This window comes from Lemur catta, chromosome 10, assembly GCF_020740605.2.
Source record: "Lemur catta isolate mLemCat1 chromosome 10, mLemCat1.pri, whole genome shotgun sequence".
Taxonomy (NCBI): domain Eukaryota; kingdom Metazoa; phylum Chordata; class Mammalia; order Primates; family Lemuridae; genus Lemur; species Lemur catta.
This window is the reverse complement of record NC_059137.1, coordinates 84282261-84354349: the sequence shown is the minus strand read 5'-3', so window position 1 is coordinate 84354349 and position 72089 is coordinate 84282261. Positions and strand designations below refer to the sequence as shown.

The following is a 72089-nucleotide window of genomic DNA, read 5'->3' as shown; positions in this document are numbered from 1 at the left end:
TCCCACTACTGGATATTTACCCAAAGGAAAAGAAGGTGTTTTATCAAAAAGACACCTGAATTTGAATGTTTAGTGAAGCACAATTCACAATTGCAAAGATATGGAATCAACCCAAGTGCCCATCAATTCATGAGTGGATTAATAAAATGTGGTGTATGTATATCATGGAATACTACTCAGCCATGGAGAAGGATAATTTAATGCCTTTTGTAACAATTTGGATGGAAGTGGAGACAATTATCCTAAGTGAAGTATTGCAATAATGGAAAAAACTGACACCACAGGGGCTCACTATTAAATTGGAACTAACTGATGAGCACATATGTGCATAGAGGAAAATAAAACTTGGTGCAAATCAACCAGGGAGGAATGGGGAGGAGGAGATGGGTAAAAACCTACCCAATGGGTATAATGAACACTATCTAGGTGACAGGCAACTTACAACCCTGACTCAAACATTATAAAAGCAACCCACATAACCAAAAACATATGTACCCCTGTAATATTTTAAAATAATAATTTTTAAAAGGGTAATCCATAATATTAAGAAATAATTTAAAATAAGTGAACAAACATATCATGGTGTATGTCCCAAAAGTTCTCTATATAATGTTGAATTAATAACTTTATCAATCTATTCATCTATTATATATGAAATAAAATTATTTTGAAATGAAACAGAATTTGATATACAAACATTGTAGGACTTATAAAGGTGTCCACATACAATTTGATAAGACTAAACGACAGAAATTGCTGGGGATGATGGCTCATGCCCATAATCCTAGTAGTTTGGGAGCCCAAGGTGGGAGGATTGCTTTAGGCCAGGAGTTTGAGACCAGCCAGAGCAACATATTGAGATCTGTTTCTATAAACAACAACAACAACAACAACAACAACAACAAACTAGCCAGGTGCAGTGGCATGCACCAGCCAGATGCAGTCCTGAGTAGTCCCAGCTACTTTGGAGGCTGAGGCAGGAGGATGGCTTGAGCCCAGGAGTTTGAGGTTGCAGTGAGCTATGATAATGCAACTGCACTCTAGCCTGGGTGACAAAGTGAGATCCTGTCTCAAAAAAAAAAAAAAAGGACCTCTTTAATCACACACATATGGTGGTCCCCCCTTATCCACAGTGGATATGTCCCTAAACCCCCAGTGGATGCCTGAAACCAAGAATAGTACTGAATCCTATATACACTATGTTTTTCCTACACATATATACTTATGGTAAACTTCAATTTATAAATTAGGCACACAAAAAGATTAACAACAATAACTAACAATAAAATAGAATAATTATAAAAATATTCAAAATGATATGTAACTTATGAATTATTTCTGGAATTTTCCATTTTAATAGTTTTAGACTATGTTTGACTGTGGATAAATGAAACCACAGAAAGAAAAACTGTGGATAAGGGGGGAATACTGTACTTAATTATAAATTTTTATGAACATGAATTTTATATTGAAATGATTAATGGGAGTTGAATGAATAGAAAACTAAATATTTTTCTTGCAGGATTTTTGCCATTAGTTAACTTTCTTGCTTGCTACATAAGACAGCATGGATATTCTTAAGTTATCTATTGAGATAGGGATAGGCCAATAAATTATAAGGCTATTAATAAACAGGTATTTTTATATTGGTCTAAATTTATTTTTTTATTATTATTTCAGCATATTGTGGGGGTACAAAAATTTAGGTTATGTATACTGCTCTTGGCTCCCCCTCCAAGGTCCTTTGAAAACTGTAAAGCATGTCACAAATATAAATGTAATTAGTGTTACCTGATAATTTTGTGTGATATATAAAATTTTTACAAAGTACATTATTGTTTATTGAATAAACTAAAAAGATAATATGCTTAAAAAAAAGAAGAAGAAAAAAGAAATAATACACAACTCCTTTCACAATAGGTAATGAAAGGCAGACCTTTCCCCCACCCCTATAAGGAGTGAGAAAGGCATCCATCATCAAATGATAAGTGGGAAAAAAAAATGAACAAAAGCATATTGTTAAATTAGTAATGTTTGTGACTAAATTATAGAAAATAGCACACACAAAACATTATACATGTTATGAACTCATATGTATCGGATAATATTTTGAAAATATGAATAAGTCTTATATTCCTCTCCCTAGTAAATCAGGTATCTTAGCAATCATTTCATCTTTAGTGCCCCAAAGAAGTAGGGCTGTACTGAGGACAATTCCAAATAGAAGAGAATAAGAGGCTTGGTAGTTCCCTGCAGACTGGAAGACATGCCTCCTCTTTCTGGTTATGGCAGATTATGAGAGAGAGAAGGGGATGAATATATAATATTCAAAAAGGCAGGAGGTGAGTTATGTATCTAGACGACTCTGTCACAGCTAAAGTCCCAAGTCAAGGTGTGTTAGATACACTGAGGAACAAGACAAAAAGAGATAAGATTTTGATTTTGCTTCCTACTTGAGTTTCTGATGGGAGACCACCTAGCAGAGTACCTATGGTACCTATGACTGATGCTTACCAAATGTGTCTGGTCCCTTCCCCTTTCAGGTATATGCTATAATTGTAATTCCTGTCCACTTGGGGTAGGATGGGACTATTTGGCTAATTCAGCTGAATAACTTGTGAGTGGAAGTGGAAGCACTTAATTACCAGTGTGAGATTATCCATAGCTCTCTTTTTCCCTCTGTCACAGAATTTTCCATGTCTTACAAGAGAACATGAAAGTTAGCTGAGGATTTGGGTACAACTTGGCGGAGGAAGTGATCAAGGGCTAATTGACCCTGTAGTCAAGGGCAGAATAGCTAATCAATGCCAGCAACCAAGTAAGACTCAACAACTAGAGTTTGGAGAATCCACAGCATCAGCAGAAATGATGTGGTATCCATCAACAAAGGGTGATGTCCTTGTTTTCTGGGAGGATGGCCTATGCCAAGTGAACAGTCAGTGGGATGTGGCAACTGCAGACTTTGGGAGTGGTGTCAAAAATCACCTGGAGTTAAATAAATTTACTATACCTTAGCAGATGTCATCTAAGGACCTAAGGACACAAGGACCTGACCAGTAGAGACCAACACATATACCAGTGTATACTGAGAAACCTTCTCCACCCACCCAGTGCCATGAATTTCCATGAGCCTTCATATGCCAAAATGCCATCTCAGAAAACATTAGAGAGAGGATATGAAAATCTGAAAGATAGCAATTACTGGAAAAGATGGAGTCATCTAAAATAGTCTATTCAACACAGTAGAGACTGGGCCATTGACTTATATCTTGGTTTTTCCAAATCTGATTATATATAGGAACTAAAAATGGATTTGTAAGCAGATAGCCATTTTCCTTACAACATCCCAAATACAAGAGGTAATTGATAATACTGAAAAGAAAAATGATTACTTTATTTTCATGACTATTTTCTAACCTCTACAGTATGGATCTTAACCCCTAGAAACTTGAAATGGTGCTGAAAGGATCAGAGCAGCCAAATGCTTCCACTTCGTACAATTAATCTATGGCAACACCTTAATGAGCCTTTCACTTACCTGATGCCTCTCTCTGCACGTGCATCCATGGTACATTTTAGGTAAGTTATGATATGATAAAGCTAACGGTGCTGGTCATAGCTAATGATAAATATCATTTGCAGATTCATACACTTAGAATTGACACATCTGACTCTTTGGCCACATTTACCATCAATGCTATTATGTTTGGCTGCAGAGAGCAGATTCATTTGACATTCAAAATGTCACTTAATGCGACTCAGAGAAAAGGGTGAAATAAAAATAAAGTGTCTTTTGGCTCTCATATTTCTAATAACTATTTGAAGAGATAGTAAACAGAATTTCATATCTCATGGCTACAAGCAGAATGTTTCCCTATACAGTCATACAATTTTATCAATGCTGTATTTGAAATGCCTTTTTATTAGATTTAAATCACTGCATTTAAAGTCTGGGAACATTGACCAGCACCATCTGGTCTTGTATCTGTAAACAAATGAGAGGAATAAACAAGCGTTATAATTTGGGGGGAGAAAAGTGACCAAAAAGTGTAACTAATATAAAGTTTGAGTCTAAAATTTTTGGATATACTAACATTAAATACAGTATGTATTGACAGACTTTTAGATTTCATAAATTACTATAAATCTTTTAATGATTTTCATTATTTATTTGAAAAAGTGAATTTTACACAATTTTCCATTTTGAGATATTGCATTCTTAAAAATAGCGGAGAGCTCATAAAAGTCACATGTTGTAAAGAAACGTTTCAGGGTTAACTTTCCCAGTGTAAGCATTTTCCCTGTATTTTATAATCTGATTTTAACCTAGGGTGATCGGTTAAAATCACTAATAATCATATTCCTCAAAGTAAGAAATAAATATTATAATACTTAAAGTCTTTTATAAAATGCTCAGAATTAATTCTTTTATATGATGCATTTATGTATTTTTCTGGATCTATCAACATAACCCATGGTCAGTGTTTTGAGAAAGCATGGCCAGGTAGGTCAGGATTTGAATGCTGGAGAAATATAAGGACACAGAATAAATGAGTCCTGTGCAGTCTATTGCTACCTCTTTTCTGTTTGCAATAAATAATATTGTGTTCTAAATGATCCTTTTGATAAACTTAAGTTCTAGCAAAAGTAACACATTTGTTCTTCAATTCACTGGACTTTCTATCTGGATATTTCACTGACACAAGGGAGTACAGTACACTACAAATTTTCAGTGTGGGGCGTATATTGCTCTACCAAGTCATTCATAAAGTAGGGTTTGGGCTGGCAATGAGAGTTAATTTGGACATTTTCTGGCAAGAGAAAAACAAGGCTATTTCAAATCTCTTTGGACCATACTGTGAGTCTCATTGCCATCCTTGTTTTCTTATTTCACCCCCTTAGAAGAGAATATGGTGGTTATAACCTTACTGGATGTGCAGCTGAAAAATTTCAATGAACATTTATGATTAGAGATAGAATAATTATAAAAACAGACTATTGTTTTGACAGATTAACTGGAGAGGAAATACCAATGTGGTTTACTCTAAGCTAGCTCTGTGTGTTTGTGTGTGTGTGTGTGTGTGTGTGTGTGTGTGTGTGCGCGTGAGAGAGAGAGAGAGAGAGAGAGAGAGCACTCATTTTCTCAGTCTTCTGTGTGAATAATCTTGGAGAAGAAAGTTTTCTTTAGGAGATACTTGAGAAGAAAAACTAATTTACTTTTATTAACACTTTCTTCTTTAGAATATAGTTCAGATTTTAGTAATCTGGCATTTAATTAATAGGGTTTAGAAACTATAATTTTAGGTTAAATATTAGTGTAATATTTTTTAAAACAAAGTAGTCAAATTTTTACGCTGACAAATTTTTTTATTGATGTTGTTATTTTGTAACATGCTTGTTAAACATTTCAAAGCCTATCTCTTTTGAAAAATTATATATGCATGCAATTTGAAATGCAGCATATTACAGCAGGGTGGGCACCTTACCAAATTTATTATCTGGAACCCAAACTCAGCCTGGAAGAACCATATGTAATAATTTAATAATAAATTCTTTTTTTTTATTTCAGCATATTATGGGGGTACAGAAGTTTAGATTACGTATATTGCCCTTGCTTGCCTCTCTCCACCCCCCTGAGTCAGAGCTTCAAGCGTGTCCATCCCCCAGACGGTATGCATTGCACTCAATTTGTATGTATACACGCATCCCCTTCCCCCCCCCACATCTGCCCGACACCTGATTAATGTTATTCCTAAATGTGCTCTTAGGTGATGATCAGTGAAACCAATTTGATGGTGAGTACATGTGGTGCTTGTTTTTCCATTCTTGGGATTCTTCACTTAGTAGAATGGGTTCCAGCTCTATCCAGGAAAATACAAGAGGTGGTAGATCAATATTGTTTTGCGTAGTTGAGTAGTATTCCATGGCATACGTATATCACATTTTATTAATACACTCATGTATGGATGGGCACTTCGGTTGTTTCCATGTCTTTGCAATTGTGAATTGTGCTGCTACAAACATTCGAGTGCAGATATCTTTTTTATAGAATGTCTTTGTTCTTTTGGGTAGATGCCCAATAAAGGGATTGCTAGAACAAATGGTAAGTCTACTTGGGTCTGTTTAAGGTATCTCCATATTGCTTTTCACAGAAGTTGCACTAGTTTGCAGTCCCACCAGCAGGGTATGAGTGTTCCTATCTCTCCACATCCATGCCAACATTTATTGTTTTGGGACTTTTTGATAAAGGCCATTCTCACTGGGGGTAAGTGGTATCTCATTGTGGTTTTGATTTGCATTTCCCTGATGATTACAGATGTTGAGCATTTTTCGTATGTGTGTTGGCCATTCTTCTGTCTTCTTTTGAAAAGTTTCTGTTAATGTCCTTTGCCCACTTTTTGATAGGTTTGTTTGATTTTTTCTTGCTGATTTTCCTGAGTTCTAAATAGATTCTAGTTATCAGCCCTTTATTGAGTGTGTAGGATGTGAAAATTTTTTCCCATTCTGTAGGTTGTTTGCTCTTGTGACTGTTTCTTTGGCTGTGCAGAAGCTTTTTAATTTGATCAGGTCTCATTTATTTATTTTTGTTGTTGCTGTGATTGCCTTAGGGGTCTTCTTCATAAATTCTTTGCCTAGGCCAATGTCTATAAGAATCTTTCCCAGATCTTCTTCTAGAATTCTAGTAGTTTCACACCTTAGGTTTAAGTCTGTTTTCCACTGTGATTTGATTTTTGTGAGAAGTGAAAGGTGTAGGTCCTGTATCAGTCTTTTACATGTGGCTATCAAGTTTTCCCAGCACCATTTATTGAATAAGGATTCTTTTCCCCAGTGTATCTTTCTGTCTGCTTTGTCAAAGATTAGATGGCTATATGAGGATGGTTTTATATCTGGATTCTCGATTCTGTTCCACTGGTCTGTGTCCCTGTTCTTGTGCCAATACCAAGCTGATTTAATAACTACAGCCTTGTAGTATAGTTTGAAGTCTGGTAAATTAATACCTCCCATTTTGTTTTTATTGCCTAAGATTGCTTTTGCTAAACGGGGTCTTCTCTGGTTCCATACAAAGCATAAAATTATTTTTTTCTATATCTGTGAAAAATGATGTTGGTAATTTAATAGGGATTGCATTGAATCTGTAGATCACTTTGGGCAGTATAGACATTTTAACAATGTTGATTCTTCTGATCCATGAGCATGGTATGGTTTTCCACCTGTTTATGTGCTCTGCAATTTCCTTTCTCAGTGTTTCATAGTTCTCCCTGTAGAGGTCTTTTATCTCCTTAGTTGAATATATTCCTAGGTATTTTATTTTCTTTGTTGCTATTGTGAAGGGCGTTGAGTCCTTAATTTGGTTCTCAGTTTGACTGTTATTGGCATATATGAATGCCTCTGATTTGTGTGTATTGATTTTGTATCCTGAGACTTTACTGAATTCATTGATCAATTCCAGGAGTCTCTTGGTTGAATCCTTGGGGTTTTCTAGATATAATATCTTATCATCAACAAAGAGTGAGAGCTTGATCTCTTCTGCCCCTATTTGGCCACCCTTAATTCTGCTCTCTTGCCTGATTGCTTTCACAAGGACTTCCAGTACTATGTTGAATGGCAGTGGAGAAAGTGGGCAACCTTGTCTGGTTCCGGTTCTAAGTAAAAATGCTTTCAATTTTTCCCCATTCAGTATGATGTTGGCTGTGGGTTTGTCATATATGGCTTATATCATTTTTAGGTAGGCCCCGTCTATGCCTATTTTGTTAAGCGTTCTTATCATAAAAGGGTGTTGAATTTTGTCAAATGCTTTTTCTGTGTCTATTGAGAGGATCATATGGTCTTTTGTTTTTGCTTCTATTTATGGAATGAATTACACTTATAGATTTGCATATGCTGAACCATCCCTGCATCTCTGGGATGAAGCCCACTTGGTCATGATGGATTATTTTCTTGATAAGCACCTGGATTCAGTTTGCTAGGATTTTATTGAGAATTTTTGCATCTATATTCATGAGGGATATTGGTCTGTAGTTTTCTATTTTGTGGCGTCCTTTCCTGGTTTTGGTATTAGAGTTATGTTGGCTTCATAAAATGTATTTGGGAGGATTACATCTTTCTCAGTGTTGTGGAATAACTTTTGCAGGATAGGCACCAGTTCTTCTTTGTAAGTGTGGTAAAATTTGGGTGTGAAACCATCTGGTCTGGGACTTTTCTTTTTAGGAAGGTTTTTTTATTGCTGTTTCAATTTCAGTTCTTGATATTGGTCTGTTCAGGAATTCTATTTCTTCCTGGTTGAGCCTAGGAAGGCTACGTGTTTCTAAAAATTTGTCCATTTACTCCATATTTTCTAGTTTGTATGCATAAAGGTTTTTGTAGAATTCATAGATGATATCTTGTATCTCTGTGGCATCAGTTGCAATTTCTCCTTTCATGTTCCTGATGGAGCTTATTAGAGATTTTTCTTTTCTGCTCTTAGTCTAGCCAAAGGCGTGTCAATTTTGTTTATCTTTTCGAAGAACCCACTTTTTGTTTTATTAATCTTCCATATAGCTTTCCTATTGTCAATTTCATTTAGTTCTGATTTGATCTTATTAATTTCATTTCTTCTGCTGGGTTTGGAGTTGGTCTGTTCTTCTTTCTCCAGCTCTTTGAGTTAATTCATTAGGTTGTCTATTTGTGAATTTTCTGTGTTTTAGATATAGGCATTTATGGAAATAAACTTTCCTCTCAGGACTGCTTTAGCTGTATCCCATAGATTTTGATAACTTGTGTCTCCTTTGTCATTTAGTTCAAAGAATCTTTTGATTTCCATCTTGATTTCCTCATTTATATAATAATTGTTCAGGAAAAGGTTGTTTAGCTTCCACAACTTTGAGTAGAAATGAGAATTTCTGTTAGGGTTGATTTCTACTTTTATTCCACTGTGATCTGAGAAGATACATGGTATAATTTCTATTTTTTTTTTAAATTTTTTAAGACACACTTTGTGTCCTAGGATATGGTCAATCTTAGAGAATGTTCCATGAGCTGATGAGAAGAACGTATATTCAATGGATTTTGGATAGAATGTCCTGTAAATGTCAGTCAGGCTCATTTGTTCTAGTTTCTGTTTAAGTCCATTATTTCTTTGTTTATAATAATAAATTCTTATAAATTGAGAGTATTTAAATCATACTTTTTGGTTGAATTTTTATGTTGATGTAAAATTCACATAACATAGAATTAGCCATTAACCATTTTAAGTGTACAATTCAGTGGCATTTAGTTCTTTCACAATGTATAACCGTCACTTCTATCTAGTTCCAATATATTTTCATCACCTCAAAAGGAAACCCCATATCCATTGATAAGTTATTCCCTATCTCCCCTCCTCCAGCTCCTGACAACCACTAATCTGCTTTCTACTTCTTCAGATTTACCTATTGTGAGTGTTTCATATAAGTGAAATCAAACTATATGTGGTCTTTGTGTATGGCTTCTTTCACTTAGCATGATGTTTTTGAGGTTCATCCATGTTATAGCATATATTAGTACTTCATTCCTCTTAATGGCTGAATAATATTCCATTATATCTCTACACCACATTTTGTTTATCCATTCTTCCATTTATGGATATTTTGGTTGCTTCTACCTCTTGGTTATTGTGAATAGTACTGCTATGAACATAAGTGTGCAAATATCTCTTTAAGACTCTATGTTTAGTTCTTTTGGATATATACTGTGTTAATCTGGATTCTCCAGTACATATGCATATATATAGTATACATATATATTTTCATAAGCAGTTGGCTCATGCAAATATGGAGGCTGAGAAATCCAAGATCTGAAAGCAGCAATCTGGAGACACAGGAGAGATGATGGGATAGCTATGGTAGCTGTGGTCTGAGTTTGAAGGCCTAGGAACCAGGAAAGCCAATGGTGTAAGTTTCAGTCTGAAGGAAGAAGACCAATGTGACAGCTCAAAGACAGGAAGAGACAAGGAATTTTTTGTTAGTCACTGTTTATTCTCTTCAGGTCTTCAATGGATTGGATGAGGCCCACACACACTGCAAAGGGCAGTCTGCTTTACTCAGTTTACCAAGTCAAATATTAGCCTCACCCAGAAACATGCTCATGGACACACCCAGAAATAATGTTTAAGCAAATATTTGAGCACTCCATGCACAGTCAAGTTGACACATAAAATTAACCATAACATATACTGAGAAGTGGCATTGCCAGATCATATGGTAGTTCTATTTTCAATTTTTTGAGGAATTGCCACACTATTTTCCATAGAGGTTATCATTTTATTTGCATTTGGTTTTTATCTGAATTCTTCTAATAATTAGTGATGTTGAGCTCTTTTTGTATGGCTGTTCGTCATTTTCATATTCATATCATATTCAGAGAAATGTTTATCTTAGCCCTTTGCCCATTTTTAAATCAGGTTATTTGATTTTGTTCTTGTTTAATTGTAGTTCTTTATATATTCTGGATATTAACCCCTTATGTATATGGTATGCAAATATTCTCTCCCATTCCCTTAGGTTACTTTTACACTTTGTTGGTAGTGCCATTGATGCACAAAAGTTTTTTAAGTTTGATGTAGTCCCGTTTGTCTATTTTTGCTTTTGTTGCCTATGATTTTGGTGGCATATGTAAGAAATCACTGCCAAATATAGTATCATGAAGATTTACCTTGAGTTTTCTTCTAGGAATTTTACAGGTTTGGGTCTTAATTTAGGTTTTTACTTTAGTTTTAGTTAAGTTTTGAATGTGGTGTAATATGAGTCCACCTTTATTCTTTTGGATGTAGATATTCAGTTTTTCCAACACCATTTTTTAAAGAGACTGTCCTTTCACCGTTGAGTCATTTTGGCATCCTTATCTGACATCATTTGATCATATATTTGATTGTTTATTTCCAAGATCTTTATTCTATTCCATTGGTCTGTATATCTGTCTTTATGCCAGAACCACATAGTTTTCGATTACTATAGTTTTATTACATGTTTTGAAGTTAGAAAATGTGAGTCCTTGAACTTTGCTCTTTTTCAAGATTGTTTTGACTATTCTGGCTATTTTCTATTTCTACCAAAAATGTCATTGAGATTTTTATAGGGATTGTGTTGAATCTGTAGATTATTTTGAGTAGTATTGACATGTTAACAATATTGTCTTCTAAGTCATACTTGTTTAGAGATGGTGTTTTTAAATCATCATTTGTTTTTGTTGTTATATGTTTGTTTCTTTTTGTCTGGTAATTCACTTAATCATTACTATCACTTTACAATTGCTGCCCATTTTTTTGAGGAATACGAAAGAAAAATTGGAGAAAATGTAGCTAGAAAACCAGACATAACAACCAAAGCTCTGTCTATGGAGCCTCCTCCCCTCCCTCAGCTCTCAGTGACCTTTTTCCCTCCAGGTCCTTGTGCCAGGTTTACCTCTGACCAGACTTGCTCAGTGTTCTTTTCATACCTCTGTCCTCTGCTTATGACCACCTCTTCTCTAAGATACAGTTTTTATTAATTTTCATCATTTTTGAGTGTCTGAAACTTAGTGGGAGGTCAAATAAATATTTTCTGATTAGTAAATCAATGAAGTGTCTCAAAATCATAAAACAACTTAAAATTTAAACTGTTATTCAGGAGGAGTTAGAAAGTGGTTGACATTTATACTTACTGAAACCCCAGACTTATTTATAGAATTTCATCATATCACTTTTCTGAAATATAAAGAAGACAGTGATGTGAATTACATTTGATATTCTTAGTCCAGGTTATGGTATTCAAAATATTTATAAGTCTTAATAAAATTTCTGTAAGTTTAATTAAGTCTGGTGTATCTTTCCCACAGTTCATACATTTGAAAGAATTCACCAGTCTATATATACAAAGTGTACTTATGTAATGCTTTTATTTAAAGGCAAATAAAACTGTATAGCAAGAGAAAGAAAATGCAGCAAACATTGGGAATCCAAGAAACATTATGACATCCTAATTCTCCAGGGCTATTTTCTTTGTGCACAGGACAAGGTTGAGTCTCTGGCTTGAACTTCTAAGTTCTGAGCCAGGAATTTTGGCTTCAGGAGGCCTTACAGAAGCCCTCAGTAAGGGCGCTTTAAGTTCCTTTAGTCGTGTAAGTAAGCAATGCTTTTCAAACTGGTTAGATCATTGCAGACCATTAGTAAACAAGCTAAGCATGGAAGTCTCTGGGTCAAAACTTAAACATAATTACATAAATACCCTAGAAGTAAAGATAGAGGTTTTCCAGTCCAGCTGTATATCAATTTTATTTATATGCATTTCTTAGAAACAAAAGAAACTAGGATGGTCTGTAGTAAATAACTTAACCTTGCCTAAAGAAAGGTCTGGTTTTATCCTTGACTTCTTGGAGATAATCTCTAGCTCTTGAAATGTCATTCCCAGTAGGAGTGTCTTTGCTTTCCTGGGGACCTTGAGCCAGTCAGATATTAACAGTGTGATTTAGGGTGGGGTTGGAGCTTTGAGTCACAGGCAATCAGCTAGACCTCCAGCAGGGCTAAAAACTCAGATCAGCCATGTGGGCAGTCAATTGTGTCTAGTGATGGAGCCCTAAGAAAGATTCACCAAGGCTCAGGTGAGCTTCCCTGGTTGGCAATACTACATAAACATGTCACACACTGAGGCCAGGAAATGCTGTCCTGATTCCACAGGGAAAGACCAAACTCTATGGAAAGTATTATGGAGGTATCTCAAAGAACTAAAAGTAGACCTACCATTTGATCCAGCAATCCCACTACTGGGTATCTGCCCAAAGGAATAAAAGACATTTTATAAAAAGATACCTGCACTCGAATGTTCATAGCAGCACAATTCACAATTGCAAAGGTGTGGAAACAACCCAAGTGCCCTTCAATACGTGAGTGTATTAATAAAATGTGGCATATGTATACCATGGAGTACTACTACTCAGCCATAAAAAAAACTAGTAAACTGATACCTTTTGTAACAACCTGAATGGAAATGGAGACCATTCTTCTAAATAAAGTATCACAAGAATGGAAAATCAAACACCACATGTACTCACCATTAAATTGGAACTAACCGATCAACACTTACCTGCACATATGGAAGTAAAACTTAATGCAAATCAAGCAGGCAGGAGCGGGGAGGAGGGGATGGGTAAATTCATACCTAATGGATATAATGCCCACTATCTGGGTGATGGACACACTCATAACTTTGACTCAAACTGTACAAAAGCAAATTATGTAACCAAAACATTTGTACCCCCCTGATATTCTAAAATTTAAAAAATAAAATAAAAAAGCCAAAGTCTTTTATTAAAAGGAAGTTAACTTTTTCTGACTATAGCTGTATCTCTGTATTCTCTGATTTACCATAATCCTATTGCTAAGTTATCTATTTTTAAAGTATCATTTTTGGAATTAAAAACAGGACTAAATACAAATATGAATTAGATGTGTCAAAGGTTTTATTTATCCCATTAATTATATAAAGTTGTTTGTATGTACTCAATGCTTGTCAATAAGAGGACACCAGGATCAAAAGCAAAGATAAAGAAAATATTAATAACAAACTTCTAGTCATTTGAATGTGACTTTAGGCTGACTTTCTACTTATAAATAGCTGAGGTCTTTAGAATTTCTTCTAAAGAAAAAACATTCTTGGTAAAACTTGGTTCAGGTGGAATTAGGAAGTAATTTCTAGACAAATGATGTGACATTCCTGAGCTGTACTGTCTGTCTCCTTTGCACTCCCATCTGCCCAACAATATTCCCAGGGTCACTGTGAAACTCAAATAACATAATGTATTGGGAATGCCTTCTAAATTATAAAGCACTGAATTATAAGGCATATATTAAGACTTGCTATTCTCCTAGCTAGCTATTTCCCCAGGTGCCTCACCCTCCTGCATTCAAACTCATTCAGAGGACCAAAAAGATAAAGCCAAACTCTCCTCTTACCTATGTGAGTAAATTTTAAGGGTCCTGCCATGACACTTGTGATCATTGTACATGTTAGGTGCCCCCTTTCACACTTATTTTAAACTCATTCTTTTTCAACCTATATTCATTTAGGGAATTCGCCTCTACATAAAGCAATAGGGTTTCTCCTATATTTCACCATTGAAGTGCTTGCATTTCAGTTTATGTTGCTGGGACTCACTTTACAATCGATGAAGATAAAGCTATTGTAGAAATGCCAAACCATTAGTAACAGTGTTATTTGATTTCATTAGAGGAAAAATGATAGCTGGCTTTATCTTACAAAATATTTGTTTTTAAAGTGTGGTGGCAAAATTTTGAATTTTATTTATGAGTACATGGTGTTTACAGGATACTTTTAACAAATTGAACAAAATATATAACTGCAGTTTGATCTCTGCAGCTGCCTCTCTCATTTACTAGTTTATCACTGTTGATAATAAGATCCCTGATAAGATTTCTCACGGAGCATGCAAATCAGCAAAGAACATTTGAACTACTTCCTGGATTTCTCCACTTCAGCATAGATTACTGTATTTAACTCTCTTTAAGCTATGTCCTCTAAGAGACATGGCTTTAGAGTCACTCCTGAGCCTATTGACATCTGCTGACACAGCTGTGATATGTGATGAGTCATGGACCATCCTGGGCATCCCACAACCCATTGCCTGTGGACACAGTAATAAGTTCTTGGCTGCATTATTAAAAGGAAGGTAATTCCTTCTTAATTTCAGTAAGTTTCATCCTCATTTTCTAGGATCTGTCTTTGTAGTTCTTTGCCTACTCTCCTTTCACCTAACTCCTTTTCATACTCTGGACTCCTTTTAGCCTGAAAGGAAAGGACCATTTCTTTGGGGAAAATAAATAAATTACATAACACGTTAAATAATTCAAGCCTGGCTCAGCTGAAGTGTTCACAGTTACAAAGTCTTGTTCTCTCTTTAAACCAGAGTATTTTAACTTATACTCATGTTAGTATTTAAGTAACTAAAATATTACTCCCTTTGTAAACATCAAATAAACACCTTACCAGTATCCCTAGATTATCATAACGCAAAGCATTTCAGGTATGTTACAGTTTTATTTGGCAACCTCGAAAGTCTCTTTTTTTCTACTTCAAAATTTGGCAGTATAAGGGGAGCCTTTTACTGTTTTATTCTTTAAGATCAAATGTATTTCACACTCTCAGATAACATTTTTAGCTAGAAATGACAAATAATACAGGTCAGGACAATATAAATCTTAGCTGTTGGTGTGACAATCTCTTTGATCCTGAGAAAGTTTGAAGGTATTTCATATATCAGGATATGAATAGATGCTCCTTGGCAAGGGGGAGTACAATTCTGGGTAAATTGTACTTTTTTCCTAGTAAAAAAAAATATATATGTAGTACCAGCCTACTGTGTCTCTTAAGAATAAATTTAGGTAGGATTTAAAGAAGACCACAGAGAATGTTTTGTCCTAATTTTATGAAAGATTAGTGCATGATGACCAGGGTAGGAGACACACTCCAGAAAATCTGAAGTATGGAAAAAAGTAATCTTAGCTGATCTTGATCATAAAATAAATTCATTCAGAGGAGATAAGAAGTACCAAATGCAGTAATAAAATACTTTCATTGTGCTTTTAGCCAGCAAATGAAACAACATATGGTAAGGCTGTTCTTTATATCTTAGACACCATCATGGAATAATTAGGCAACATAAATCAGGAAGATAAACAGGCAATGATATTCATTATTGTTGAAATGGCCAAAAAAATAACAGCTTGTAGTTTTCTGTATACAAACGTTTTGCCTCCTTGATTAAGTTTATTCCTAAGTATTTTATTCTTTTTATGCTATTGTAAGTGGAATTATTTTCTTAATTTTCTTTTCTGTGCTCATTTTCACTGTATATAAACACAATTGATTTTTATATGTGTTGATTTTGTATCCTATAATCTCACTGAATTCATTTATTAGTTCTAACAGTGTTTTTTGGGGGTGGTATCTTTAGGGTTTTCTACATATAAGATCATATTATGTGAGAACACAGATATTTAACTTTCTCCTTTCCCTTTGGGATGTCTTTCTGAATTTCTTCTTTTTGTGCTCTGGCTAGGACTTTCAGTGCTATGTGGAATAGAAGTAGCAAAACTGGGTATCCTTGTCTTGCTCTTGGTCTTAAAGAAACACCTTTCAGTCTTTCAACATTGAGTGTGACATAAACTGGGGCTTTTCATTTATGATATTTATTATATTGAGGTAGTTTCCTTCTACTTCTGGTTTGTTAAGTGTTTTTATCATAAAATTTGAATTTAGTCAAAGTAGTTTTGTCAAATGCTTTTTCTGCATCAACTGAGATGATCAAGTGAATTTTTTCATCATTCTGTTAATGGGGTGTGTTACATTGATTGATTTTCATATGGTGAAACATCCTACCATTCCAGGAATAAATCCCACTTGGTCATGATGTATAACCCATTTAACAAGCTATTGAATTCTGTTTGCTAGTATTTTGTTGAGGATTTTTGCATAAGTATTCATCATGAATATTGGTCTCATATTTTATTTTCTTGTGTCTTTGGATTTGGTATTAGAGAGTATTGCTGGCCTCATAGAATGAGTTTGGAAGGATTCTCTATTCTTCAATATTCTGGGAGAGGATTGGTGTTAAATTTTCTTTAAATGTTTGACAGAACTCATCAGTCAAGGTATCTGGTTCTGGGCTTGCTTTATTGGGAGACTTTTTATTACTGACTTAATCTCCTCACCCCTTACAGGTCTGTTCAGATTTTTTATTTCTTCTTGATTCAGTCTTGGTAGATTGTGTTTCTAGGAACCTATTTGCTTCATCTAGGTTATCCACTTTTTTGGTGTACAATTGTTCCTATTATTTTCTCATAAGCCTTTTTAGTTTTGTAAAATCAGTTGTAATTCCCATCTTTCATTTCTCATTTTAGATATTTGAGTTTTCTCCTTCTTTCATAGTTGATTTAGCTAAAGGCTTATAAATTTGGTTCATCTTTTCAAAGAGTCAACTCATTTCATTAATTTCTCCATTATTTTTCTATTTTCTATTGTTTTTATCTCTGCCAAAGTCTTTATTATTTTTCTGTGTAAGATGTGGGATAAGTTTCTTCTTGCTGGGATTGTGATTGGAATTGCATTGAATCTATAGATCAAGTGGGGAGGAAATGACATCTTCACAGTATCAAGTCTTCCATGTCAAGTTTTGAAACTAGGCAGATTAAGTCCTTTTTGTTTGTTTTGTTGTAATTATTTTGCTATTATAGGTTCTTTGCCTTTCCATATAAATTTTAGACTCAATTGTCATTTTCTCTAAATAAACAAGCTGAGATTCTGATTAGGATTATTACCTTGACTCTATAACTCAATTTGGGGAGAAATTATTTCTTTAGAATATTGAGTCTTCTGATCCATAAAGATAGTCTATGTCTCATTTATCTAGGTCATCTTTAATTTTCTTTTAAAGTTTTATTGTATTGACACATATTTTGTTAAATGTACCTCTAAATATTTTATTTTTATGATGGCATTGTACATTCAATTTTCAATTATTTGTTATTAAAATATAAACATACAATTGGTGCATATATATTCATATTGTATCCTCTACCATTGCAAATCTTAGTGTTTCAGTCAATGTTGTGGAGATTCTATAAGATATTATATACATCTTTTATGAAGATATATAAAAGATAACAATGCCCTCTGAGAATATAGTCGTTTTACTTTTTATTCTGAGTTAATATTATTTCTTTTTCTTGCTTTATTGAACTGGCTAGGGTGACCGATAAAAACATTGGATGCAAGTGGTAGGAGGAGACGTCTAAAGTATCTGTAGCATTTTGTATGTCCACTAGCAGCTTAAGAGTTCCACTGTTCCACATTCTCATCAGCATGTTTGTTGTTAAGGATTTTTATCACTGTGTGTGTGCGTTTTAAAGGATATTTATCTATATATTTCTTTTCTTGTAATATCCTGTTATTCCTGTTTCATGGTAATGCACACTTCAAAAAATGATTTGGAAAGTCTTACTTCCTCTTCTATATTCTAAAAGTGTTCCTGTGAAATTGGCATTATTTCTTTTTAAAAAATTTAGTAGTATTTGCAACTGAAGTCATCTTGGTCTGGAGTTTCCTTTGCAAAAATGGTTTATCCATTAGAAACTCAATTTCTATAGTAGATATAGTGCCATTCATGTTATGAATTTCTTCTTGAGTGAACTTTTATAGACTATGCTATTCAAAGAATTTGTCTATTTCATCTATATTATTAAATTATTGGTATAAAGTTGTTTGTAGTATACCTGTTAATTTATTGTCTGTAAGATCTGTAGTGACATTCTCTACTTCACTCCAGTTATTAGTAATTTGTGTCTTCTCTCATTTTCTCCTGATCAGTCTGTCTAGAGGCTTACTAAATGTATTGATCTTTTCAAAGAACCAGGTTTTGGTTCCATAGATTTTTCTCTATTGTTTGGGTTTAATTTTAATTTTTTTCTTTCTTTTCTTTTCTTCTTTTCTTAGAGACAGGGTTCAAGAGATCCCTTGCCATTCATGCTGATTAAAGGCATGTGTCACTGCTCCTGGCTATTTTTTTCCTTGTTTTTTAGTATATACAACTGAACCTATAAATTTTCCTCCATACACTGCTGTAGCTGGACCTCACAAATTTTGGTATGCTATTTTCATTTTTATTTAGATCAAGGTATTTATTTATCCCTTCTGGTTTCTTCTTTAATGCATTGATTATATGGAAATATTCTGTTTATTTTCCAAATATTTGAGTTAGTTCCAAATAACTTCCCAAGTTATTTCTTTTTTTTTTTTATTTCAGCTTATTATGGGGGTACAAAAGCTCAGGTTATATATATTGCCCATGTCCCGCATATCGAAACACAAACTGTCAGTCTCCTCTTTTGGTACACCTTGGTAATTAAGCTAGGTCCACGTGGTCCTTGGCTTCATCTGGTTTCTATTTTTTCTCCCCTTAACCTGACCAGTATTTATCTTGGTCTGTGTCCAAGCTTCCATTTTGCGGAACTTGTTTCCCAGTCGCTGAATAGTTTTTTGGAGGCTATCTCTGCGGCACCAAAGATGATTTAACTGTTCCAGATAGTCTGGTGGTAAGAGGCATTTATTGAATAAACTGGTCAGTCTTACCCTGGGTGGCTATCTCTTTATCTCAGGGTTCATGTGTTCCATTAAAAACTCAGCTCAGTGATACAGTAGCCTGGAAGGAAGATGGATTTACTACTATTGTCATCCATGGTGCATATCAGATGACAGCATCATGTTAGGTAGTCCACTATTTCATTGTGGATGCAAAGACCCACTTCACTAATACTTAATCAGTCCTTACATGTTCTTCTTCCATGATCATGTCAGCAGCCAAGGAGGTGGTGTTCCTGGTGGCTTGGGATGGGTCATTTAGCAACTGAGTTATATCCATTCTTTGTCATCCAGCAGAACTTACATGGCTCCTTCATCTGCTAGCCAGATGAGCCAGGCTTCTATAGTCTCATTGGGTTTTTGCCCAGATCACTCTCTAATTTACTACCTCTTTTCCCACTATTGTAAGAGTGAACCTCAGTTCATCTATGAATAACTAAATTTCCATGATCACCAGGAAGTATTTTATCTGTAGTTACTATCAGAGGGAAGTGGGTTCTCTTTCCTGGTGATGCAGAAGGGTAAGAACCATGGATTGTTAAAAAATTTGATGGGATCCTCAACCTCTTTCTCTAACTCTAACCACTGACACAAATTATCAGGTGTCTCATGGATGACAGACAAAGACCACCTTCATTGAACACTTCAGCAATGAGATGCAATGCTGCTCACCAGGTTCTTATTACACACCCAGCTAGTTGGCCTGCAGGATTAGCCAGTCTTTTTTCCATTTCGACTTGATCAGCCTCTGGAAGGAAGGGATTGAAAGTCTGATATAGAAGCAGGTGGGGTCAAAGCCCCTGTAGTGTGGACTGCTTTTTTGCAACACAAATGGTCTTTTACAGAAGTCACAATTTTCTATCAGGAACATGCTGTTCTTTACTTTGTGAAAGGCAGCAGTTTTTTCTTTGTCAGAGGGATTCAGTGTTGTATGACTACCTATGTTGTTTCAAGAAACATTAGAAGTAAAATCAAAGCAAGGCCCTTGAATTTTGCTGGGGCTCACCAATTACTCCTGCTGATGGTGGCCAAGACCACTAAAAATGGTTTTTAGCTTGCCAACACACAAGACATCACTTATGTAGTAAAAAAATTTGAACATTAGAGTGATTTCTAAAGAGTACTTTATATTTACAGTTCAAACATGGAACATACACATTCCAATTACACATTTTACAATATGTACAATGAATCAGTTCAGAGTCTCACTCATAATATAATTTAACCTTTTTTTCCTTTATGACAAATTTTGCCCAAGCCTCTATTAGACCCTTTTTTTTTGAGACAGAGTCTCACTTTGTCACACAGGCTAGAGTGCTGTGGCATCAGCCTAGCACACAGCAACCTCAAACTCCTGGGCTCAAGTGATCCTTCTGCCTCAGCCTCCCGAGTAGCTGGGACTACAGGCATGAGCCAACACACCAGGCTAATTTTTTGTTTCTATTTTTAGTTGTATGGCTATTTTTTTTCTATTTTTAGCAGAGACGGGGTCTGGCTCTTGCTCAGGCTGCTCTCAAACTCTTGAGCTCAAGCAATACTCCCACCTTGGCATCTCAGAGTGCTAAGATTACAGGCGTGAGCCACTGCGCCCGGTCTATTAGACATTTTTTAACAGAAATATAGACTAAGTACTTTTCAGAGGCACTTCAGGAACTACTTAGTACATGCTGGGAGAACATCTTTTCTTCTAGAAAGCTGGAAGCCAAGGGAATGGTGGTAGGAAGGGGTGGTGCAGGGAAGAGGGGCACCTGGGTGGAGGCAAAAGAGGAAGCAGCTCTTACCAGTAAGCATGGCACTGTATTTACTTTCAGTTTCAAGTGGCCATTTGCTAAGTCTCACCACATGTACTTTTTATGACAATATTTTAAATCACAAGTATGCACTATTTCACTTAGATCTTAAGAGGCTTTTATGAAAATCTAAGCATAACATTGTTTTCATGGGAAAGGGAGGTTTTGAATTAAAAAAAAAAGCTACAGTAAGTTGAAGTATACACACACACACAGACACATGCACACATATCTTCAGATCAATGCAAAAATTTTGTTAAGTCTCTAACATCTGAGGCCTTTTCTTGGTGCTAAGGGTAAACAAATAATCAGTAATTTTCATCTTACCTTTGTTTTGATATATATGCTCTTTTAACCCTGAGTACCTTGAAGATCAAAGTGTTACCTAGCATAAAGGGAAACCTTGCTCAACTGTTAAAGATATCTCCAGAATTTAAATAAACTCTACCTTGCAATATTTTGGGAGGAAAATAACTAGAAAGTGGAGAAAAGAAAGCATGAAAATTCTGGCAAGTCTGCATAGATCCTATGGAAAAGAAAGACATGCTCTTTCTAAAACACGTGCCAGGTTCTATTTTTTTTCCAAAGTTTGTTTATTTACACATACAATTTACCATTTTAGCCGTTTTAAGTGTACAATTCAATGACTTTTAGTATATTCACAATGTTATGCAAGCATCATCACTATCCATTACCGGAAATTGTTGATAATCTCAAACAGAAATATCTATTTAAGTCTCTTGATAATTTTTTTAAATTGGCTGTTATTTTTATTGCTGTTGTTGAATTGTAGGAGTTCTTTATATATTCTGGATATTAAACTCCAATAAGATATATGATTTGCAAATATTTTCTTCCTTTCTGTGGGTTGTGTTTTCACTCTCTTGATAGTAGTATCTTTGATGCACAAAGTTTTTAATTTTGATGAGTCCAATTTCTCTACTTTTTTCTTTTGTTGCCCTTGTTTTTGTTGTCATATTCAAGAACATTGGACAAATCTAATGTCATGAAGCTTTCTACATATGTTTACTTCTAAGAATTGCATAGTTTTAACTCCAAAGTTTAGGTCTTTAATTCATTCTTAGATAATTTTTGTACATGGTGTAAGGTAAAGATTTAACTCATTCATGTGCATGTGAATATCCAGTTTTTCCATGAAAAGACCATCCTTGCCTCATGGAATAGTCTTGGCACCCCTGTCAAAACTCATTTGATCATATATTTCTGAGTGCTGTCTTCTGTTCCATTCATATATATGTCTGTTCTTACACTAGTACCACAATATTCTGATTACTATAGCTTTGTAGGTTTTGAAATCAAGAAGTCTGAGACCTCTAGCTTTGTTTTTTTTCAATATTATTTATCCTATTCACGGTCTCTTGAGATTCTATATGCATTTTAAGATGGGTTTTCTATCTTCGAACCATGAGCATGGGATGTATTTCCATTTATTTATATCTTCTTTAATTACTTTTAGCAACATTTTGTAGTTTTCAGTGTACAAGTCTTTTACCTCCTTGGTTAGTTTATTCCTAGGTGGGTTTTTTTTTTTTTAATGCAGTTGTAAGTGGAATTGTTTTTCTTATTTCTTTTTCAGACTGTTTGTTGTTAATATATGGAAATGCAACTGGATTTTGCCTATTGATTTTGTATCCTGCAGCTTTGCTGAATGTGTTTATTAGATACAACAGCTTTTTTTTGGTTTGTTTTTGTGGAATCTTTAGGGTTTTCTACATAAAAATTATGTCTGTAACCAGAAATAATTTTATGTCTTATTTACCAATTTAGACTCCTTTTAATTCCTTTTCTTGTCCATTTGCTCTACAGGGAACATCCAATACATTGTTGAATAGAAGTGGGCATCCTTGCCTTGTTCCGGGTCTTAGCGGAAAAGCTTTCAGTCCTTCAGCATCAAGTATAATGTTAGCAGTGAGTTTTTCACATGTTGAGAAAATATTTCCTTCTATTCCTAGTTTATTGAGTTCTTTAATCATGAGAGGATGTTGGTCTTTGTGAAACGTTTTTCTGTATCAATTGAGATGATCATGTGGATTTTTTCCTTTCCTTTTGTGAATGTTGTACACTGTGTTGATTGTTTTTTTTTTTTATTTCGTGAACCACCCTTTCATTCCAGGAACAGTAATCCTTTTAGTATGTTGCTGAATTCAGTTTGCTAGTATTTTCTTGAGGATTTTGCATCAATATTCCCAAAGGATATTGTTCTGTAGTTTTCTTTTTCTATACTGCCTTCGTTTGGCCTTGGTATCATGCTGGCCTCATAGAATGAGGTTGGAAGTGTTCTCTCCTCCTCCACTTCTTGGAAGAGTTTGAGAAAGACTGATGTTAATTCTTCTTTAAAATGTTTGTTAGAATTCACCAGAATAGCCCTCTGGTCCAGGGATTTTCTTTATTGAGAGGGACAAACACACTTAATTTAAGGAACAAATTGGTAGCTAGTTTCAATCAAACCCCTAGCTGCTTGACTCTAAACATGTATCACCAGGCAGAATATGCTATTGGACCCCAGGGAGTCCTCTCATATCCCCCAACTTGACCCATACAGGCCCTATACAGGTAGATCAGGGTTTGCCCAACACTTAGGAGTGAGTATGTACAATCAGATCTCAGCAACTTTTACATCATCCCCTCACCTGGCTCATGCAATCCCACGTGCTACTAGATTTTGGGGAGTCTTACCTCTCCTAAAGTGGCCCACTCAAGCCTTTATTTGGAGAACTGGTTTCTTCCCTCTCCCTCTCTCATTAAATAGGTGAGAATGGGCACTACAGGATCCAGGGAATCTATCTTACCCCTACACTTGCCCATGCAGCCCCATATCTTCCAAAAGGGCATTGGAACTTTATTGGCCCATGTAGGGTGAGCTCACGCACACACAGCAGGTGAGGTCAAGAGCTAACTGATGTGGTCTGAGAAGGTACAGCATGCCACTTTTAGATTCAGACATTTTATTATGTAGACAATGAAAAGAAGAGTAGCCAAAGGTGCTAGCACCCTAGTCCTTGTCCTATATGCTAAAAAGGACATCACTAAAGTAAAAGAGGAGAGATAACAGAGATAACAGCAACACAACTTGTGGGATACCACATTCCTGAGGAACCAATTCTAGACTGCAGTTAAGGGGTATTAATAGTCTATAGCTAAGCTAAGGGGTAGTAGAGCAGAGAACCTCATGCCTCATGCCAGTAGGCAATGAGCAACTATCGTAGCCTCCCAAGAGAGACAGGGAGGCAAGTGGGAGATGGCCTAGAGGAAGCTCCTCCTAAGCTTCCCATCCTTTTATGTTCCAGGAGAATTACAAGCTGTTATGGCAAGACTCAGGTTAGCGGTGATTCAAATCTTTGCTGCATGTCCTATGTGGATACATGTAGCTCAGGCACCATGGTGGAGCTTTTCCCCCTACATTCCTATCTTTTCTATCAATTATTCACAAAAGAGTGCTAGAGTCTCTATCCTTTAATTGTGGATTTGTTTATTTCTTCTTTCTGTACAATAGATTTGCTTATTGTTTTTTAAAGTTTGGTAATTTGATGTATAAATATTTAAGAGTGCTGTGTACTCTTTCTGAACTGACTGCTTTATCATTATGCAATGTTCTTTTTATGACTAGTAATATTTCTTTATCTGAACTTTAATTTCATATTGAAGTAGCAACTCCAACTTTATTTTGTTTAGTATTTTCATGCTGTAATTTTTTTTGCATCCATTTACTTTTAACCTATTTGTGTTTAAATATTTAAAATGAGTTTCTTTTAGATACTATGTAGCTCGAACTTTTATTAAAGTTTAATAGACTCTTATGGACACATAGACTCTTATGAATGTTTAACATTATTTAGGTTTATGATTGAGGTGGGTCTACAGTGATCGATCCCATTTAGGTAACAGGAAGAATGATTTGTTGTCAGCTTCTCCCCACAAAAGTTAATATGAGAATTTCATTTGACCAATCCTAAAATTATATTTTCCTCTACCTTCAGAAGCATCAAAACCCTTGTGGCTGGCCCACATCCTAAGTTATTTTTCATTTAAATTCCACTGCTTTACAAAACCAGAAGTGATCTTCAAGTTGGAGCAAGGAGAGCCTCCACTGTTGCTAGAGAAAGAATGTACGAACCAAAGGGCCCCAGGTGGGTTATTGAAGACTGGCAGAAAGTATCTAGGAGGAAATAAATCCTAGATACTCAGAAGTGGCAAAATTTCTGAAAATTTCACAAAGTTTCTGAAAAATTTTATGCACTGATTTTCCTTTTTATTCTACTTATTCCTCAGGATCTTTGCTTAATTCAGTCCATTATCTGATTTTCCAGTTTCCAGAATTAATCTTAAAAACCATTATTCTCTATTTACTATCTCTTTATTTCTTTTTACTACTAAGCTTGAAAATCATATTTTTAAAATACTGAATATCTATGTATATTCAATATTAGTTTCTCCTCCATTTTCCAAAGATAATTTTTCTGAACATTTTTTTTCCAAATGCAGAATATATAGAAAATATACACTTGAAATTACTTTATTCTTTGGCTAATAGGCCAGAATCCAAAGTGTCTAATTTGCAGTTGGCTTAGGAATATAAGTCCCATTTTATAAGCAAGGCATTGAGTCCTTATTTCTTCTCATTTTTAGAAGACTATCAACTTGATAATCTCTTAGGAAAAAGCAAAGAATAAAAAAATATTGTGGCCAGTTTTATTCACCACTGACAAAACTCCCTAAAGAGCAAAAGTACATTTCTAGAAAACTATGAAATCTGGCCATAAATATATATTCTTCAAGAAAAAATGCCCTGTAAATATAACACATCAGGGCCTAATAACCTGGGTATGAGTTCATTTGTCCTGCATCATAAATAGTCAAGAAAGAGAAATGGTTCCCTAATATTAGAGACCACAGAACAAATACTGGAAAGATATCCAATAAGAATTATCAAAATCTGAAAGCTCTCAAAGCTGGGAAAAAGGTGAGGCAGAAAGCCTCAAGGGCCCATCTCTCCACAGAAATACATACCCAAAAATCGAGCAACAACTGTCAGAATCAACTTTGTCAGAACTCTGAAAAATAGTCAAAGGTTTACAGCAACTGAGCAAATGCTAAGCCCCAAAAGAGGCAACTGAAGCATGGTATTTAAGGAAATCTCGAACCACTAGCTCACCATAAGATAAAGGAGGAAAAACTTCAGAAGCTATGTTGGTTCATTTGGGCTGCTATAAGAAAATACCATAAACTAAGTGGCTTATAAACAACAGAAATTTATTTCTCACAGTTCCAGGGGTTGGAAAGTCCAAGATCAAGGTGCCAGACAATTTGGTGTCCAGTGAGGGCTGCTTTCTATAGATGGCACCTTCCCACTGTGTCCTTACATGAGAGAAGGGGCTACCTAGCTCTCTGTAGTCTCTTTTACAAATAGTGCCGTTATAGAAGAGACTACAGAGAGCTCTCATGATCTACACATTCCAAGGCACCACCTCTTAATATTATTACTTTGGGGGTTAGGATTTCAACACATGAGTTTTGGGGGATAAACATTCAGACCATAGCAGGTTCCATGTAAGACAAAGAATATAATCTTTAAAAATAGTTCATAAAAGTTACTAAACAAAAAAGCATACAAACTACAGCAAACAACAATAACAAATCCTTAAGAGGGGAAAGAATCTGATTTCCAGAACAACCACATTATAAGATTAAAAATGTCCAGTTTTCAACAAAAAATTATCATCCATGCAATGAAATAAGAAAAAAGCCTCATTTACAGAAAAAGAGAAAATAAGAGAAACTATCCGTGAGCAAGAACAGACATTAAACTTATTAGACAAAGACTTTAAATCAAATGTTCTAAAATATGCTCACAGAACTAAAGGAATCCAGGGAAAAATAACTAAAAGAAACCAGGAGTACAATATTGGAAAAAATAGAAGATATCAACAAAAACATAGAAACTACAAAAGGAACAAAATAGAAATCCTGGAGATGAAAAGTACAATAAGCAAAATAAAAAGGTCACTAGAGGCTTTCAACAATAAATTTGAGTAAGCAGAAGGAAGAATAAGCAAACTTGAAGATAAGTTGTTTGAAATTATCCAGTCTGAGAAAAAGAAAGAAAAAAGAACTAACAAAAATGAATAGAGTCTGAGAGACCTGTGAGACATACACAAAAATGAACTCAAAATGGCTCAGAGATTTAAATGTAAATGCTAAAACTATACAAATTTTAGAATAAAACAGGGGAAACTCTTTATGACATTGGATTTGGCAATGATTCTTTAGATATGACACAAAAAACACAGGCAGCAAGAGATAAAAATAGATAAATTGGATTTTATCAAAATTAGAAAATTTTGTGCATCAAAGCACATTATCAACAGAATGACGAGGCAATCCACAGAATGGGAGAAAATATTTGCCAAGCAAACACATATCTGATAAAGAATTAATATCCAGAGTATATAAATAATTCCCACAACTTAATGATGACAACACAAAAAAAGCAAACAACCCAATTCAAAATGGGCAAAAGACTTGAAAAGACATTTCTCCATAGAAGAAATACAAATGGCCTATAAGCACATGAAAAGATGGCAATGAAAATAATAAAGAGATACCACTTCACACAGATTTGGATGGTTATTAATTTTTTAAAAAGAAAATAACAAGTGTTAGTGAGGATGTAGAGCAATTAGAATGATTGTGCGATGTTGGAATGGTGTAGCTGCTGTGGGAAACAGAACAGCAATTTCTCAAAACTTAAACAAGGAATTACCATATGATCCACAGATTCCTCTTCTGGGTATACGTTTAAAGGAATTGATAGCAGGGACTTGAACTGATTTTTAAAACCCATGTTCGTAGCAGCATTATTCACAATAGTTAAAATGTGGAAGTTACCCAACTGTCCATTAATGGTTGAAAGGATAAACAAAATATGGCATATACATACAATGGTGTATATTCAGCTTTAAAATGAATGAAATTCTGAAATTGGCTTCAACATGAATGAACCTTGAAGACATCACAAGTGAAGTCAGTCACAGGACAGATATTGTATTTCACTTATGTGACGTATTTAAAGTAATCACATTCATAGATAAAGGAAACAGAATGGTGGTTGCCAGGGGTTGGGGAAGGGAATAGGAAACTATTATTTAATGGGTGCGGATTTTCAGGGTAGATGAAAAAGTTTTGGAGGTGGATGGTGGTGATGGTTACACAACAATGTGAATATACTTAATTCCATTGAATTGTGCATTTAAAAATGGTTAAAGTGATAAATGTTATGTTATTTATATTTTGCCTCAAAAAACAATTCCTACACGTGTTTTAGGCTTTGGTCCACAAGCAGCTAAAAGACGGATTCCTATGCAAAGGGAGACAAACAAGGATGCCCCACGACTGCCGGGCTTCCTGCGGCAAGCTCATTCCTTACTGTGGCACAACTTCTATTCTTGGATGACAGAATACAAATATTTTCTTTACCATCCATTGCGGTGTGTAACCTAATGTCCATTTCACTGTTTTCCTACAAAATAACGACAGATTAGATAAAGGTTCCTTTAAGGTTCAGGATCCTTCAGGTCACTCAGGACCTGACCCCAAAGTCTAAAGATTAGGGTGTCATGGTTCCCCGTCCTCTGCAAGGTAAAAGCTGAGGACGAGGCGGGGCGCCACTGCAGAAGCAAAAACCTGGCTCTGGGAATCGCCAGGGGTGTGACTCCCGAACCGGGAGGAAGAGGTTAGTGCCCCCTGGAGCCGCGGTTCAGGACCATAGAGCAGGTGACTCTGGCAGGTGCGGGCGACGCGCGTCTGGCCCGCCCTCCCCCCCTCCCCCCTCCCCCCCTCCCCCCCTCCCCCCTCCCATGGAGGACGCAGGGCTGCGCCCACGGCGGCGTCCAGAGGGACTGGGCTCCCACCCGCCCGCGCGCCGCCAGGTCGCCGGGCCTGGGCTGAGCGGCCACCGTCACCCCCTGCTCCTCCTGAATCCCGTTTCTCTTCTTCACGCCCTTTGTCCCATTCTCGCCAGTTGTTCCGCCGACTCCTCCCCACACACACGAGCACCCGCGCGACGTGCTCCCTCTCCGTGAAGAGCTGTTTTTCAAAGAGGCGCGGAGCTCGCCGGGCGGAGGCGGGTGGGAGTGGAACCGCCCGGGGTGAAGGGGGCCAGAGACGCGGCTCTTTCCTTCCTGAGAAGGAGATTTACATCCCGCACAACTGATGGGTGCGTCTTCCTGGCCCCACCTGACACGCCCCTTCACGTGACCCAGTGAACTGGCAGATCTGATCCCCAGTAGTCCTGTATTTCTAAATCCTTCTGGATTGGAAGCCCAAGTACTATAGGGCTCTGTCTCTTCCGTTATGCGCCAGGTTACTCAGAATGGTTTTCCCAAGAGCTGTTGTACTCAGCCAGGCTTGTAAATATCAGCCCTTCTGGTGGGTGTGCTGTGGGCCATTCATTCCTATTCTCTCCCAGGCGTACTCTCCGTTTCTGATTACCCTGTCTTGGTCTAGTCGACCTGGGAGTGATAAACATTTTCATAAACTGAATTAACTTCTTGATTTGAATATGAAATAGTGACCTTAAAAAGAAAAGAGTAGACATTGCTTTGCATTCTTCATTACTGAGGTTTGCTTGACAATCTAGTGCAGACAAAAGAGAAAGTGGTTCCTGTTAGGTTTGTTTGCTGTCGGAACCCGAAAAATATCATAAAGCCTGTGAAACAAAAGCTACAGGAGTCTGCAGAGCCCAAGCTTATAAATCTAACTTTGACCACAGGCAGCTGCAGCCACACCGCATTCCTATCCGCCCCCCCATAAGGCCCCCTGCCTTATCTCTGCAGGTGTTACTCCTCTCCCCCTCTAAAACCCTCTATAAATCCCAACGCTTTCCCCTCCCTCAGGGTGGAGTTTTTCACCTCCACCCATCTGCACCCAGATGCTCAAAATAAACAGCATTTTGCTACACATGAGCCTGAGCCTTCACGTGTCTCCCTCTAGCTCTGGGCCTAACAGTTCCTAGCCTGACATGTTCCAGACACTTCTCAGAGCAAAGTGAAAGCAACATTTTTAAAGGCCTTATGTGTCTGAGCTTGACTTTCACATCTTCAAATGGGATAAAATGTTTCCCATATCAGGGCTCTTGTTTTTTGTACCTAGGGGCTTGTTCTGCCATTGTCCACATGGTTTTGTTCTTCACGTGTTTCCTCCTTCCCATTCTTCAAGTCTCAGTTTTAAGTGTCACCTCCGCAAAGAAGCCCTGTCTGACTACCCTGTGAATTCCTGTGCTTTCCTTCTGCTCTGTTGTCTCCCATTATAGTCAGTAACCCCACCACTGGCCCCCAGGCTAGACGAAGGCAGGCAACGTCTTGTTAATCACCAGAAATCCACTGCCTAGTAGTATCTAGCAGTTGTAGGTACTTTTTCTTTACTTAAGAAATATTTGAGGACATATATGCTAAGTGAAACAAGGACAAGGTCCCTCTCCTCAGGAAGCTAACCTTTTGTTGTGGCAAACACACCTAGGAAACTGTGTAGTGAAAGAACTGTGAGAAAAAGAGAAAGCTAACAATAACTGTGGAGTGTTATGCTACTCTGGGTGGTCACTGACTCAATTAGCTTAAATTCTATGATAATATATTTCATGGAATAAACTAGAAGCTAAGATTTAGGAATGTATTAGATATAGGGAAGGTATCAGGTTAAATTTGGACTTTGACTATTTAGGATGTATAGAAACAATAATGTCACAACTTTAAAGTGGGAAAAAAGAAAAGACGCATTTTCCTATGGCATGTAATTTTAGTCAGAATCTATATAATTCAGAATAGAAAGGGCTTGTGAATCTATCATAAACATCTATACATTCAACTACTTGCAAATAATTTTAGATCTAAACATTCTATGAATAAATAAATAACTGCCCAGTTTTACCTTCTGAGCTGGTAGGTTCTGGTCTGAAAGAATAGGGAAGACCAGGAACTCACTGCAGAACACAGAGAAATAATAGTTGAGATGGATAATTAATCACCCACCAGTGACTAGACAAGTATAAGGTTTAGAATTCAACATAACTTACTATAGTTTTAAAAACAAGTATTTTAATAAAACTTGATTATCTAATTTATAGAAAATAGAAATATCTGTATTTATGAGTCAGTAATTTTATTACATCCAAATTGAGTCTCTTTTACATTTAACACTTGCATAGATCATGCGAATTGGGACACAGTTTGGTCCAGATCTTTTTTTTTTGTGTGTGTGTATGTCTGAACATCGATTAAAATATATGAGTCTAAGTGAAAGGTATAAAAAAAGAACCATTCCAGTTGCAAACTGAGCCTACAGTAAAAGTATACAAGGTGTGATGCTGAGGCAAACTGGAGCCCTTTCTTGGTACTTGAATCTCTTTCAGTTAGCTTTTAAAAAACTTTTAAAATTCTACCTAAAGGAGACCTTGTAGCCAATCATTCTACTTCCATTCATATTTTGTCTTATGTTTGAAAACAAATCCTTTACTTTTGCTTTTGTCATTTTGCTGCAGTAATAGTCTTCTGGTTGCTGGTTCTAGGGTGTCATTCTAATTCTAAAGCACTTTCATTAATATTAAAAAGTGACAAAATATTTGATCACTCTTCTCCTCCCCATAATCCCTGTGCTATCAGTATCTGAAAATAGGACATAAAGTTAGGCTTTTTCTGTAAAAAGGTAAAAATACATCACATAGCATCATAAAATAGATATCCTAAATCGAACAAGCTACCCGAGATAACTATTGGAATACAGCCTTAAAAATAACTTACCTTATTAAAATTTCTCTGGTCAGAGAATGTATTTCAGACAAAACATTATTTTCTTCTTGAATTTCACTACCTTATACATTATGTGAAAAATTTGTTAATAATAAATGTTTATTTTTAAAAAGCCAGTGTTTCAACATTTGTATTGATCACATTGGAAAGCCTTATGTTACTATTCAAAAGCCATCACAGACCATTTCATTTAACCAAATAATTCTATGTTATGAATTTGAATAATATTAAAATGGTTATAGCATCAAAAGATTTGAGGTTTCATTGGAATCTACAGAAATGATAAAACACCTCACACTATGTTTTAAAAAATATGAAAAGCTAAGAAAATATGACCCCGAGAATTACATCAACACTCACAAGGTAAGCACCAAGTATCACAGGTGAAGTCCAACTAAACTTCAAAAAGACCTATTCTTATAGCTTAAAAGCAATGCAATTCAAAACACAATAAACAGACTTTGGTTTCTGGTCTGACATGCAGAGAGCTTGGAAGTCATTACTGTCATCCTCACAACAAGAATAAACTTGAATAAACTGAAAACTAACCACTCTTCTTAGCTCAATTTGAGAATGGAGATCATAGGACAAACTGTTGTCCTGCAAATGGGGGAAACCGACAGGCAGATACAGAGAATCACAACTTACCAGGAGCAGATGTCCAGAGACAGATGCCCACAGCTGAAGTCAGTATGGCTAGCAACACTTTCACCCGTAATTCCTGAGTTGCTGGAGGCTCAATGTAGACTATCTTTAGAGTTAAAAACTCTGAAAGGGCTCAGTCTTAGGGAGGGCCCCCATACTTCACAGAGCTTTGCAAGATCCTTACCAGATTTTCACTATGATAATCAGAGAAAAATCCTTGTGATTTTTCTCAGGGTGGAGGGGAAAAGTAACCATTTTTGAAATATGCTCAGAGCTTTCTGTTGTCCTTAACAAAGTCTGCCCTCAAGGGAAACTATTTTACCAGAGCCTAACCTAATGGGACTTTACCAAAGTCTAACTGACCAGGGGAAGGAAAACACCTAACTGCAGCCCCTGTTAGACTTTGATATGGAGGAAAAGAAATACATAACTTCAGCTTAGTAAAAGACTGGGACTTAATCATAGGATTATAGAAGGCCTCTGCCCACATATTACTACTGAATCAATAGTGCTCCTGTATAATATAATGGCAGGGGGTGATAGCTAAAAGAACTGAAAGTCTCGGGCCCTCTTTCTAGAGTTTATAAACACCCAAAGACAATATACGAGACAAAAACAAGAACACTCTGTAGCCTCTGACATCACAGCTACAGCAAACAGTAACCATAGCTTAACTCTTAGCCAGATAAATATTAAACCTTACACTAAAGACCTATTTACCTCAGTTCCTTTTATATGATACATAATTTTTACTTTCAATAACAAATTACAATGCATTAAAAAGCAAAATAACAGTCTGAAGAAGCAAAGCAAGTATGACAACCAGAGTCAGAATTGTCAGAGATTTTGGAATTATCAGACTTGGAATTTAAAATGACTATGATTAATATGCTATGGGCGCTAATGGAAAAAGTGGAAAACCATGCAAGACCAGATGGGTAATATAAGCAGAGAAATAGCAATTCTTAATAAATAATCAAAAGGAAATGTTAGAAATTAAAAACACTGTATCAAAAATGAAGAATGCTTTCATGGGCTCATCAATAGACTGTACATGGCTGGGAAAGGATCAGTGAGCTCAAAGGAATGTCAATGTAAATTTCCAAAAGGTAAATGCAAAGAGAGAAGATATTTTTTCAAGATGGAACAGAATATCCAAGGACTGTGAGATAATTACAAAATGTGTAACATACACATAATGGGAATATAAAAAAGAGAAGAGTGAACATAAGAAATATTTGAAGTAGTAATGGTTGAAATTTTTCCAAAATTAATGATAGGTACCAAACTATAGATCCAGGAAGCTAAAAGAATGTTCACCTAGGCATATAGGATTCAAGCTGCAAAAAGAAAAATAAACAAAGAAAATCTTGAAACAAGGCAGTGGGGAGGAGAGGTACATATAGAGAAATAGAATAAGAATTACATCAGACTCTCTTCAGAAACCATGCAAACAAAAGGAGAATGGGGTGAAGTACTTAAGAGTCTTAAAAGAAAAAAAATCACCAACCTAGAATTCTGCATCTGATGAATAACTCTATGCCCACAAATCCAATAACCTAGATGAAATGGACCAATCCCTTAGAAGACACAATCTACCAAAACTCACACGAATAAGAAAAGGCTGTCTGAGTAGGCCTGTATCTATTAAAGAAATTAAATCAATAACTAGTAACCTTCCTTTGAAAAGCTCCAAGCCTATACAGTTTCACTGTGAATTCTACCAAACATTTAAGATAGCAATTCTCTACCATCTTTTTCAAACAATAGAGTGGAGGAAATACTTTCTAACTCATTCTACAAGCCAGCAATAGCATAAGACTAAAACCAGACAAAGATATTATTAATATAAGACAGAAAAACTATGGGCCAATATTTCTCATGAATATGGATGCAAAACCCCTTAATGAAGTAATAGTAAATAAAATTCAACAATATATAAAAGGAATTATACACCATAAACAAGTAGGATTTATCCCATGTATGCAAGCTGTTTCAGCATTGCAAATTAATAAAGGTAATCCATCTCATCAATATGCTAAAGAAAAAAATCATATTAATAGATGCAGAAATACATTTAACAAATGTCAGCCCCAATTTATAATAAAAACTCTCAGCAAACAAGAAATGGAGAGAACCTCCCCAACTTGGTAAAGAACATCTATAGAAAGCCAACAGGTAACATCATACCTAATGTTGACAAACTAAATGCTTTCCCCCTAAGATAGAGAACAAGGGAAGGCTATCCCCTCTCACCACTCCTTTTGAACATCATACTGAAAGTTCTAGCTAATGGAACAGAACAAGAAAATGAAATAAAAAGAAGAAATAAAATTATCTTTGTAGATGACATGATTGTCTATGGAGAAAATTCCAAAGAATCAACAACAAAAAAATACTTGGAACTAATAAATGATTATTACCTTGCAGGATACAAGGTTATCATACAAAAGTAAATTTCATTCCTATAAGCCAGCAATGAACAATTGGAATTTGAAATTAAAAGCACATCATTTACATTAGCACCAAAACAATGAAATATTAATAGGTATAAAATCTAACAAAATACATACAATATCCATCTGAGGAAAACTGCAAAATTTAAATAAAAAATAAGGAAGTAGTAAATAAATGGAGAGATATTTCATGTGAATGGAGAAGAAGATTCAATGTTGTTAAGGTGTTAGTCCCTACAAATTTGGTCAATAGATTCAACATTCAACACAATCTCAATCAAAATCTCAGCAAGTTTTTTTTTAGACATTGACAAACTGATTCTAAAGTTTGTATGTAAATGCAAAAGATCTAGGATAACCAACTCAATATTAAAGAAGAGCAAAGTCAGAGAACTGACACAAACTAGCTTCAAGAATTATTAATACTTTATGGTATTAATAAGGTACAGTAATCAAAATTAGTAAGCTACAGTAATCAAAATAAGACAGTGTGGTATTGATGAAATAATTGACAAATAGATCAATGGAACAAAAATAGAGTCCAAAAATAGACTCACACAAATATCATCAATTGATCTTTGACAAAGGAGCAAAGGCAATAGAAGGAGAAAAGATAGCCTTTCACCAAATGATGCTGGAAAAATTAGACATCCATAATCAAAAAAAATCTATGTAGGTACAAACCTTATACTTCTTATGAAAAATAACTCAAAATGGATCATATTGGTTTAAATATAAGACACAAAGCTATGAAACTTCTAGACAATAATATAAGAGAAAATCTAGATGTCCTTGGGTTTGGCAATAGGTTTTTAGATAACACCAAAAGCATAATCCATGAAAGAACAAATTCATAAGTTTGACTTCATTAACATTAAAAACTTCAGCTCTGTGAAGAACTGTCAAGAGAATGAAAAGACAAGCTGCAGATTAAGAGAAAATGCTCACAAAATATATATCTGATGAAGAAATTTTATACAAAGTATACAAAGAACTCTTAAAATTCAACAATAAGAAAATAAACAACTGAATAAAAATTGAGTGAAAGAGTTAATCAGGTACTTTGACATAGAACACACACTTATGACAAAATATGAGAAAAAGTCTGTTATTATAAGTTGCAAATAATGAGATTTACAATGAGATACCACTCACTATACACCTATTAAAATGGCCCAAATCCAAATCATTGACAATATCAAATGCTGATGAGAATGTGGAGACTCTTGTTCATTGCTGATGAGAATGCAAAATAATATAGTAGACATCATCAGTTAACAAGACAGTTTGGCATACACAAATTAAGACAGCTAAACAATTGGTTTGATAACTTATGTTCACACAAACGCTTGCACGCAAATGTTTATAGCAGTTTTATTTGCAATTGCAAACAAATGGAAGCAACCAAGATATGCTTCAATAGGTGAATGGATAAACTGTGGTACATATGTGTAGTAGAATATTATTCAGGGATAAAAAGAAATGAGCTATCAAGCCATGAAAAGACATGAAGCAAGATTAAATGCATATTGCTAAATGAAGGAAACCAGTCTGAAAAGCTACATACTATATGATTTCAACTATATAACATTCTGGAAAAGGCAAAAATATGCAGACAGTAAAAAGATGAGTGGTTTCCAGGATTTCAGGAAAGGAGGGTGAATAGGTAAAGAATAGGGGATTTTTATGGCAGTGAAACTGCTTTGTATGATACTGTAATGGTGGATATTACATCATTGTATTGGTGGAAATCACACCAAATGATATTATGCATTTGGCAAAATCCATAGAACTGCACAAGACAAAGAGTGAAAGCTAAGGTAAACTATGTACTTCATTCATTAATTGTACAAAATGTAACACACTAATTCAAGATGTTAATGAAACGGGAAACTGTGTGTGGGTTAACAAGAGGGGCTATATTGAAACTGTTTGTACTTGCTGCTCAATTTTTCTGTATACTTAAAACTGCTCTAAAAAAGTATATTAATTTAAAAATGCGTGCTATTGTGACCGTATGTCCCTAATTTGTTAAAAATTCAGATGTGTGCATAAAGTTTCAAGGAAGTTTTCCTTATGGAAATGCAAGGTGGATACAATAATCACTTTCTTATTTTGAGTTGCATATGTTTTCATGTAGTATTTGTGTAATTTTGAATAGCTAGCCTCCCACTTTCCCTCCCCAGATAAACCCTGCTGGTCACAGATGTTGATCTTTTATGTTTTCGAATATTTGTTCTATTTCTCAGCCTTATTCATGACAGATATTTGAATGTACCTTTACTTCTCTTGGCAGCTTGGTGTTCAAAGGCATACTTCTGTAGGGATGGTAAAGTGCCCCCCCCACCACATGTCTTTTAATGTGCATAAAAAAATTAGATAGAATAGCAGAAATGAGCATCATATGCACATATTACCCAGATTTAACAATTTTTCACCTTTGACATATTTGCTTCCTCTTTTGCTGAATTATTTTAAAGTATTACTTTAAATTAAACTACAAATATATAATTGCAAACATTTCAGTATCTTTTAAACAATTTCCTGCATCGTTCAAATATCATCACACTTAGAAGATAATGGCAATTTTCCTTAATATTTCTGATGTCCAGTCCACATTCATGTTTACCCAATCGTTACTGTCTGTTGCAGCTGACTTTTTCTCCAGCCAGGATTCGATCGAGAATTATGCATTGCAGTTTGTTGTTTTGCCCATAACCTCTGGGGATTCGGGAAAAACCTGGGCCTCAGAACAACTGTCATATCCAACCCGCTAATTAAGCGGAAAAATTACTTCCTTCGGGAGCATAGGTTTATGGGAATTGTAGTTTTCTATAGCACGTACCTCTCGCGCAGCACTCTGGGAATGGGTTCGCGGAACTCAGTCTGCGCATGTGCAGAAGCAGACCCGGCTCCGGCTGTCCGCCCTCTCTGGCCTGAGAGTGACCAGATACCTGCATCTTTAGGTCTGTGCGGAAGCAGAGGCTGCGCATCTGGGGTGAGAGCGCCGGTTACAGGGCTCTGCGCGGCCTGGGGACCTCAGGACAGGTGGGCTTGTGTGCGGGGGACTGGAGCAAGAAGTCTCGGGAATCCCCAGGCTGGCCCTCCCCTCCCCCATCCCCGCGCGCCGGGCCGCGGGCTGCAGGGGCGCAGGTCGGGTTGAGCCCTGCTCCGCAGAAGGTGCTCGGTACCGGCCAGGGTGTGCAGGAGTGCCAGCTCGGGAAGGGCGTGTGCGTGTATAACGCGATGACGAGCAGAACTAGTAACCAGTGCTATTATTGTGAGAATTCAATAAGTTATCATCTGTAAAACATTTCGTCAAGTGCCTGTAATGATCACTGTGTAAGATGTAAGCTGCTGTCATTATTATGAGACACTCGTTCTCATTGTTTGGTATTTTATTTAACCCTCACAACGACCCTACTTGTCTTTATAAAACGTGCCATTTTTAAAAATGAAAGGAGTTCCATGGGGGTGAATATCCCAGGGCACAAACTAGTAGGTGAGGCAGGTAGGATGCAGATACAGATAGGCTTGACTTCCTGTCCTTCGCTTTTCCTAATTTCCTATCTACCTAAATGCCAAGAGTTGCCAGTACCTGCCTGAAACCTTTGGAACACTGATGCAGAGTGGCCTGTCCTCGGATATGATTGTGTCATGAATGTGGACAAATTTCACCATGTGGTAAATATGTGCTGGGATTTGTGGAGTCTCCACAGAACCCCTGGTTGGGGCTGAGCTGAACCCTCCTGCACTGTTCAGGCTGTCTCTCTCCTCAAGATTGATGTTCTAGTGCAGTGCTGTCCAAGAGAAAGCTGATGCGAAACACAAATATATTTTAGAATTATTCAGTAGCTAAAATAAAAACAGTAGAAATAGGCAAACAAAGCAAATCTTATAATGTATTTTATTTAACTGATTACATCCAAAATACTATTTTGTGGCACTGGCCAAACTTTAGGTCTTCATTAGCATGCGGCTTATGGCTGATGGCTACAGTACTGGATACCATGTTTCTAGTGAATTCCAATAGTTGGGTGTAGGGTGTGAGATGAAGTTTTCAAAGAAAGTGAATTTGTTTCTCAGGCCCATGTCCCAGCCCCTCTGGAGCAAAGCAGCTCTTATGACAGGAAAGAGGATGTCCCAGGGACTCCCGCCACTTCGAAGAATAGCCCATTTGATAGAGACCTTTTCCATAGCTTTAGAGCAGAGTCAGAAGATTTTAGAAAGGAGCAGGTCCTGAATGGCTTCCTCAGTGGCAGTTCTTGAGTCCCCGTATAGCATGAGCCAGACATCCAGAAACCATCGCAGACTGTGTGACCACGGGTGCTGTGGACTGACTTGCAGAAGATGGTGACCTGGTCTTGAGAAGAATGGGTGACTATTGAGCTGAATAGAAAACTTTAATAGAGGGCCAGTGAGACCATCATGTCCAGGGAAGACATAATCAGCTGACAGTCCACACTTGGAGTTGCTCTTATGCCATGTCACCACATGTGACATTTAGAGTTATGCTGATGCTCCCTCTTTCCTGATCACAGAGAATAACAAAATGATAGTAGAGGAAGAGTTTCCTATATTTGAAGACTGAAAATATTGGGTCTGAAATGAATAATTTTTGTAGAGTTACCCAGGGCAAAACCAGGAAGTAAGCACAGCACTGTTCAACTAAACAGGTAAGTGCCATAAGCATCTTTTAGAATTGGCAACCAATTCAGAACAAAAAGTTTAAAAATATATTCCTTGCATAAAATGTCCCATCTTTTTTTTTTATTTCAGCTTATTATGGGGGTACAAAAGTTCAGGTTATATATATTGTCCATGTCCCGCCCATCCCCCCGAGACAGAGCTTGAAGCATGTCCATTCCCCAGACAGTACACCTGGCACTCACCATGTAGTCATACCTCCATCCCCTCCCCCCACCCCCACCTCCCCGAGTCAGCACCTTCAAGCATGACCATTCCCCAGACAGTGCACAACGCACTCATCATGTAGGCATACACCAATCCACCACCTCCCCCCCCCCCCCCGTCTCAGTCTGATATCCAATTGGTATCCTTCCCCAGTGTGCATTTAGGTGATGATCAGGGAAACCAATTTTCTGGTGAGTACATGTGATGCTTGTTTTTCCATTCTTGGGATACTTCACTTAATATAATGGGTTCCAACTCTCTCCAGGAGAACCAAAGAGATGTCGTATCACCGTTGTTTCTTATAGCTGAGTAATACTCCATGGTGTACATATACCACAATTTACTGATCCATTCGTGAATTGATGGGCATTTGGGTTGTTTCCACATCTTTGCAATTGTGAATTGTGCTGCTTTATTTCAGAGTTTTCTGTGGAAGCTCTGAGTCGGGGTGTAAAGAGAATTGGAACTTGATTAATATGCTCATCTTTTTTTTTTTTTTTTGAGACAGAGTCTCACTCTGTTGCCCGGCTAGAGTGCTGTAGCATCAGCTCACAGCAACTTAAACTCCTGGGCTCAAGCGATCCTACTGCCTCAGTCTCCCGAGTAGCTGGGACTATAGGCATGTGCTACCATGCCCAGCTAATTTTTTCTCTATATACTTTTAGTTGTCCAGCTAATTTCTTTCTATTTTTTTAGTATAGACGGGGTCTTGCTCTTGCTCTGGCTGGTCTTGAACTCCTGAGCTCAAACGATCCACCTGTCTCGGCCTCCCAGAGTGCTAGGATCACAGGCGTGAGCCACCGTGCCCGGCCAATATGCTCATCTTTTTTGACATTAGTTTTGACATTAGTGTTAATGAAGGTGGAGAGTTTCTTCTCTGTATATCTGAACCTGTTTAATCCTCTGCTGTTTTACGTTTCCTTTTTTGTCAGTCAGAAGGGAACATAAATTGTTAATACATCAACAAAATCTAGTTTTACCTACTCAGTGAAAATGAAAGTTTAAGTGCACAGAATCATGTCGAGGTGCACGGGTTCAGGTGCTGCTACCTTTGTGTGGTCCTTCCCATCCCTTTTCAAGAGTCAAAGGGACATTCCTCATTAGAAAGCATTTTGTCCAGCTGGGTGAGATAAGATTTTTTTAGGCAGGTGAATACACATGCTCCTTGATTACAATGGGGTTACATCCTAATAAAATCATTGTAAAGTCCAACCATACATAGTGAGTCGGGGACCATTTGTATGGGATCTGGAAGGCAGACTAGGTCTCTCATGACCCCATTTCTCTTTCCTCCTCCCCAGCTGAACCTCCACAGCTCTTTGTACTCTTCCAGGAACAGCAGAAAATGAACATGTCTCAGGTGAGTTCAGTTTTAAATAATCGATTTGTTTTACAATGGATTTGATAAAGGTTTATGTGTCTGTACATCAACATGAAAAAGTAGAAATAGAAGTGGGTCAGACACATTCATAGGAGATACAGAAATACAGATGAATAGTGAGCAAAGGTGGCATGTGGATAGATGCAGGTCCTCTGATATTACAAATTTACGGAACTGAGCTCCACATTTATTTCTGAGGTTTTTGATAGCCATGACAGAGTGTCAGATAGTACTTAAAGATTTACATTGATGAGTAAGAGCAAACTGATTCTTCATGGGATGTAAAAATAAATGTATTTCTTATTCTTTAAGTAGGTAATTTGGTTAATACCTTGCTAAATAACATAGAATATAGCCTGTACTTGTGCTTCACTAGAAGTAGAAAACGTTATGCTAAATGAGAACTTGCTCAGTACTGTTTTTCAAGAACTCAAACATGGGGGTTAAATTAGATATTTTTCCGATGAATCAATAGACTGTCCTTAAAATTACTCTCCATAAGTATTTTGAGTACCCGTGATACTCAAGTTTCTCAGTAGATGGTTTAAAATTCTGTTCTCTTTCATGTTTCCACACTTTGCATTCAACTTCAAATCTTCATGTGATGCCATGGTTTCCCTTCCCACTTGCCTATGTTCTCAAGTGACCCTAACGGGATTATAATCAAGTCCAGTGGGTGTTGTCTTATCCTTTCCTTACTTGACTTTTGTGCAACACTTGCCTCTATTTCTCTGTCCTTCTGGAAGGTTTCCCTGTTAGTGATGTTCTCCACTAGCACTAGCCCTGCTATACCTTTATGGCGTCACCTTTCAAGTGGCTCGTCCCATTTCCATCCTTGGTCCTTTAATTTTCTCTATTTCTGAATGATTTCCGCTTCTCATTTTTTTTTAATGGCTTTATTGAGATTCAATTTACATATTGTACCATTCACCCATTTAAAGTGTAGAATTCCATGATTTTTTTTTTTCAGTATATTCACAGATATGTACAAACATCACCACAGTCCATTTTAGGATGTTTTCCCTCCCCAAAAAGGAAGCTTTGTACACTGTATTATCACTCCATTCCCTCCAAGCCCCAAGCAACCATTCATCTACTTTGCCTCTGTAGATTTGTTGAACCACTCTGTTTACTATTTCTTGTTGGGTAATTTTGCCTTGTTATGAATTCTCTTAGTTTTTGTTAGTGCAAAAGGCTTCCATTTCTCCCTTTTTGGTGGATGCAGAGGATTCTTGGTTAATAGTCTTTTTCTTTCAGCATTTTAAATGTGTTATCCCATTGCCTTCTGTCCTCCATGGTTTCTAATTATTAATAGAAATCAGCTTTTAATATCTCTCTCTTGCCACTTTCAAGATTGTCTCTGTCACAGTTTATCATGTGTCCAGATTTGGATTTCTTTTTCCAACTTTATCCTGCTCAAAGTTTATTGAGTGTTTGGGTGTGTAGATTAATCATTTTCATCAAATTTGGGAACTTCTTAGCCATTATTATTTCAAATATCCTGTTAGACCCTTTCTCTCCTCTCTGTCTGGTACTCTCATTATGTGTATGTTGGTAAACTTGATGCCGTCCTACAGTTCGTTTTTTGTTCTTACTTTTTCTTCCTGTTTCTTACTGTACAATTTCAATGGATGTGTTGTCCAGTGGTTCATTCTTTCTTCCACCTGCTCAAATCTACTATGGAACATATTTGAGTGTACTTTTTGGATGAAATTTTTGTTTTAGTTATTATACTTTTCAACTCTAGAGTTTTTATTTTTGGTCCCTTTTTTATAATTTCTATCTCTTTATTGATATCCTTTATTTGGTGAGATATTGTTCTCATACTATCCTTTAGTCCTTAGATACCATTTCCTCTAGGTCTTTGACCATATTTAAAATTGCTGATCTAAAGTCATTGTCTAGTTAAATCCAATGTCTGCTTCTATCTATTACACTTTTTTCCTGCATATGGGTTTTACTTTCTTGTTTCTTTTCTTGTTTTGCAATATTTTGTGGAAAACTAGTAAAGATCCTAGAAAATTCTCTGTTCCATAAAAACAATAAGAAACTGGCAAAAATTATAGAATTAACTTTCTCAGAATTCTGAAAGCTAACTAAAAGTTTATAGCAACCTGCAGAACATTTATACAAGAAAAATAGCTGTATCATAGTAGGAATAGTGATCTTGTGTCATTTTAACTTTCCCTCTTTCCATCCCTCTCTCTGTGTTAGCTTTTAGAACCAACTGTCCAAAATAACTGTGAAAGCCAGCAACCTGGTTTAAAATAATGTGGCAATGCTAGAAGAATTTCTCCCCTCCCCAGGGGTCGTTGTTGAAATTTTTCTATTGAGTTTTTTTTTTAAACTAATTCAATAGACCCTGTATTTGTTGTGTGTGGTAGCTGAAGTCTCTGCAGAAATTTCCTTAAATGCTTGAAACCATAGTTTTTGCTAAGGGGCCCTGTGAATGCTGGGGCATTCCTTCAGCAGTCACCTAAGCAGTTTAGAAGGCCACCTACATGCATAGGGCTGAGCACGTGCCCAGGGCTGTGATGATGTGAGAAGGAAAGATGTGAGAAGACCCTACATTGTCCCCTCTGGGTGATCTTTAGGTTTGGAGTAAGCAGGAAGTGAAGGCTAAAAAAGAGAACTTGCTACCCTTTGACCAGCATCTGCCCAGTCCTCGACCCCTGCCCCCTGGCCTCTGGTAACAACCATTCTACCCTCTACTTCTATGAGTTTGAATTTTTTAGATTCCACATATAAGTGAGATTGAGATCTTATTTGAGATATTTGTCTTTTTGTCAATTGAAAATAAAATAAAATAAAAAAAAAAAAGCTGCTGCTTGTACAGCTAGGTTGGGTAGCTGCCAAGAAAGTATTACTAGTTACCAAATGGTGGTTGCATCTCCTGTGATTGTATCTCTGTTCTAATATCTGCTGCTATTACTTCAGTGCAGGTCATGTTCTCTCATACTGGTCTCTTTGGTTCCAACTCCTTTGTAAGCTGTTCTCTGCTTTCCATGATCTCTAGATTTATATATTTTTATACATTTGTTTATACCTAAGTTTGGCCAGGTGTATTTCCGGAGCTTATATGTATCTTGCTCAGCTCCCACGATTTGCAGTGATGATGCCCAGGGAGGGTGTGACTGTCCTAGAGAACACCTAGGATAATCCATTGCAACATGGAAAAAGAATTGTAGGGAGTCTATTTGCTTTGAAGTTTTTTTGTCTTAAAAAATATCTAGAATTTATAAATATATATAAATGAATTGTGGTAAGTTAAAAACCTTTTTAACTAATTGAGTAACAAGTTTTAAGACAAAAAATTAGGTTCAAAGTAGGCCTTTGTAACCATTCATGTTAGAGCCCTAAGAATAAATAGGAAGAGAATAGTTCTCAAAGGTATTTTCCATGTCACCTAATTATGAACCCTTGAACAACATGTGCTGTTACAGGCATCAGTGTCATTCGAGGACGTGACTGTGGAATTCACCCAGGAGGAGTGGCAGCAGATGGGCCCTGCTCAGAGGACCCTGTACAGAGATGTGATGCTGGAGAACTACAGCCACCTCGTCTCAGTGGGTGAGCAGACCGTACCACGTGACTCCCTCCAGAATATGTTAACTTTTTAAAAACTATCAAAACACATGAATCCTTTATAGAGATAAATGTTCAGGCTTTAGATTAAAAAGTCTAAGGTAATTGAAACCTTTAAGAAACAGAAACAATGTTCGTGTCATTACCTTACCATTGAAAACGTCAGATGAGCACCTTCATTTGTTGCTTTTGCTGCTGTATCTTTTTCCACCTTCAGAAACCCAAAAGCCCATTGATCTGGTCCATGTAGCCTCTCAATTATTCCATTTACAGGATATTGCATTACCAAACCCAAGGTGATCTTCAAGTTGGAGCAAGGAGAAGAGCCCTGGTCCTTGGAGGACGAATTCCTAAGCCAGAAGTACCCAGGTGAGTGAGTATGGACAGAAGGAGCCCTGGAGTAGTTGGACCTCAGGGAGAGAGCACCTTTGAAAGTTTTTTATTTTTAACTGCTTTATTGAGATATGATTCACATCTCTCACAATTCACCCATTTAAAGTGTACAGTTCAATGACTTTTGGTATATTTACAAATACAGTCAGCCCTCTGTATCTGTGGGTTCTGCATCTGTGGATTTAACCAACCGTGGGATGGAAACTATTCAGGAAAAAAAAAATTTTGTCTATATTGAACAGGTATAGGCTTTTTTCTTGTCATTATTTCCTAAATAATATAGTATAACAACTGTTTACCCAGCATTTACAGTGTATTAGGTATTATAAGTAATCTAGAGATGATTTAAAGTATACAGGAGAATATGCATAGGTTATATGTAAATACTATACCATTTTATATCAGGAACTTGGGCATCTGTGGATTTTGGTGTTCTTAGTGGTGGGAGGAGGGTCCTGAAACCAATCATTCATGGGTATTGAGGGACAGTTGTATGTGCAGATATCACCACAGTCAATTTTCATCACCTCAAAAAGAAACCTGTACCCTTTAGTCATCACCCTCCTGTCACTGTCATCCCTTCCCACTCTAGGCAGCCACTAATCTACTTTGTCTCTATAGATCTGCCTATTCTGGACATTTCATAAAAATGGAATCATATAATATGTGATCTTTTGTGATTGATTTCTTTTGCTTAGCATAATGTCTATAAGGTTCATGTTATAGCATATATCAGTATTTCATTCTTTTTATGGCCAAATAATATTCCGTTGTAGGAGTATACCACCTGTTTGTCCATTTTCAGTCAATAGATATTTGAGATTCTACCTTTTGGCTATTACGAATGAATAATGCTGATGTAAACATTCATTTCCAAGTTTCTGAATGGACATATGATTTTATTTCTCTTGGGTATATGTCTAGCAGTGGAATTGCTGGGTCATGTAGTTAGTACCTGTGTATTTATCTGTTTGAGGAACTTCCAGACTAGTTTTCTAAGTGAGTGCACCATTTCCCATTTCTAACCACAGTATATGAGTGTTCTGATTTCTCTACATCCTCACCAGCACTTACTATTATCTGACTTTCTGATTCTAGCCATCCTAATGGATGTGAAGTGGTATCGCATTATGGTTTTGATTCATATTTCTGTATTAGCTGGGGCTGTCATAATAAAGTACCATAGGCTGGGTGACTTCAACAATAAATTCTCACAGTTCTAGAGGCTGCAAGTCCAAGATTGAAGTGCTGTTATGGTGGGTTTCTGGCGAGGCCTCTTTTCCTGGCTTGCAGACAGCCACCTTTGTGCTGTGTTCTCACATGTAATGGGGAAAGAGAGAGAACACTCTGGTGTTTCTTCCCCTTATAAGGACACCAGTACTGTTGGATTAGGGCCCCACCCTTATGATCTCATTTAACCTTGGTTACTTCCTTATAATCCTGTCTCCAAATACATTACACTGAGGGTTGGGGCTTCAACATATGCATTTGGGGACAGGAAGAGTCACAGTTCAGTCTATAACAATTTCTTTCATCACTAATAATGTGAAGCATCTTTTATATGTCTATTAGACTTTGTCTGTAATAATTCCAGGAATTTTTAAAAGAGTTTTCAATGTAATTCCTAGAACAAAATAGTAAAATCATTTAGAAGTGAAGCGCACTTGCTGGAAGTTTTGTTGCGAAGCCATATAAGCAAATAGCATAATATAAAGATGGACATAATTTAGATCAAGCACATCTCCCAGTCACTAAAGGTAAATGGTTGGATCATTTTGAGTATCTAAAAAAGATATCCCTAAATAAGTAACTTAGAAATACTGTTATGAAAGAATGTTAAAGTTGTTGAGACGATAAAAGTAAAATAACAAAAGTTTCACTTTCTGTTGTTATTCACATTTGAATTTTGGCAGTAATACATTAAATTAAAAGAAGCCTCTCTAGATCAAGAGCACAGGTAAGAGAAAACCTTTAAGAATTTGAAGGATTGCTCCAAATAATATGCTATCAATGTTGATAAAATATAAAATAATAGAGTTCTAAGAACTTAAAATTCATTAGAATTAGGATATCATGATATACTTCATCTGATTAAATAATAGGTGTAGTCAACATTAAGTAAATATGTCTGTAGATGACATAAATGACATTTGTATTAAAGTAAACCATGTATTTGTATATGTATACCAAATGCAAAGAACAAACTTTCAATTTCCCGTGGAATAATCATAAGACAGTGAAAGTACAGCATTAGTTTGAAGAGAAAATCCCAGTAAATCCAACGAATTAGAATCACCACAAATAATAGTCTCTGAACGTAGTTTGGTAAATCTAGAAACTAGTAATAAACAAAAAACTCCACATGAAAATTTAAAAAATTTTCTCTTTTAGACAGTATACAGAAAAGGAAATCAAGTCCAAAATTGCATGATACTTAATGAAATAATAAAGGTAACTGCATATTGGAAACTTCCAGATATAGCTAGCTAAATTAGTGAACAGAAGTAAATTTGTAGTCTCATAGTTGTGTTAATAAATTAAGCAAGAATAGTAACAAAAATACACTAATGAAAGCAGAAGAATTTAAAAGTGAAATTAGAAATAAATTGGAAAACTAAGAAATAGAATGTTTCTTAGAATAAAAAAATAATAAAATGAATGAAGTTAGTGAATCAGAATAAAAGCTCAAGGAAAAATGTACACTGTGTAGACAGCTGGTCTTTCCCACTGCAGGTAAGTGGGAAAGGGATTGTGAGGTATCCATGTAGACCAAGGATTCAAATTGTTTAAAGACCTAATTATCAGAGTAAAACTAGAATTATTTTAGAAGATGATAAAGGAGAATTGGTTTATGATTCTTCTTAGGGAAGGATTTAATATAGAAGGCATTAACAGGGGAGAGATGGAGTAAATGCATAGCTAAATATGTACTCATATACAGGCACAACTCAGAGATGTTGCAGGTTCAGTGCCAGACCACTGTAGTAAAGTGAATATTGCAATATATTGGGTCACACAAATTTTTTGGATTTCCAGTATACATAAAAGTTATGCTTACACTATACTGTAATCTTTTAAGTATGCAACAGCATTATGTTTAAAAATGTGCATATCTTCATTAAAAAGTACTTTATTGCTAAAAAAAACAGACATGAAGGGAGCATATGCTCTAAGAAAAATGGCACCAATAGACTTGCTCGACACAGGGTTGCCATAAACCTTCAATTTGTAAAAAATCAGTATCTGGGAAGTGCAATAAAGTAAAGCACAATCAAACAAGGGATGCCTCTGTGTGTGTGTGTGTGTGTGTGTGTGTGTGTATGTGTATATCAAACATAAGATTCTGAAAAGTGGAAAGAAGAATGGAGCTGAACAATGAGGAACCTTGGCATCTGAGCAAATACAAGGTGGTTAGTTTCAGCAGAGGCCTTGTGGGGGACTTGATCTTCCACCCCTGTCCCAAGTTAATGTGGAAGCCTTCTCTTCCACCCCTAGGGTGTCAGCAGAGATTAGTGGGGAACCTGGACTTCCATCCCCACTTGGCAGTTAGTGATGATGAACCCCACTTCTCTTTCTGGCATAATTTCAGAGGATGCTGGCTAAAACTGAACATTAATTTTGATAAAGTCCAATTTATTAATTTTCTCTTATGGATCATGCTTTTGTTGTCCTATCTAGAAACTTCAAAACTAATAGTAACAGATTTATTCCTGTGTTTTCGTCTAGAGATTTTAAAGTTTCCTTTTGTACACTTAATAGATCCATTTTCTGTTAAATTTCATAGAAAGTATGAGGTATATGTCAAGTTTAATTTTTTGAAAGGGGAGTTTACTTATTCTAGTTCTACTTGTTGAAAGGACTATCGTTTCTCCATTGAATAGCATTCCACCTTTCTTAGAAAACAGGTGACTTTATAGTTTTGGGTCTGTTTCTGGATTCTCTGTTCTTTTTCGTTCATCTATATGTCTTTCCTGATTCCAGTACTACATTAACTTGATTACTATAGATTGTTAATTAAGTTTTGAAGTCAGGTAGTTCTCTGTCATCTCTGAATTTTTAAATGATCTTAATCCTAACAAAAAAAGCATGCTGGCATTTCATCTGGCTTTGTGTTGAATTCATTGCTGAAAGAGAATTGACATCGTAACAATATAGAGTCTTCTAATCCATAAACAAAATATTCCTTCCTATTTAATTAGTATTTAATTTCTTTCATCAATTTCTTACAGTTTTCAGAACACAGGCACCAAGGCTTTTTTTGTTTGTTTGTTTTCGTGCTTTGGTTAATGATACTATTTTTCTAATTTCAAATTCCATTTGATCATTGTTTGTTCATACACATATGATTGTGTATTGGCCTTGTAGTCTGCCCTTGCCAAAAACATTTATTAGTTCAAGGAGGTTTCTGTAGACTTATAAATGATTTTCTGTGTGGACTTGCTCTATATCTTTTTGTTTTTATTCTTGCCTTATTGCACAGGCTGATACTTCCAGTACAACCTGGAGTAAAGGTGGTCATAGTGGACATCCTTGTCTTTTTCCTGATCCTGATTGGAAAACATTCAGTCTCTCAAGTATGATGTTAGCTATAGACGTTTTGTAGATTCCCTTTATTAGGTTAATGAATGGATTTTGAATTTTGTTAAAATTTTTAGCACTGATATATCTATATAGTTTTAATTCTGTAGACTATTAATATAATGGGTTACATTGATTTTTTAAAAAATATTTTGAGAGTTTTACATCTGGGGAATGAATCTCACTTGTCATGATTTATTTATTTTTTATATATTTCTGTATACTGTTTTCGAGGATTTTGCATTTATGTTATAAGGGATATTTGTCTTTAGGTTTCTTTTCTTGAATTTCCTTTGTCTCATCTTGCTATGAGGATGATGCAAGCCTCATAAAATGATTTGGGAAATATTTCCTCATCTTTCATTTTCTGGAAGAGATTCTGTAGAATTAGTGTTATTTCTTCCTTAGATGTTTGGTAGAATTTACTAGTTAAAATCATTTGGTCCTGGAGCTGTTATTTGGAAAGCTATATGTATATATGAGAACTGTGTGTATATATATATGTGTGTGTGTGAGTGTGTGTGTGTGTGTGTGGACAACATGTATATTACATATTCAATTTCTTAAATAGATATTGGTTTGTTCAAATTACCTCTTTTATTCTTGAGTGAATTTGATGATTTGTTTAATCCCAAGAAATCTGTTCATTTGATGTAAATTGTCAAATTTATGGGCATAGAGTTTGCAATGGACTGAAAGCTTGAGGCCCACTTCCCAATTCATGTGTTGAAACCCTGAACCTAGCGTGATCTATTTGGAGATAGGCCTTAGGGAGGTAATTAGGTCATGAGGCACATTGTTGAAACTATTTGACATGCTTCCCTTCTGACTGTTTTTCTGAAAACTTGTGATTGGCATATCTATAAAACCAATATATATTTAATTTTTAGAAATTATTTTATTAGGTAGAATTAAAGAACAGATTTTGTAGCAATCTTAAGCCTTATTTACATATGCAAACATAGCTTTGATTTGGTCTCAGTATTCTGAAGTTAGATTAGACATTCAGTTAGTAGATCCACCATTATGAAGAATTAAGTTAATATGGTATATAGTAAGCGTCCTTTTTCTTTCACTGACAGCTCCTTTTGAAATAGATGTTTTTTACCTTATTCTGCCATTATGTTCTAACATTTGACATAGAATATTTTCCCTCTGGTTACAGTAAACTTTCACCTACCTTTTTCTCTCCAGTTAGATTACTCAAATAAAGTAGATTTTCTTTTATAGTAAAAAAAAAAGAAAAAAGAAAGACAAGAATGAGATTAGAATGCCATTGTGAAAAGAGGCCATAGAGCTAGCTATAACTCTCTTTTGAGTATGTGAGGATATAGCAAGAAGATGGCAGTCTGTAACCCAGAAGAATACAAGTCTGTAACTCACAAGAATACAAGAATATGACCATGCTTGCTCCCAGATCTTGGACTTCCAGCCTCTAGAACTGAGAGAAATAAATGCTTGTTCTTTAAGTTACCTAGTCTATGGTGATTTATTACAGCAGGCTAGGCTGAATAAGACAGATTTTTGTTAATGTTTTACCTCTTGAATATGTGTTGTGTGAGTAGTTATGTCCCCTCTTGCATTTTTGATATTAATAATTTGTGTCTTCTCTGTTTTTTTCTCCTCTGCTGGTTTTTATCATTTAAAAAAATCTTTTTAAAGAACTAAGCTTTGGTTTGATTTTCTGTTTTCAGTTTCATGGTCTTCTCTAATTTTTATTCTTTTCTTCCTTCTACTTCCTTTAAATTTAATTTTCTTTCTTTGTCTAGTTTCTTAAAGGGGAAATTTAAGTATCTGACTCAAGATCTTTATTTTCTATTATAAAATTTTTAAGCCACAAATTTGTTTCTGAGTACTGTTTTAGCTGCATCCACAAATTTCTATGTATTTTTTTGTTCTCATTCACTTAAAAATATCTTAATTTTCTGTGAGACTTCCTCTTCACCCATGGGTTCATTAAAAAGTGTAATTTACATATATTTTGTGTTTCTCTAGAAAAATTTGTGTTTATTGACTTGTATAATTTATCTGTGGCTTGAGATAATCCTCTCTATATGATTTTTTATATTTGTGAAGATTTGTCTTATAGCCCAGAATATGTCCTATCTTGATCAATGTTCCATGTGCACTTGAGAGGGATGTGAATTCAGCTGTTGTTGAATGCATTGTGTCTTCAGGTTTTGGAGGTGTGGTTATCACAAGTGCTACTTTGTTTCTTCTACCTGTAGTGTTGGGTCTACCATGTATTCCTGCCTCTTCTCTTGTTTCTGTGCTGCTTCTTCTAAGTTTTTTTTTTTTTTTTTTTGGTCCTCTTTCCTTCCCTTAGCTGCTGTGAGTTCCTGCTCATGCCCTAAAACAACAGATGTGGTGTGTTCTTGCCCTTGCAGATTCAGACGTTTGTTCTATAAATTAGATAAGAATATGGTTCCAGGCAGAATTTTGGGAGTGGCTACTGTCAGCATCTCCCAGTATATCCCAAGGATGGAACTTTCTCAGGATTTTGTATGATTTTTCCTATGAGCCTCATTTGCCTCATGGAGAGAAATATTATGAGAGTGTGCAGATCCTGTTTCTGTGGCAGTGGAAGATTACCTCCCTGCTTGGCCTCCTTGGAACTATGGGAGTGTTCCATTGTTGTTTGGCCTTAGTACGGTGGGTATTGCCAAAAATGTTTTCTCTTCTGTTAGGTCACCTTTTTCTCAGACCTTTGGCTAGAAGGAACAGGCTTTTCTTGGAGCTCTTTTTGTCTGTGCCTATTGTTGGCTCCGAATTGTTGGCTTCTTCAGCACCCAGTCTAGGATATATTGGAAGCAGAAAGAAAACCCTTGGAATTCTCCACTGTTATTTCTTAAGTCCTCAGGTCCCTTTTCTTTTCATTTTGTAGAGTCATCCTGTGCTTTTTAATCTTTTTCTTATCTAGGGATTTTTGATTATAAGAGAGAAGATCTGGGGAGGAAGGAGGTTACTCCATCTTGGCTGGCCCTGGAACACCGGTTTTTTTTTAAAATAACTTGGATGAGGAGAGAGAAAGAGAGTATCTGTGTGCATGAATTATTTAATCTTGGAAACATGACCAGAAACAAAAGAATAAAATACATAGCAAAACATGGGTATAAGTTCCTCTCCATGCAAAGTATAAGATTTATAATATGCTCTCAATTTTTCTAATTTTAGGATATTATAAAGTTGATGACCACATCAGAGGGATCAAGGAAAAACAAGAGAAGCCTCTGTGGCAAGTAATATTCATCAATGACGAAATATTGAATAAAGAAGGACACAGATTTTTAGAAAACCCATTTAATCTAGGCATAACTCCAGAGTTTTCAGGAAAAATACCCTGTAAATGTGACTCATGTAGAATGAATTTGCCGATTATTTCTGAATTAATTTTAAGTGAAAGCAACTATTCAAGAAAGAAGTTTGATTACTTGAATGTATGTGAAAGACTGCAGCTTGATATTAACCGTGGGAACACTCATGCTGGAGATAAATCTTATGAATATAATAAAAATGTGAAAGCTTACAGTCATAAAAAAGATAACTGTCAAGGATCTCAAACTCTGAAGCAATCTTTTGAATGTAATGAATTTGGAAATGTTTTACATGATAAGATCGTCTGTATTACAGCTGGGAGTTTTCCAACAGGAGAGAATTCCTGTGAGGATGATGAATTTAGGAAAAACTGTGATAAAACCACTGTATCTCACCGCATGAGAACTGACACAAAGGAGAAATGCTCTGATCTTAATGAATGTGAGAAATCCCATGACAAAACCACCATTGTGGAATACAATAAAGTTCACATGGCTGTGACACACTATGAACATAATGAAAGTGGAATTAATTTCAGTAGGCTGTTACCCCTTACTGAATCTCAGAGAACTTTTACAGGACAGAGTGCTTTTGAAAGCAATAAATGTGAAGAAAACTTTAGCCAGAGCTTAGCCCATATAGTACGTCAGAAAACACAAACTGGAGATAAATCATGTGCTTATAATGGATGTACGGATGCCTTCTACCAGAAATTAGACCTTACAATATACCAGAAAACTCCCATAGAAGAGAAATTCTACCAGTCTGGTGAATATGGGAAATGCAAGAAATCCTTTTACCAGAAAGCACACTTCATTCAGTATGAGAGGACCCATTCAGGGGAGAAACCTTACCAATCTGAGGAATGTGGGAAACCCTTTTGTTCAAATTCACACCCTGTTCAGCATCCTGGAACTTACGTGAGTTTCAAACTTTATAAATGTAGTGAATGTGGGAAAACTTTCTGTCAGAAGTCAAACCTCACTAAACATCTAAGAATTCACACAAAGGAGAAACCTTATGATAACAGTGGCTTTGGGAAATCTTACAAGTCACTCCTCATAGGACACCAGAGAATAGACACAGAGATGAAACTCTATCAAGGCAGCGAATATAGGGAAACATTCTCCAAGATGGCCCATCTCAAAGAACATCAGAGAATTCACATGGGGGAGAAACCCTATGAATGTACTGAATGTGGGAAAACTTTCTCCAAGACATCACATCTCCAAGCACATCAGAGAATACACACAGGAGAAAAGCCCTATGAATGTATTGAATGTGAGAAAACTTTCTCTCACAAGACACACCTCAATGCACATCAGAGAATTCATACAGGGGAGAAACCCTATGAATGTAATGAATGTGGGAGGTCTTTTACCTATAATTCAGCCCTAAGAGCACATCAGAGAATCCACACAGGTGAGAAACCCTATGAATGTAATGACTGTGAGAAAGCTTTTGCCCATAATTCAGCCCTCAGAGCACATCACAGGATTCACACAGGGGAGAAACCTTATGAGTGTAATGAATGTGGAAGGTCTTTTGCCCATATTTCTGTTCTCAAAGCACATCAAAGGATTCACACGGGGGAGAAACCCTATGAATGTAATGAATGTGGGAGATCTTTTACCTATAATTCAGCCCTGAGAGCACATCAGAGAATTCACACAGGTAAGAAACCTTATGAATGTAGTGACTGTGAGAAAACTTTTGCCCATAATTCAGCCCTCAGAGTACATCAGAGAATTCACACGGGGGAGAAACCATATGGATGTAATGAATGTGAGAAAACTTTTGCCCATAATTCAGCCCTCAGAGCACATCAGAAAATTCACACAGGGGAGAAACTCTATGAATGTAATGAATGTGGGAAAACTTTCTCCCAGAAGACTCACCTCAGTACACATCAGAGAATTCACACAGGGGAGAAACCTTATGAATGTAGTGAATGTGGAAAAACTTTCTCCCAGAAGTCATACCTCAGTGGACATGAGAGAATTCACACAGGAGAAAAACCCTATGAATGTAACATATGTGGGAAAACATTTGTCTATAAGGCAGCCCTCATAGTGCATCAAAGAATTCACACAGGGGAGAAACCTTATGAGTGTAATGAATGTGGAAAAACTTTCTCCCAAAGAACACACCTCTGTGCACATCAGAGAATTCATACAGGGGAAAAACCCTACGAATGTAATGAATGTGGAAAAACTTTTGCAGATAATTCAGCCCTCAGGGCACATCAGAGAATTCACACAGGCGAGAAACCCTATGAATGTAATGAATGTGGGAAAACTTTCTCCAAGACATCACACCTCAGGGCACATCTGAGAACTCGCACAGGGGAGAAACCCTATGAATGTAATCAGTGTGGGAAGACTTTCTCTGAGAAGTCATATGTTAGTGCACATCAGAGAATTCACACAGGGGAGAAACCTTATGAGTGTAATATATGTGGGAAACCATTTGCTCACAATTCAACACTCAGAGTACATCAGAGAATTCACACAGGTGTAAAATCCTATGAATGTAATGAATGTGGAAAAACTTTCTCCCAGAAGTCACACCTTAGTGCACACCAGAGAATTCACACAGGGGAGAAACCCTATGAGTGTAATGAATGCGGGAAAGCTTTTGCCCAAAATTCAACCCTCAGAGTACACCAGAGAATTCACACAGGGGAGAAACCCTATGAATGTGAAGAATGTGGGAAAAGGTTTGTCCGTAAGGCAGCTCTTAGAGTACATCACACCAGAATGCATACCAGAGAGAAAACCATGATCTGTAATGAATTTGGGAAGCCCTGAGGAAACTGATAGTTTATTTTATAATACACAGTGGAGAAACTCATCTCACATAGACTGACAAATTGTTCTCTTAACCATTTCCTTTTCCACTAGGCTCATAGCTTGTCAAAAACTCACAATCTTTTGTTCATTCAGATGGGGCTGACCGTAGAATGTGATGCTAATGATATATATTACATTTAATCCTGGCCCTTCAAATAAATCACCTTACATTCTTCCTGGTCTATGTTAAGATGGAGTGGAGATGATTTCTGCATCAAACTTGGGTCCTCTGTGTTGAACATGATAGAGCACAAGGTCAAAGAAGCTAAAGTCTGAAAAATTGTGTGGAACTAAATTCTCCACTTCCAGATACTCACCAGTGGGATTTTCTTTTTTAAAGTAAGAATTAAGTTTATATTCTGTTGAGCTCTTACAGGTTTGGACTAGTAGTTAAATACACATAGTTTAGCCAACTCTCTGTTAGAGTGAGATGAAACCCTATGAATATAATAAATTTTAGAAGAACTATAAGAATTCATCTTATCATTGGACATCAGAGACTTTGCATGAAGAGGAAAACTGTCAATATCCTGAATGATCTGAAGCCTTCATTAAAAATCAGAAAAATTAAAAGTTCAGGGAAAAACACAAAGCCTTCATCACAGAGTTAATTGCGTTAAGCAAAAAATAATCAGAATAAAATTTTCTATTTTGAATAAATAGCATTTTTCAACAAATATTGAAAGTTTTCTTTCAGATAATTTTTTCTGAGGAAATATGTCAGTTTCAGAATTGAAGATAAAATCTTCACCTAGAACTGATGTACTAAAACTTGTATGTAATATCAAAATTTTTATAGAAAAGATATAAGAAAATATTTACGTATAGAAAACCTCACTTTTGAATGGGAAGTTTTAAAAATGGAGGAATGACCTGAATTCTGTGGAAAATACCAATAAACATTTGTGAATAGTCTCTGAGCTATGTAGAACATCCATATGAGTCTATGTATAAACAGGTGATTTATTATTACTGGTGAGTTCTAGTAGGAGTCAACAGCCAAACTTGTTCTGGATATGTCCGCTTCCTTTTCTGAGCGTGTCCTCTGTTGGCTTCCCTCAGCTTGGTGCTGATGCTATTTCAGTCTGCCCACTATGTCTGAATATTAGTCTTGCCCTCTTTTTCTAGGACCTTGAAGATCCCTGAGATTTCCCAAGCATTCTGTGTGTGTGGGTGTGGGTGTGAGTGGTAGTGGTGGTATTGATTCTTACATGCATTTTTGAGGCCTTCATTTTATCTCACTCTTGTGGTTCATTTTGCACTGAGTGATTATAAAACAAGTTATCTCCTCAGCCCCCTTGTATGCATATAGCCTCTGTATCCAGTCTGGGATCTTTTTTCCAACATTTTGATGCCTGTTCACACTGTGCATTGTAAACTAGTGGTATTTCTACAAAGCTGAGACAGCAGGTTTTGGAATTGGAATGAAAAGGGCTACTTCATGGCAGAAGCACAGCACTGGTGCTGAAAAACAGACTCACTTATGGTAAAACAATATAATGTGGTATAAGCCAAGAAAACCTTTGATTATTCTACCATCATTTTAGCCTACATGATTTGGTCAGCACAGAGAAAAAAATAAACAAAATCATTTCTAAAACTTGGACCACAAAAAATTTCTCTCAACCCTTTCTGCAAGTTTGGTAGATTGAGCATGAGGACAATAAATCATTTGAATCTCTGAGAAAAATTTCCCTAATCTTTATACCTTGTTTATGCTGTATGAAGGGAAAAATGATGGTATATCTTTAGCATTAATTGGAGGACAGGTATTTCTTTGACACTGGGTTGTTATCAGTTAATGTAATGCCAAAAACAAGAGCCAGGAGTAAAAGCCCACCAGTGCACGAGGGTTGTATCATCGAACCCCCACATCAGAGACTGGATCATCACTCCTGGCAGAAAGATACTAGCAACTAAGGGAATCTGTTTCCCCTTTCTTAGTTTCTGACAACCTTGATGTAACTTGAGTTTATTACAGTGTCCAAAGGGAAATGAGAGCCAAAACTCATGTTTCTACATGCTTAATTTTTAGAAAAGTATAGATGAAAAGGAAATTAACCCTGTGTACTTTTTTTTAAAAAGTAATTTTAGATTTACAGAAAAATTGCAATGATCGTTTCTGTGTACCCCTCACCCAGTTTCCCTTTTAATATATTACTGTTGTACATTTATCATAACTAAGTAACATTAGTATATTATTAACTAAACACTTTTTTCCCCCAGATTTCACTAGTTTTTCCCTAATGGCCTTTTCTATTCCATGATCCTATTGGTGTTCAGAAAATGATACCCTAAACTCCAGGCCTCAGAAGCAATGTTTTCTCTGACCTCTGCCTTCCTGTTTCTCAGCCTCATTCTTCCCCAAGGCTATCCACAGAAACTAGAATACCTCTTCCCCAAGGTGGATTCTATTAATAGAAACCAGAACTTTTTCCCCAAAGCTGGCAATAAAACCTAAAAATGTTACTCTTAACTTTCTGTGTAAGAACTGGCCATAAAGAAATTCCCTGACCTACGTTATTTGATTATAGGTCATGAGACCTTCATTCCAGAAAGGATCCTGCCCCAGACCTAGAAGGAAGGAATGCTGCCCAGAGACGCCAAGAACAACCTAGGCAGACAGGCTTTGCTGGGTTCCTCCCTGCTCCCCTCAGCCTATTACTATTAGATATGCCCTTTTTGTCCAATCATATTTCTACACGGCTGTCTTTTGTTATAAGAATGTCTGCTGTGCCCTTTATGATGGAGAGGAGAGATATCACACCCTTTCCACCCCTACAATCCCAACTAGGATCCCATATTGCATTTGGTTGTCATGTCTCCTTAGCCTCCATTGGTCTGTGGCAATCTCTGACCTCCTGTGTTTTTGATTGCCTTGATAAGTTGAGAAATTCTTACCAAATACTTCATAAAATATTCCTCCTTGGGGACTTGCCTGGTGTATATTTTTTTAAATAATTGCACTGGTGTTAGTAAGTGTTTGGTAGAAAGACCACAGAGGTAAATGTCATTCTCGTACGTATGCTGTTAACGTGAATGATCACTGATGCTAATCTTGATCACCTGGTTGAGGTAGTGTTTGCCAGGTTTTTCCACTGTAAAGTTACTTCTCCCTGCACTTAATAGTTTTGTTCATACAACAACCTGCTGTCTATGCAATGGGAAGGTTATATAAGCATTCTCCAGTTTACAAATGGATTGTAGATGTGACACTCATTTGCTGGATATTTGGTATTATCTATTTTTTCTGGAAATATTATTGCAAATAGTGGCTAAGCTCATAAAAACCTATTTTGCCCATTACGTGCCTTGTTGATAGCACTAGTAACAATCCAGCATCTAACCACTGTCCCCATAGGGAAATGTAACATTTGAGGTGAGGGCTTTTTGGAAGCTAAGCATGCATAACGATAGAATGTGCATGTTTCCCTTGCAGGTCCATCCCCACAGGCTACCAGGCACTAAAATTAGGGACTCCACCAGCTTAAAATCTCTGGTGAAGACTGTTTGGTCCAGTAAGGGACAGCTAGAAACTGGTGATCTGGCACCTCTTGTATTATCCTGGATAGAGCTTGAGCCTATCCTTCGAGGTGAAGTGTCACAAGGATGGAAAAACAAGCACCACGTGTACTTGCCATCAAATTGGTACTAACTGATCAACACTAAGGTGTTCACATGGTAGTAATATTCACTGGGTGCAGGTCAGGTGGGAGGGGGTGGTGAGGGTGGGTAAACTAACAACTAATGGAGGTGAAATGCACTGTGTGGGGGAAGGGCATGCTTATAGCCCTGGCTTTGGCGAGGGAAAATGTTTGTACCCCTATAATATTCTAAAATAAAAAAATAAAAAAAAACAGACCACTGTATAAACTAGATTATATGTGCCTTATGAGCAGATAACTCATGAGACAGAGAAACAGGTTACACCTTAAAAAATGCCCAGAACGCCTAAACCTACGGAACTGACTGCCACATTACCAAAAATAAAAAAAATTAAAGTGGTGTACTAACAGTGGCAATTAAATAGGAGTCAATTGCTAAAGAAGGCTTATAGGACCCAAAATGAAAATTGTTTTAAATCTACAGTTTACTAAGGGAAGAGGATACAATACAGCAACATCATTGAAGTAAGTATCTACGTTACCGCCAAAGGCTGCCTCACAGCAAGCTGTCTGGATAAGGGCCAGGCATGCACTGTTGTCAGATAAGGAATCAACATGTGCACAGAACACCTCAGAACCCCCAAAATGGATTCTCTGCTGGGGTTTCTTCCACTCTGGTGGGCATACAGACATATTCTCAGTAGCCAACCCGGCCCAACAGCAGAAAGCACTGAAGGGTTCAGCGAAACTCTGTTTCTTGCTCACTCTCTCCTGTCCTCCCATTATGTATACAATGGTGCGTTTATTGGCTTGCCATCTTCCTCTGAGGTTTCTTTCATTTCTATTTTTTGGATTGCATAATTACTATGAACTTATCTTTCAAGTTTCTTATTCTTTCTTCTGCCAGTTCAAATTGTTGAGTCACTCAAGTGAATTTTTTGTTCAGTTAATATGTTTTCAACTCTAAAATTTCCATTTCTTTTCATAATTTCTATCTCTTTATTAATTCTTTTTTATGAGACATTGTCACCATATCTTCCTCTACCTCTTTAATCATGGTTACCTTTAGTTCTCTGAACATGTTCATAATAACTGCTTTCAAGTCCTTGTCTGCTAAGTCCCACATTTGGGCCTTCTCACAGGCAGTTTATACTACCTGCTTCTTTTCTCATGTGTATGGGTAACACTTTTCTATTTCTTGGCATGTTTTATTTATTTATTGTTGAAGATTGGATATTTTTAATAATATAGGCCAGGTGCAATGGCTCATACCTGTAATCTCAGCACTCTGGGAGGCCAAAGTAGGAGGATTGCTTGAGGCCAGGAGTTTGAGACCAGCCTGGGCAACATAGTAAGACCCCATCTCTACAAAAGAATAAATAAAAAAAAAAATCCAGGCATGGTGGTACACACCTGTAGACGTACCTACTCAGGAGGCTGAGGCAGGAGGATCACTTGGAACCAGGAGTTTGAGATTACAGTGAACTGTGATCGTGTCACTGCACTCCAGCCTGGGCAACAGAGCAAGATCCTATCTCTATATAAATAAATAAATAAATAAAAATATATTTCAACAACTCTGGATATTGATTCCCCTGCCCATGGGGCTTAGTTTTTTTGTTTGATTATTGAGTGACTTGGCTGGACTATTTTGGTAAAGTCTCTTTCCCAATAGCGTTCAGCTTCTGATGTTTCTCTTCAGACACATAGCTTTGGGTATGTGCTCAGTCACCTTAGGATGACCGTAGTTTCATCAGGACTCCCTTAGGATGTCTCTTTTCCTGATTTCTCTGTTAAGCTGTCTGCCTCTGTTAGTCATGCCCAGCTGTTTGCTTCCACTAATTTCCAGCTGATTGCTTTATTGTGTGTGACAGTATCCTGGGGCACAGATTGTTCCATAGTTTAGTCCAGCTAAATTTGTTTTCTTTTCAGGGGTATTTTTTGAAGCCAGTGTTTCGAGTTTGTTCAACCCCAGGAGGGCTCTTCTTAGCTGGCTTTCTTCCTGGTTTTATTTGGTAAACTAGCTGGCCTAGAGTTTAGCTCTTTGCTGTCCTGGAGCTACAAGCCTCTTTGTAATTGCTTACAAAAAAAAATCTCCACTATTTTCAAGAGTTGCCTTAGGCTTGAACATCCCCAAACTCTATTCCAAATAAAGTCAGAACTGTTGGGGAGAGCATTAGATCTCTCTGTTTTTATGACCTTTCTCTCCCCTGGGACAAAATCGTCTCACCACTGCTGTGGATCTGGGGCTGCAGACAGTGGCCCACTTCTCTCAAAGTGACACCCCTGTTTATGTGGAAGGTGCTGAATGAGGGCAGTGGCCTCTAGTCTTCTTGGCTTACCTCTCTGTTAGGGAACCTCTCCGTATGAGCCCTATCAGCCTGCCATGCATGAGATGGAGACTTTGTTCTATGAGGGATGGAGGAGGAGAAGGAAGCTCTTCCCTGCACTCACCTGGAATTTCGCCTCTGTGCCAAGCAGTTGGGAGACTGAGTTATTCTCCTGGCCCTCTCTTCCAAAGGAGACATTGTAGTTCTTGGCTGAAAGCTGGGAGTAGAGAGAACTTCATGTACTTTGCCACACCTATTCAGAGTAGAGATTCTGTAGGTTGAGCAGGCGAAGGGAGTGGAGGGAGGGAGTCCCATCACGGCTCAAGTGCTGGAAACTCTCAACTCTTCTTACTGAAATTTAGTAGATTTTCTTGAAGAAATTTTTCTTCACTTTCTGTATACCCTTAACATAATTTGCACATACTTTAAAAGGCTGTTTTTTCAAAAAGATAATTTAAACCAGTTATGGTTATTTCACTGAGTAACATTTAAAGAAAAATATCCAGATACCAAAATTCAAAATGCCTGATATCCAGTAAAAAATTACTAAGAATGTAAAGGACAAAAATATGATCCTTCACGAGGATAAAAACCGATCACTACAGAAGATTCATTTGTAATACAGAAAATAGAATTAGTAGACAAAAACATTTAAGAAGCTATTTTAAGACTTCCCCTTTCAGCTCCAAGATGTAAAGAGTTTAGAAGCTGTCACTTCTGTCCTAACAATAAGAAAAGCTGGAAGAAATGGAAATCAAAGCCTTTTTTTTCTATGCCATCAGAGAATTCAGGTCAAAGGGCAAACTTTCACTCCAAAATCTAGAGAGAGACAGGCACTTCCAGAGATACACATCTGAGAGCTGCTTACCTAGAGCAGAGGCCACAGAGCCAAAAGTTGGTAGAAACACTTAAGTAGTGACTTTGATGAACTACTGGAGGCTGAGTGTGACTACTTTGAGCAAGAGAAACTTCTGAGTTCTGAGGGTCCCAGTTTTAGGGTGACCCTTTTACTTTTACTGCAAGAATTGCAATAGATTCTCAGGGTAGAGATTTAAGAAAGATGCCTCATGGCTCTAGTTTGGGAGGGGAAGAAGAATCCATGTAAAATATACCTAGAAACGTCTTCAAACAAAGTCATAATCACCAGGAGAAAAGATTTTGTCAGAGACTTATCCTGGCTGAGAGAAGAAAATTATTCCCACTCCAGCTGACTTCAGCCTTCTTGTATTAATATTATCTAAGAAGGAAAAACAGAGGTTGGGGATTCAATGAAATAGATTGGGAATTCTGTAGCCTGAGAAGGGAGTGGGGGATGAGGAGAAGGAAAGCTATATACTGTTGGAAAAGGGTCAGAAATACCTGTAAAGCTCAACAGTTCTGGCACATAGGCCTATTTAGAGACTTAGATTTAACTGGAAGATTATAGAGCACCCCAACTTCCCCAGACCATACTGCTGCACCAGCAGGATCACATGGAATAATAGTGAATTACAGCTGAAAGAGTTCCAAGAAACAGATTCTCTCTGGGAAGTCCAGAGGAGACAAAAATATGGACACTAGAGGAATTTGCAGCCTTTGGTATTTGTAGCTAGAGCAAATAGTAACCACAGCTCAACTCCTAGCTATAAATCCCCATACTGTAGGCCTATTTACCTCAGTCTGTATTACCCAATACTTACTTTCCAACCAAAAATTACGTGGCATGCCAAAAGACAGGAAAAAATACCATATGCAGACAAAGCAATCATCAGAGCAGATTCAGCTATGAAATGAATGTTGGAATCACACAGACAGAAAGTGTAAAATAACTGTGATTAATACACTAAGGGCTCTAATGGAAAAAGTAGACAACATGCAAGAATACATAGGTAATATCAACAAAATGATGGAAACTCTAAGAAAGGAAAAATAAAGGAAATACCAGAATAAGATTAGGGTTAATGTCAGAATAGATAAAGAACTCATACAACTTAAAGACAACAAAAAACTACCAAACAACTGAATTTAAAAATGAACAAAGGACATGAATATATGTTTCTCCAAAGAAGATATACAAATGGCCAATAAGGACATAAAAAGATGCTCAATATCAATATTTATTAGGGAAATGCAAATCAAAACCACAATGAAATACCACTTAAAACCCACTAAAATGGCTAATGCACACACACAGAGATTGTAAAAAGTGTTGACAAGGATATAGAGAAATTGTTGGTGCATTGCATTATTGGTAAGAATGGAAAAATTGGTGGTGAAGTTACTATGAAAGACAGTATGGTGGTTCCTCAAAAATTAAACATGGAATACCATATGAGTCAGCAGTTCCACCTCTAGATATATACCTGAAAGAATTGAAAGAAGAGACTCAAACAGATATGTGTACACCGATATTCATAGCAGCATTATTCACAATAGCCAAAAGGTGGAAACCACTCAAATGCCCATCAATGGATGAATAGGTAAATAAAATGTGCTATATACAGTCAATAGAATATTATTCAGCCTTTAAAAAATGAGCTTTATAGGGCTGTCATAACGAAGTACCAGAGATTGGGTGGCTTAAAGAGCAGAAATTTATTTTCTCACAGCCAGGGGATGGATGTCCAAGATCATATGTCAGCAGAGTTGTTTCTTCCCTTATTGATATTTGTCTTCTCCCTCTGTCTTCACATGGTTTCTCCTACGTGCTTGTTTGTAGAAAAAGAGTAGGATGAACAGAAAACACAAACATGGTAGATATCAATCCATCTATATCTATCATCACTTTAATTCTGAGTGGCTTAAAAATGCTATTATAACTATATTCCACATGTTCAAGAAGGTAGAGGAAATTCTATGTACATTAAAGAGAGACATGGATGATATAATCTCCAAAATCAAATTTCTAAACATAAAATATAATGTCTGATATATAATAAAAATTTACTGGATGTCAGTAACAGCTGCTTAAGCACTGCAAAGAAAAAGATTAATGGACAAAAGTCAAAGCAATTGAAACTATCCAAAATTTCACACATACAGGAAAAAATAGACTGAAAATGATGAACAGAGAATGAGTAACTTGAATAAAGTGCAAGCAGCTAAATACATGTACAATTGGAGTTCCCAAAAAGCAGCAGAGGAGAAAAATAAAAAATATTTGAATAAATAATGGCTGAAAATCTACTAATTTCATGATAATTATAAACCCACAATTCCAAGAAGCTCAATGAACTCCAAAGTCCAGAAACATGAAAAAATTACACCAAGACACATTAAAATCAAACTCTTTAAAACTAGAGTTTGATAGCCTTAAATGCAGCCAGGTGTGAGGGTGCATTAGATATAATGTAGTAAAGAATAAAATAAGAATAAAAGCATATTTCCCATTGGAAAAGAGCAATCAGTAAAACAGTGGTGTAACTTTATTAAAATACTGAAAGAAAATGAAAGTACTGAAATAATTCTATACTTTCTATATCAGGGAAATCAGACTTTCAAAAATTAAGGCAAAATCAAGACCTTTTCACACTATACAAAAGCTAAAAGAAGTCATTAGCAACAGAGCCATGCTACAAAGAAATGTTAACAGAAATCCTTTAGGCAGAAGGAAATAATACCCAATAATAGCCTCTACTCCAAGGAATGAAAAGCATCAGAAATTATAACTACATGGGTAAATATTTGTTTCTTATTATTTAAATTTCTTTTAAAGATAATTGTCTAAACAGAATAATGATAATATATTATTATAACATATATGTATAAGTAAAATATATGACAACAAAGCATAAAGACTGAGAGGGGAGAAATGGGGTATACTGTTGTGAGGTTCGGATACTCTATGTGAAATGGTATACTATCACTTGAAGGTAGATTGTGAGAAGTTTAAGATATATACCATTAACCCACAGCAAACGTGAAAATAACAAAATAAAGAATTATAATTAATGTGACAAAAAGGTGCTAAAATATGTTTAAAATGTTTAATCAAAAAGAAGAAAAGACTGTTATCTTTCTTTTCTTCTTTTTGATTAAACATTTTAATTATAACTAGGGCAACATACATAACCTAAACTCTTGTACCCCCACAATATGCTGAAATAATAATTAAAAAAAAGAAAATATTTGGAAAAAAAGAAAACAATAAGAAAACCCAAAAATTATAAAAATAAAAAACATAGAGCATAAAAAAACAAAAGAAGAAAAGAGAACATATGGAACAATGAAAATCAAAATTGGAGACTCAAACCTAACCATATAATCACATTAAATGAAAATGATTTAAATATCACAATTAAAAGTCACAAATTGTCAAATTAGTGAAAAAAGAAAAGACCAAACCATATGCTTTTTAGAAGAAACATACTTTATATTTAAAGAATCAAATAGGTTAAAAGTAAAAGGATGAAAACATATATATAACATGCTAAGAGAAGTCAACAAAAAGCTGGTTTAGTCAGAACATTATTAGATAAAGTGGATTTCAGATCAAAGAATGTAACTAGGGAAAAAGAAAATCATACACCATACTTTGGGCCTTAAAATAGGCCACAACAAATGACTTATTTAATTTTAATTTAATATAATGAATTAGATAGCTGAACACCTAATTTATTTTAGTTAAATAATAAATCAAATTAAATAAATAAAGTAAATTGATTAAAACAATTTGAGTCATATATGTTTTGTGACCACAATTGAATTTAATTATAAATTAATAACTAAAAGCTCTAAGGAGTATCCACAAACATTTGAAAATACAGACAGTATATTGAAATAAATGAAAATGGAAACACAAGATATCAAAATGAGTGTAAAACAGTACTAAAGCAGTTCTAATTGGAAAAATTATAGGATTTAACATATATTAATAAATAAAAATGTCTCAAATCCACAAGAAACTTAAGAAAGTAGGGGAAAATAGGGCAATTGAAACTCAGTATGAGCAGGAAAAAAAGATGAGAACAGAAATTAAGGAAAATAAATACCAGAAAACAATAAGAAAAAACAATGAAACCATAACCTTATTCTTTCAGAGAAACCTGTAAAATTGGTAAATCAGGAATTAGAAGAAAAAAATGCCAATAGTAGGAATGATAAAGGTGACATGATTATAGGTTTTACAGATGTTAAAAAATAAGAAAATACTATATACAACTTCATGTCAATAAATTCAGTAATTTTGATAAAATAGATGACCTCCTTGAAATACACAAAGTACCAAAGCCCACTAAAGAAGAAATATGTAATCTGAGTATCCCTGTATCTATTAAAGCAATACAAATTGTAGTTGCAAAGTCTTCACACAAAGAAAACTCCAGGTTCAAGTGGCTTCACTGGTGAATTATACCAAACATTTAAAAAAGAAGTAATACTGATTCTACATGAACTATTGAAGAAAATTGATGAGGAGGTAATATTTCCTACCATTCTATGAGGTCAGTATTACCTCAAATATAAATGTCAAAGACATTACAAGAAAAGAAAAGGAAACTAGAGACCAACATCTCTCATACATAAATTACAGCAACGTACAAAGAGAATAATATACAAGAACCAAGGGTGTTTATCCTAGAAATGCAAGATTGGTTTAACATTTAAAAATTAAGAAGTATACTAAGAAAAAAAGAGAGAAGACAAAAGCAGAAATGAAAGAGGAGACATCATGATTAATGCCATAGAAATACAAAGGATCCTAAGAAACTACTATTAGCAAAAATACACCAACAAACTGGATAACCTAGAAGAAATGAGTAAATTCCTAGAAACATACAACCTACCAAGACTGAATCATGAAGAAATGGAAAATCTAAACAGGCCAATGAGTAAAGTGATTGAATCAGTTATCAAAAACCTCCCAACAAGGCAAAACACAGGACCTTAGGGCTTCACTGCTGAAGTCTACCAAACATTTAAAGAAGAACTAATACTGATGCTTCTCAAACTCTTCCAAAAAATTGAAGAGAAGACAAACTCATTTTATGAGGGCAGCATTAGGTGACTATTAAAGCCAAAGACACCACTAAAAGAAAACTACAGGTCAATATCTCTGATGAATATAGATGTAAAGATCCTCTACAAAATAATTGCAAACCAAATTCAACAGCATATTAAAAGGATCATACACTGTAGTTCAACGTATGAAAATTAATGTGATACAGTTAATAGAATAAAAGATAAAGATCACATATCATCTCAGTAGATTCAGAATAAGTATCTGATAAAATTTAACACCCTTTCCCATTAAAAACTCTCAACAAAATAGTAACAGAGGGAAATTACCTCAAGATATTGAGGATATATATGAAAAGCTGACATTTAACATGTCAAATGTAACTCAAATGTAAAAAACTAAAAGCTTTTCCTCTAAGGTCAAGAAAAAAGCAAGGATGCCCACTTTCACTACTTCTAGTCAATATAGTAATGAAAGTCCTGTCTTGAGCAATTTCTTGAAAAAAAATAAATAAGATGCATGCAGGTCAGAAAAGAACAAGTAAAATTATCCCTGTTTGCAGATGACATGATCTAATATACAGAAAACCCTAAAAACTCCATAAAAATTGTTAAAATTAATAAATGAATTCAGCAAAGTAGTAGGATAAAAGATCAACACGGAAAAATCAATTGCATTTCTATACACTGAAAATAAACTATCTAAAAAGGAAATTAGGAAAATAATTCCATTTACAATAGTATCAAAAAGAATAAAATACTTAACCAAGGTGGTGAGAGACTTACAAATTGGAAACTATAAAATATTAATGAAAGAAATTTCAAAAGACAAAAATAAATGGAAAGACATCCTGTGTTCATGGATTGGAAGACTTAATATTTTTAAAATGTCTATACTACTCAAAAACTCTAAAAAATGCAATCAATCCCTATGAAAATCCCAATAACATTTTTTACAGAAATAGAAAAAAATTCTAAAATTCATATGCAATCACAAAGGACCCTGAATTAGCCAAAACAATCTTGATTTCAAAATATAGTACAAAGCTATAGCAATTAAAATACTATGTTAATGGCATAAAGACAGACATATAGACCAATGGAATCAAATAGAGAGCCCAGAAATAAATCTACATATATACAGTCATCTGATCCTTTTGGCATGGGTGCCAAGAATGCACAATGAGAAAAGGATAGTCTCTTCAACAAATGCTGTCGGGAAACTGGATATCCACATGCAAAAGAGTGGAATTGGACCTTTATCTTATACCAAAAATTAAATCAAAATGGATTTAAAAACTTAAATTCAAGACCTCAGACTGTAAAGCTCCTAGAACAAAACATTCGGGAAAAGATAAGGGGTTAACTTCCAAAATATATAAGAAACTCAACTCAACAGCTAAATAAATAAATAAATAAATAAATATCTGATTTTCAAAATGAGCAAAGGACTTGAATAGACATTTCTCCAAAGAAGACATAAACATGCCCAACAGATATATGAGAAGATGCTCAATGTCGCTAATCATCATGGAAATGTAAATCAAAACCACATGAGGTATCTCCTCATATCTGTCAAAATGGCTATTATTTAAAAAAAAACACAAGTGTTGGAGATCATGTGGAGAAATGGAATCTTTAAACATTGTTGGTAGGCATGCAAAATGGTGCAATTACTATGGAAAATAATTTGGAGGTTCTTCAAAAATTAAAAGTACAGTTACTGTTTCCACAAGTAGTCCCACTTGTGGGTCTTTATCCAAAAGAACTGAAATTAGGATCTTGAATAGACATTATAATACCATTCCCATGTTCATTGCAGCACTATTCACAACAGCCCAGATGTGGAAACAGTATTAATGTCCATTGAAGATGAATTCATAAAGAAAATATGGTATGTACGCACAATGGAATACTGTTCAGCTCTTAAAAAGGAAGAAACACTGCAATATGCAACAACATGAATAAATCTTGAGGATTTTATGCTACGTAAAGTAAGCTGAAAAAAACAAATCCTGCATGATTCACTTATATGAGATGCCTAAAAGAGTCCAATTCATAGAATTGAGGAGTAGAATGGTGATTTCCAGGATAGAAGTGAAGGGGAAATGAGAAGTTGCTTATCAATGGATATAAAGTTTTAATAATGCAAGATAAATTAACTTTAGAGATCTGTACAATATTGTGCCTATAATTAATAATATTGTATTATAGCCTGAAAAATCCATTAGGAGGGTAGGTGTCATATTAAGTATTCCTACCACAATAAAATAAAAATGAAAAATTTAAAAATCAAGCACTGTAGTTCATCAAATTAAGAAATTAAAAAAAGAATAAAACCATGTTATCTCAATATACTCAGAAAAAATAACCCTCATCAAACTACATTTAGCAGGAAACTTCCTCAACCTGACTAAGGTAATTTACACAAAACCTACAGGTAATGTCACACTTAATGTTGAAAAACTGAATGCTTTCCCCCTGAGATCTGAAATAAGATGAAGATATCAGCTCTTACCACTTCAGTTCAATATTGTAATGCAGACAGTAAAGCCAAAAGTTTAGTGTTGATAAAGTTGTGCAGGAACTGGAATTCTCATTCATCAATAGTCATTTAAAATGGTACAGTATATCCACTTTGAAAAATATTTTGGCATTTTCTTCAAAAGATAAACATATTCCCACCACTTGTTCCAGATATTCTGCTCCTACGTATTTACCCAAGAGGAAAGAAAGTCTATTTTTATACAGTGACTTGTACGTGAATGTTCATAACCACTTTATTTGTAATAGCAAAAAACTGAAACCAAGCCAAATGGCCATCGACTGGTGAATGTATAATTGTGACATATCTGTGGTATGTAATACTGCTCACCACTAAATACGAATGAGCTGATGATAACACAGATTACAACCAAAGGAATCTGAACGTGATTATGGTGAGTGAAGGAAGACAGACAAGCAAGAGTACACACCGATGATTCCATTTATGTACAAAGCCAGAAAATGAAAACTAATCTACAGCAATAGAAAACAGACCAGTGACTGCCTGGCTTGTCAGAGAGGAGTGGAAAATAATTACTGCTAAGGGGTAACAGGAATATTTTGTGGTGATGGAGTTTTTTAATCTTAATTTTAGTGATAGTTTCATGTGTATAAATACACATGTCAAATATTACACTGTACACCTTAAATATGTGCAGTTTATTTTGCATCAATTACACCTTACTTTGGAATGAGAAACTGGCAATATACATTAAATTTCCTCTATATTACTTTCTTTCCCAGTGCTTCAGACAAAGACTTGGGGTGTGGCAATCACAGCTGTGATAGCTAAACTGGTCCAAAAGATCTGTTTGAACTCAGTGGCAGTAAAAAAATGAAAAATCATTTTGTTTGAGAATAATTTCTTTTTTTAACTTCCTATGCTAATAGCAATTGCATTGCGCTTTCTCTCCCTTTTGCCTTTTGATCTCAGAAATGATCCCGCAGGCAGACCCTGAACGCTAACCTTGACTGGAACAGTAGGACAATCTCATGTGATGTCTGAACAAGCTGTGGTGCCTATAACCCCCAGTCTTAGAATTGTCCCAGCTTCTCCTCCTCCTAGGCATTCCCTGTGCTACCACACAGAGTCATTGCAGGCACGGGAAATGGAGAACTCCCCATAAAGCTGTTAAGGGACTGAGGACTAAGTGAGACTGTCTCTCAAGCATTGAAGGATTCCCTAAAATGCACATACAATCTCATAGACAACTGCTGAGTTACTTGTTCAGCTGTGTCTGGTGAATGTTTCTTCCAGGTGTAGGTTTCCTTCATCCTCCTAATCTAAAGATAGTTGAGATTTAAGAGCCCCCCTTTTTCCCCTTGACTAATGATCTTAAGCTATAAAACTATGCAGGTAACTAATGGGCTTATTGCAAAACTCCTCAGAAATCTCCTTATTTTAAGACCTCAAGTAAAAACGATTGCTCAAATCTTACCCCTTGAAGAATTGAGGTAATTCTCATATATTTATAGTTTCCTCTTCCTGCAGCATTTACCTTACACGTCTGTGTTTAACACGGGACATGCTGATGCTCAAGACAGTGATTTTCTTACACTTACCTCTTTGGAATTATTTTTCCATTCACACTATTTTCTCATAGGGCTGTTTGCATTCACAAGGTACCTGTGCATGGGTGAGTTTGTGAGTTAGATTTAGACTTAGGTCACTCAAATTTTGCAGGGATCTCCCTTCTTCCAGTTTTTCATAATAGGAGCATCACCAACACCAAGTGCCAGAAAATGTCTACATGGAAGGATGATCTACATGTGTGTCATCTACAGGACTCCCAGCAAAGACTTGA

At 36.0% G+C, this 72089-nt stretch overlaps 1 protein-coding gene across 5 annotated transcripts; it reads left to right on the top strand.

The window, feature by feature from the left end:
- The first annotated feature begins 37739 nt into the window (after positions 1-37739).
- Positions 37740-56532, top strand: ZNF658 (zinc finger protein 658). 5 transcript variants are annotated; one of them, XM_045562695.1, is made up of 5 exons: positions 37740-37851; positions 41069-41127; positions 44592-44718; positions 45007-45102; positions 52879-56532. In XM_045562695.1, the coding sequence occupies exons 2-5, from the start codon at positions 41113-41115 to the stop codon at positions 55827-55829; spliced, it is 3189 nt and encodes a 1062-aa protein (XP_045418651.1). In that variant the 5' UTR covers positions 37740-37851; positions 41069-41112; the 3' UTR covers positions 55830-56532. The 5 variants fall into 5 exon arrangements, with proteins under 5 accessions (XP_045418651.1, XP_045418654.1, XP_045418650.1 ...); XM_045562698.1 differs by having other exon boundaries at positions 37753-37851; positions 41101-41127; XM_045562694.1 differs by having other exon boundaries at positions 37753-37901.
- Positions 56533-72089: the final 15557 nt, after the last annotated feature.

Coding starts and splice junctions, on each gene's coding strand:
- ZNF658 (XM_045562695.1), top strand. Junction 44,719..45,006: donor CAGCCACCTCGTCTCAGTGG/GTGAGCAGACCG, acceptor TTCCATTTACAG/GATATTGCATTACCAAACCC. Junction 45,103..52,878: donor CCTAAGCCAGAAGTACCCAG/GTGAGTGAGTAT, acceptor TTCTAATTTTAG/GATATTATAAAGTTGATGAC.